The sequence below is a fragment of the Clupea harengus genome, chromosome 7 (genome assembly GCF_900700415.2).
Source record: "Clupea harengus chromosome 7, Ch_v2.0.2, whole genome shotgun sequence".
In the NCBI taxonomy this organism is placed as follows: Eukaryota; Metazoa; Chordata; class Actinopteri; order Clupeiformes; family Clupeidae; genus Clupea; species Clupea harengus.
This window is the reverse complement of record NC_045158.1, coordinates 20,455,565-20,527,653: the sequence shown is the minus strand read 5'-3', so window position 1 is coordinate 20,527,653 and position 72,089 is coordinate 20,455,565. Positions and strand designations below refer to the sequence as shown.

General features: G+C 41.7%; 4 protein-coding genes and 1 long non-coding RNA gene across 7 annotated transcripts; 1 reads left to right on the top strand and 4 right to left on the bottom strand.

Moving 5' to 3' along the window:
* Positions 1–2,192: 2,192 nt before the first annotated feature.
* LOC116220938 (E3 ubiquitin/ISG15 ligase TRIM25-like) lies at positions 2,193–7,841 on the bottom strand. Its single transcript, XM_031569854.2, has 6 exons — positions 7,795–7,841; positions 7,571–7,672; positions 5,353–5,454; positions 4,571–4,672; positions 2,911–3,397; positions 2,193–2,747 (listed from the first exon to the last, which is right to left on the bottom strand). The coding sequence occupies exons 1-6, from the start codon at positions 7,836–7,838 to the stop codon at positions 2,193–2,195; spliced, it is 1,392 nt and encodes a 463-aa protein (XP_031425714.1). The 5' UTR covers positions 7,839–7,841.
* Positions 7,842–27,791: 19,950 nt separating this feature from the next.
* LOC105891564 lies at positions 27,792–47,970 on the bottom strand. Of its 3 annotated transcripts, XR_004164027.2 has the most exons (5): positions 46,794–46,958; positions 45,595–45,657; positions 45,362–45,463; positions 36,339–36,342; positions 27,792–27,801 (listed from the first exon to the last, which is right to left on the bottom strand). It is a non-coding gene; the product is annotated as an uncharacterized LOC105891564 (long non-coding RNA). The 3 variants fall into 3 exon arrangements; XR_006152502.1 differs by lacking the exons at positions 27,792–27,801; positions 36,339–36,342 and adding an exon at positions 44,475–44,820 and having other exon boundaries at positions 46,794–46,960; XR_006152501.1 differs by lacking the exons at positions 27,792–27,801; positions 36,339–36,342 and adding an exon at positions 47,954–47,970 and having other exon boundaries at positions 46,794–46,923.
* LOC122133031 (putative mediator of RNA polymerase II transcription subunit 26) lies at positions 40,714–44,341 on the bottom strand. Its single transcript, XM_042708299.1, has 3 exons — positions 44,251–44,341; positions 42,248–42,734; positions 40,714–42,083 (listed from the first exon to the last, which is right to left on the bottom strand). Exons 1-3 carry the CDS (start codon positions 44,295–44,297, stop codon positions 41,241–41,243), a joined length of 1,377 nt encoding a protein of 458 aa, XP_042564233.1. The 5' UTR covers positions 44,298–44,341; the 3' UTR covers positions 40,714–41,240.
* Positions 47,971–49,524: 1,554 nt separating the features above from the next.
* LOC122133032 (RING finger protein 10-like) lies at positions 49,525–51,091 on the top strand. Its single transcript, XM_042708300.1, has 2 exons — positions 49,525–50,019; positions 50,388–51,091. The coding sequence occupies exons 1-2, from the start codon at positions 49,899–49,901 to the stop codon at positions 50,540–50,542; spliced, it is 276 nt and encodes a 91-aa protein (XP_042564234.1). The 5' UTR covers positions 49,525–49,898; the 3' UTR covers positions 50,543–51,091.
* Positions 51,092–58,488: 7,397 nt separating this feature from the next.
* On the bottom strand, positions 58,489–61,933 carry unc119.1 (unc-119 homolog 1). The gene is made up of 5 exons (XM_012817751.3): positions 61,431–61,933; positions 60,333–60,446; positions 60,002–60,110; positions 59,505–59,677; positions 58,489–59,255 (listed from the first exon to the last, which is right to left on the bottom strand). Exons 1-5 carry the CDS (start codon positions 61,648–61,650, stop codon positions 59,143–59,145), a joined length of 729 nt encoding a protein of 242 aa, XP_012673205.1. The 5' UTR covers positions 61,651–61,933; the 3' UTR covers positions 58,489–59,142.
* Positions 61,934–72,089: the final 10,156 nt, after the last annotated feature.

Here is a 72,089-nt window from a genome sequence, read left to right as displayed (position 1 = left end):
TTGAGATATTCAAAGTGAAATGATGTATTGAATATCAACATGGTTGACATTACACTGCAGACTGACCCACGCCCAGATGAATATGAACTCACGACACCCCATCCCACAATCTGACGTCTATTGTAGTTTTCTTTAGATAGATGATCAGCAACATAGTGGACTTAAATCAGATAAGCTTCTCACACATTCTATTTTTTTTTTTAAACATTAGGCCATCTTTTTTATTTTGAGATGTAGTTTTTAAGGGTTGATGTAATGGTGGATTGTTGGAGTGGGTAGGTGGGTGAAGTGTAGCAGTCAGCCAGCTGTAGATTTACCTTCCAGGACCCCTCTCCCACTTCAGTCAGTTGCACCTTAACAAACCTGTTGCCCCTGCAAGCCAAGTAAACGGCTGCCAGGTTTCCTAGTGCTTTTTGAGATCATAGTGTTAATGGCAGCCATCTTAACCTGAGGCATATTGCTTTTATGATAAACTAGATTGGAACATTCATCTCTGAAATGGTCTGTACCTCATCACTATCCTGTACAACATGATGGGTAGGCTGTTAAGTGTGTTTCTCAAATGTTAATGTTTTAAACTAAGCAAGATTAATCTGGTTTTGCAATGCTTTTCACACCAACTACTTCAATACATGTGTTTTCCTTCTCGCCCAGTGTTCCTCTCTGTAAACCATCCAAACTCCAGGTCATAATTAGTTCTGGTCTTGGGGGACCCATCAGATGAGCAGGTATAAAATGTATGTTCATGAGTACATAAGTGCAGCTATCATTAAAACAGACATTGGTATACAGTATATCACCACTTGTTTCAGGATCATTGGAATCTATTTCCGTTTTTCAAAATTACTTTGCACCAACAATCTTAAGTTAGCCTATGTGAACTTAAATATTTTGTGTAATTCAGAGCTGGAACCACAACATAGGGACACATGTCCTTATATCATATTAGCCTTAGGGTTGTCACGATACCAAAATTATGACTTCGATACTATACCTGCCAAAATATCACGATACCCGATACTTACGATACGATACCACAAATACGATACGATACTGGTATATTTATCTATGATAGTAATAAATAAAACATCTGTAAGGTTCCCTTTTTTACCAGCTTGTTCCTGCCCAGCTTTTTGAACACCTAACAAATGGCATTCATATTAGTATTAGCCCACAGCAAGATATTAATGAAAACTACATGGTGATATCATAGCATTGATTATACACGGCTATGTAGACCTATTGTCCGTATCTGACTATATGACTACATAGTTATTTCCATAAGTATGAATTACATAATTTGACAGATGTGTGTTTGAGGTGGAAAAAAACCTAAAGCTATGTGGGTTAGCTCTGTATGTTGTTTTCTTTTAACCAGGAACACGCAACCAATATGTCATTTTGTATTCTGACCTTGTTTTCTGCACACTGTACCTTATGAGATATGTACCATGTATGTTCATAAATAAAAACTTTAATTGCAAAAAAAATAAAAAACTCCGTCACGGGGGAGGGGTCGGGGTCTCTCGACAAAGTGTCCTCTTTTTCACAAACTCAAATCTGGTCACCCTACATTACACTATGGCGAACAATGAGACTGTCTGTCTGTCTGTCAGAATTTTGAATTATGAATATTCACACTTGTTGCAACTTGCAAAAATTGCAATTGTTTATGCACGTATTACAACTGAACTATTTACACACTTTACAAACTATTTACACACTAACAGAAACACTAACTCTATAAATTAACTGAAATGTATTTTGTGATGGTCTTGTTAGCAACTGAACATGTTCTAACAAAAAAATGATAATAGTGATGACGATAATGTGCATTGTCTCATTTTCTGGACAGTTCTTTTGCCAGATGAAGCCACTTGCTTGATGTTTGACTGTGTTAGGAAAGTCGTTGGCAACCTAGCCAACATGGCTATTACAATAACATTACAAAGGAGCCGACGGGAGAGCACTTAATACTAGCATCGGGGGGGGGGGGACGTAATACTAGCATCAATGTCCAAGCGTGTTATAACAAGCTTGCTAACATCGCTAACGAGATGTCTTGCTAGCGGCTAAATTTGCTTACTTTGTTTATGACAAACTAGCAAGTCAACAACTGTCCTAACACAGTCAAACATCAAGCAAGTGCAACACAAGACAAAGCAGACGTCCTCTTTTACCCAGTCATGTCCTCAACATCTGCTTGTGGTTTTGGTCATCCTGGCGCATATGCTGCTTCTGCAGCAGCTTCTGCTGCACCAAATGACACTGCAGGAGCATTTTCCACTGCAGCTGCCTTTTTTCCGCTGCAGATTCTCTTTCAGCTGCAGCGTCTCTTGCCGCCGCAGCTGCTCTAGCCACTGCAGTTGATCTAGCCACCACAGCTGCTCCACCTGCCGCCGCAGCTCCACCTGCCGCCGCAGCTCCACCTGCCACTGCAGCTCCTCCTTCCACCGCCGCCGCTCCTCTTGCCACTCTTCTTGCCGCCGCAGCTCCTCTTGCCGGCATAGCTCTTGCCGCCGCAGCTCCTCTTGCCGGCATAGCTCTTGCCGCAGCTCCTCTTGCCGCCGCAGCTCCTCTTGCCGGCATAGCTCTTGCCGCAGCTCCTCTTGCCGCCGCAGCTCCTCTTGCCGGCATAGCTCCTCTTGCCGCAGCTCTTGCCGCAACTCCTCTTGCCGGCATAGCTCATCTAGCCGCAGCTCTTGCCGCAGCTCCTGCCGCAGCTCCTGCCGCTGATCGTGTAGCTTCTGTGAAAATTAAGCAACAGGAGATGTGGTCAGTTACACCTATTTCAAACCAATCCAATGACTGAACTCTGCGGAGGGGGCAAGCCTAGGCCATCCTTACAGACTGACAATAACTACATATAAAACACAGCCACACAGTCAATAATTAATGATTATATCTGACCTGTTTTAAGTCTCCTGTTTTAATGTCACACTGCTCTAAGAGTTTTTTGTCTTGGTGTCCAGGTTCCACCAGTCTGTGTCTCTGCAGGGCTGGAACTGTGTAGTGCTGCCTGACATGAGACTCACAATAGGAGGCAGTGCAGGTCAGACAGGATTTCACAGCTCTGAGTTTCCTCCCAGTGCAGAAATCACAGGTCACATCTCCAGGACCAGCGTAGCAGTGAGTAGGTAGAACAGGACTGAACTGCTGGAGCTTCAGGACCACTTCTGCTAAGGCTGAGTTTGTGCAAAGTGCAGGATGGGAGCTGTATGACTGGGGGCATTGGGGACAGGCATAGTGTCCTGCATGGTTAGGCTGGGCCCAGTATGAGGTGATGCACTGTTTGCAGTAACTGTGTCCACAGGGGATGGAGACCGGGTTCTTCAGCACATCAGTACACACTGTACATTTGAAGTGGTCCTCTGTCAACAGACTGGCTATGAACTCACTGCAGAAACAATAAAGGAGATTAGAGTTAGATCAGAGTAATGAGCACTGGTGATTTAAAACACCCCACACATTACTTTTTTTTCTAAAAACTAGGACTCGACAAACTGAACACAAAACCACAAACAAAATACAAAACACCATACATCTAATTCAAAATGGAACCCTGCATTCAAAACGCTATTATCCCTTTTTAGGTCTCCATTTTGGCAGTGCTGAAATTGGTTATAATGTGAAAACTTTGGATATTTTCATGAAAATATATATTTTAATGTGTTCTGACTTTGCTTAAAATCCAATATGACTATATTTGAACACATCTGTTCAACCACAATCTAGTTGTGCATATGGTACAAACTTGATAATGTTTTACAACCCTTCTATTACCATCATACCACTTATATTTCTTATTAATAACTTCAGAATGAACTAAACTAATTGTTCACTACTTGCTCACCCTCCACATCATCTATTCACATGTGAACATCATCACAGCAATTTCTCCCTCTTTTAAACAAATTGCAAATGCTTTGGCACATTCAATCTAATCAGTTTGTACAATTGTCTGCAGTTGCCCACATTATCAGTTGCTTAGGCCATGTGTTCCCCCCAAATGATCTATACATCTATTCATAGTTTAAGGTATGACATTGTTTTTTTGTCATTACTTGTCAGGTATCTATTTCGTCTTTTTCTGAGAAATTATATATTTTAAATGTCTGCTCCATCTATTATACTCTCCATAACGTTATCCAATTAAGACATTCTTTTCTGAATGAAGGTCAAATGGACATCTGACTTCTGACTGGATAGGTAGGACTACTTGGTTCACAATTACTGTGGCAAGCAAGAAATGTTTCCCTTTTTCCAACCAACAGGTCTTAAATGCACTGTCTAGTCTCTTTCAAGTGATTTTCTACAATACCATTCAACTTCCTACAAAATAGCATTCAATGATTTGAAGATGAGAGAAAATCTCGTATGGAGATCAATCTGTGTGAGTGAAAACACAAATTTGGAATTATTGGAATAATAATTATTATTTGGAATTAATTATTTTGAAGAAAGCTACATTTCAGAATGTTTCAGGAAATGTGCCAAAGCATGTAGAAATGTATTATAGCAATTTTCATCAACCATTTTCCAGTCTCCATAAATAAACTGCTGAGCTCACCTTGAATCAGGCGTACATTCTTCTTTGAAGTTTATTGGTGTAGCCATGGACCTTAAAGACACACAGGTGGGTGCAGGTGACTCTGATCTCTCCTGCTTCACTCTAAAATCACAAAATATGAAAAGGAATCATCATAAATTCTCACTATAAAATATTATTAGTGTATATCACCTGTAACTAAGAACTGTTGTATTTTAAATAGCTTAGAATGAGCCGTTTGTATCTACTTAGGGAGTGACTCCTCTTCCACAGAGTCTGCCATGTTTCTATAGTAGCTCAGTACTGACAAACCAAAACACTGGCACTAGAGCGGGCCTTTAGAGTTTTAATGGCACCTGACGGTTCCTTGAGATTCTCCTACACGCTTGGAAAGGGAGAATTATTCAGTTGGTTGCAATCTGTAGCCTCACTACTAGATGCCACTAAAACCTACATAATGCACCTTTAAAGTAATCATGGGGGTTCTACCCTCTACAGACACAGCAGTTGATACTCTCTACATAAACTCTCTTCCCTTACAATACTCTCTCCATACTCTTTAGATTATAGGTCTACAGTGAAGAGAAATATGCATGCGTATGAGCGTGTTTAACCATAGAAAACGAGGAAAAGAATACTGTATTTTGCGCTAGAAATCTGCATCTCTTCTACAGAGGCATAAACCACTTGAGTAATTTACCCTGATTTACCATCCTTTATCTTATCTATTCAGATTTAAACCTGAAAACACGTCTCATCAGTCCTATGATCAAAATAATTCGGTGAATAATTCCTCAGCTCACCTTGAATCAGGCATAAATTCTTCTTTGAAGTTTATTGGTGTAGCCATTGACCTTAAAGACACACAGCTGGGTGCAGGTGACTCTGATTTCTCCAGCTTCACTCTAAAATGACAAAATATATATTTTTTAAATATCAAAGCTTGCTCTAGCAGAACCACACATTTGTTTAGAATATCAAACCAATTTTCCCAATAAGAAATTACCCTATAATAATGGAGTAAAATGAGGATAGTTGGATGTTTCAGGTGATTCTCATGGATATATTCAATTTCTCACTGGGTCAAACTTATACTTCCAAAATGATTAAAGCATCATTATGGAGTTCTGGAACACTAGTGAGCTAACTACCCAAAGACAGCCTAGATCATGTGAACTTCAGCCTCTAAATGCTTCAGGAACTCCATACTGTAGCGATCTCAGAAAATCAGGCATATCCTTGGCTTTCATGACAACTTTAACCCTCACAGCACATACCTTCAATCACAAACACAATATTGAATCCCACCGAAATGTAGAATTTACACTGACTCAACATCGCTATCTTAAAATACACGTTACACATTAACATAGGAGGGGAAACACAAAACTATAAACTAGAACTAGAAAATGCATTTCCTGAAGGAAATACCAGTGCATGAAATGCAAAAGTTAAGAAAGGAAGAAGAAAAGAAAGAAGAGTAACAGAAGGAAAGAAGAGAGGAAGAAGGAAATAAGAGTGGAAGAAGGAAAGAAGAAAGGAAAGAAGAGTGAAGAAAGGAAAGAAGAGTGGAAGAAGGAAAGAAGAGTGGAAGAAGGAAAGAAAGAAAGAAGAAAGGAAAGAAGAGTGAAAGAAGGAAAGAAGAAAGGAAAGAAGAGATAAAGAGAAAGATGGAGAGAAAAAAAAGTAGAGTATGGAAGGTCTGTTAATATTCCTTGTTATACAGTTGAATCGAGAGGGACAGAGAGAATAGGAGCCTTGGCGCAGGTGTCAGTGAAGCACAGGTGCAAGCCAGTTTAATGACCCTATTATGATGTCATAATGGCCCAATGTAAGTCAATGGGAAAATTTGTATTCGTTTTTCTTTAATATCTTAAAAAGTATAAAGTTCAGAAAAATACATAGCATAAGTGTCGTTTACAAGACCTACGCGACAAAGTTTGAACGAAATTTCTACGTTAAGCGGTTCGAGCTGAATTAATCGCAGAAGTCGATAAGAAGAAGAAGAAGAAGAAGAAGAAGAAGAAGAAGAAGAAGAAGAAGAAGTATAAGAAGCCTAGGAATAACAATACAGGGCATTTCATGCACTGTAATTATAAAACCGAATGTACAGAATTTCAACGCTACAAACACTGGGAGTACTTCACATAACAAGCAAAATCACTCCCACGTCACGCCCCAATACTCTTCCTCTATATATTCTCATGGTTTACAGTAATCTTCAAAATGTTCCTAAATTTCCCTCGGGATAAAGAAAGTATCCATTGTGGGATCATTTTTATGTTTAGATGAATCTGGATTAACTCATCAGGGTGAAAGTCTCACTTTTGGAAGGCAGACCAGGCGGGAAGCAGTAACTTAGCTATTGACATGAGTTACCGACGTTAAAGTCAGCAGTAAAGACAGGACACAGGCATATTCCAAGAAACCCCAGGTGAGGAGGGGGCCTCAGAGGATCCACACACACAGGGGTACCCAGGGGAGTTAGAGAAGAGAGAATAGTTAATTCTGGTTGGTTTTGGCAAACAGCCAAACAGAACACACCCCACGACGATATGGGCCCTAAAAGGCATGCAGAACGTTCACACAATGAGATGATCCATGGGGCCTCTCCTTATTGTAGCTTTTTGATTACAAGAAAAAATTCAGATTTCTATATCCAGTCTCCGGTCTTCTGATTGAAAAAAAGGTGTAGTGAGACACTGTCTCGCCACAACACCATCTATCTATCTCTCCATACTCTCTAGAATCTAGATTATAGGTGCATGCATAAGAGCAATTATAGCAAAAGAGGAAAAGAATACGCTGCCCTAAAAAGAAAGCACTTGTGACCAAAAGCAATTTTGTGTGCAAAGTGAAATGTGGGGCTTGCTTTAAGATGGATAACTTAGATAACTCCTACTACTGTAAACACTTCTGTTAATAATTTAATAATCTCATTTATTCAGATTCAAATTTAAGAACACATCAGTCCAATGTATGCAATGCATTCTGTCTGACGTGGAGGATTCTTCAGCAGACCTTAAATGAAGTCCAAATTCTTCTTTGAAGTTTGCTGGTGGATCCAATGTCTTTAGAGACACATAGCTGGATGCAGGTGAGTCTGACCTCACCAGCTTGACACTGAAATCATAGAAGTCATGGCAGATTATTTTAGACAGTATTTTTTATTTAGATTTTTCAAATTAAATGTATTTGGTAACGTAATTCACAGGAAGTGACAAGTCCAAATTATGTAATTATACCTTTTCACTGAAGTGGATGGTTCGACTGATGCCTCTCTCTTCATTGTTTTTCTAGAAGTACATTTGATCAGATTACAATTTTTTTTGCAAGAGTTTAGAAAATAGCATGTGTGTGCCTTGAGATTAGTAATATTAGCTGTCCTTTAAAGCACTCTGGTGGATACACTGACGTTTTAAGCAGCCCACCTCTGCCTCCAAGATTTTCATTCTTGAATAGTCTACATCAATATCACAAACGACATAAACAAATATTTTTTTACTTTGGACCTAAATTGTCTGTAATCAGAGACTGCTGTTAACACGGTACTGATACATGCCAGCGACGAGAAACGTTCGCTTCGCTTTGAATGTCCGTCTAGTGGCGTGTGAAACAGACTGGACTAGCAAGGTAGCCAGCTAGTAGGCTATCCAGTCACTTGTCCTTATAGCAAAACTGTCATTCTGTGAAAGTAAGCACAGGAACCAGGAACAGCAACAACCCCTTACAAGGCCATCCTCGTATTTTTTTTTAATAATAATCCTTTTTAGCTAATTAACCGACTGAACGTTAATGAGCTAATTAAACGTCCTGCAACTTTCAAAATGTCAGAGACGACAACAAACAACCGGATTGGCCGCTGCTGGCGCAATTCTCTCCTCATTTGCATAGGATTAAACTCCTCAACGCTCGCTTCAACTGCCTCCAACAGAAAAGAATGAGATAGAATTTTGCTTCCGTGGCGTCGCTGGTAAACGAATTTATGAAAAGTCAACTTTTGTCACTAATGTGAGGTACTGCGCCCTTGTGTAAAACAAATATTAGACAAAAGGAACGTCAGGGGAGACGAACTCAGGCGAGGCTCAAGAAATTGAAACTGAAACCAGACTTCAACAAGTTTCCACCTAAAAAAAACGAATAAAATGATGTACTTGATGAAAGTTCACGCACCTAGCTTGATAAAAACATTTTCATGGAAAACATTTATATTATGGTAGGTTAGATCACACATGAAAACACAATCTCAACAACACACTGACTACGCAATGGTCACGGACATAATAGCCTAAACAACAGTCCTACTACAAACTTAAATATTCATCCTTCAGGCTACTTAGTCCCTCTCTGTCTGATCTACACCATCCTTATATTCTCACCTTGTGTTGACAACAAAATGTCCGCCCGGAGTCTAACCTTGATCCGTCTGCCTCGTATAAGGAAGTGACACACACACGCACGCATTCTCTCTGGATAATTCCAGAAGCATGACGTGTCAGACTTGAATAAGCATGTTGATCCTTGCCCTAACTCTGCACTCTCCTCTCGTCCTCAGATAACCTGGAGAAGAGGAAGCGTCTGAGGCAGAAGAAAGCGAGGGATGATAAGCGGAGGGAGATGGAGGAGAACAGGAAGCAGGGCAAATGTAAGTGCCATGGAGTTTCACCCTTTGTGCTCTGCTTACACTCTTAACTGCTTGTGCTGTAGTGAGGGGTGGTCTGATAGCCAGTCCTGACCTGGCCTGGAGAAGCCTGCAGCGATTCTCTGCATTTGGTTCTCCCCCCAACAGCAGCAACAGCCCTCCTGCCCACCCTGAGTTCCTTCTGGCTCCCCCCTCACCTCTCAGCAGCAGCCCTGCCTCAGGTAACACACACACACACACACACACTGTACATATTAAGAGACACACACAAAAGCGTATACATTTACTGTCAGTACACCCACTAAAATACAGTTGTAAAATTCACACAATACCCATACAAAAACAATATTACTGTAGTATTAAAATACGCATGTATACTGACAAACTTAGTTATACAACTTGTCATTATGAGCACAAGTCAATTTAATTCCCTCTTGTCCCCTCCTCCCCGTCCTTTGTGTGCTGCTGCTGCTGCTCCTCCTCTTGTCCCCTCCTCCCCGTCCCTTGTCTGCTGCTGCTGCTGCTGCTGCTGCTGCTGCTCCTCCTCTTGTCCCCTCCTCTCCGTCCCTCGTGTGCTGCTGCTGCTCTTGTCCCCTCCTCCCCGTCCCTTGTCTGCTGCTGCTGCTGCTGCTGCTGCTGCGGCTCCTCCTCTTGTCCCCTCCTCCCGGTCCCTCATGTGCTGCTGCTGCTGCTGCTGCTGCTGCAGATGGAGTGATGTTCCCCAGTCTGGGTGGACACAGTCCTGTGCTGAGCGTGGGCAGTATGGAGGAGGACTCCCACTGCATGTCCTTCGTCCAGGTACAAACACACACACACACACACACACACACACACACACACACACTCAAAGGTCAATTTTTCCCTACACAAAATATTCTTCTACAAATTTGATACACACAAGGACAGTCGTCCATATACTCAGATGCATGTAGTGCTATTCTGACACCCTAGAATGCACTAAAGCTTGTCCGTAACATTGATTCATGACATTACTTAATGCACAGTAAGTCGTCTATGGAATGTAAATATGGCATCTGATTCCTAACTGGCTTTTCTTCTGCTGCCATACAGATGCTCCGAGACGGCAAGAGCCAGGGCTGATGTTGGGCCCTATGATTACCCCAATGAAAGGTGAGATTCACACACCCCCACTCTACTCTCCTCATTTCTATGAGTGCTAGGATGGTGTGAAACCTAAAATAATTCAACTTACGTTTGTAACCTACTGAACTAATAAGGTCTTGGCTCTGGATGCGACTACGCCACCTGGTGACTTTCACACCAAGATATATTGTTCGGTGTAAATTGTACCTTTTGACAGAGACAAGCGGGCTCTCACACAGGTACGTTCCAGTAACGACAGAGACGAGGTATTCCAGTATAAAAATAACAGTATTTATTAATACACAGCTAAATGATAAGATATTGCAAGAGAGGGGGTAAGGGCTGCCACCAGAATGGTAAGGGATATAGGGATATAGGGAGCAGCTGTTGCAGGGGGTTACCTGTCCTGGAAAAGGGAGTGAGACCGACACGCCACCCGTGCTCTTGATTTCGTATGCCTACTCACACGTCCACACACACACAAACACCTCTACACACAACACACGTAGGCACTTGCAAACAGGTATCACAGCAGCTCAACAGCTTCCAGAACTCCTCCAGCCAGGCCTTTGAGAAGGCCCTGATATAGCTGGACCACAGGCCTCCAGCCACCCCTCAACCTGCTCCCATGCCAGGTGTGTGTGTGTTTGTGTGTGTGAGTCTCAGATTATATGTGCGTTATTGTGTATGTGTGTGTTCGTGCATGTGTGTGAGTGTATGCGTGCGTGTCACATTAAATGTGCGTAATGTTTGTGTGTGTGTTGTTGTACCACATGCAACAGGTTAGAAAAGCAGTTTGAAATAATTGCACAAGATAGTCTTACCTGTATTTCAGTTTCTTTTTGATCTTTTATTTTGATATCACAAAGCAGCACTGGGTATTGGGGGTCTCTGTAGCCCCCCCTGTCTCCCCCTGTTTGTTCTCTCTCCCCTTCCTCTTTCCTGTTTGATATATGCTGGGAATGAGGTCGGTTGTTGAGTTTCAGTGGGATAAACAATCTGATAAATATTGCCTTTAAAAATAGGCATCTAGGTTCTTATATATCTTCTTATAACGTATTCTTATTATATGTATAATATATCTATACTATTTTCAGGAAATATCCCTCTGACATATTCTTTATATGTGTTATCCTTTTGCTACATGTGGGGGCTAGCATTAACAGTAGAGACTTACCATACTGTTTCTGTTGGTGTGCTTTAACAGGTGTGATACGGTTTTTTACTTATCTTTCTTAATGTATATATTACATGTCTGTTCTTATTTTTTTGCCTGTTTGATATATGCTGGGAATGAGCATTAACAGTGGAGACTTACCATACTGTTTCTGTTGGTGTGCTTTAACAGAAATAAATATCCATCTCAGCAACTGTTGTCCACGGGTCACATATATTAATACACAACGCAGAAGTTACACCGGTTACACACAGTCCTACTGACTTTTCTCCTGTGAGTTTACAATTTGTGTAATTTAGTTTCATCCTGAGCTTTTTTGATGTGGTGCACCTATGGCCAGTTTTAGATGTTAGTCTCTGGATCCATTCAGTCAAAGCCACACCTTCACTAACTGACTAACTGTGTCCCTGTCTGTGGTTGCTCTGTTTTTCAGAAGAGAAAGGGGGAAAGAAGAAAAAGAAAAAGCAGAAGGTTCTGTTCAGCACCTCTATGGTTCACACCAAGTAGAAGACGGCACACACACACACTCACACACACACACACGCTCGCGCACACACTCTCCCTCGACTCAAGTTTTCCCCACTCAGTTGTGTATCCTGTGTGCCCTTCAGCAGTATCTCATTCTCAGTCTCCACCTTCTCAATCAGCTTTAGTTCTCAGAGTAAGTTAGTCCCTGTTTTAGCTGCGTATGTTAAGAGTGGCTTGCGAGTGCAAAGCCCTGTCAAACACAGCAGTGCCCCTCTGCACTGGCCACAGTTGGTCTTGCCCATTAGCCTCCCATTAATCTCCCAAACCATTGAGATATTCAAAGTGAAATGATGTATTGAATATCAACATTGACAACATGGTTGACATTACACTGCAGACTCACTCATGCCCAGATAAATATGAACTCACGTCACCCCATCCCACAATCTGACGTCTATTGTAGTTTTCTTTAGATAGATGACCAGCAACATAGTGGACTTAAATCAGATGGGCTTCTCACACATTCTATTAGGCCATCTTTTTTATTTTGAGATGTAGTTTTTAAGAGTTGCTGTAATGGTGGATTGTTTGTGGGTAGGTGGGTGAAGTGTAGCAGTCAGCCAGCTGTAGATTTACCTTCCAGGACCCCTCTCCCACTTCGAGTCAGTTGCACCTTAACAAACCTGTTGCCCCTGCAAGCCAAGTTAACGGCTAACAGGTTTCCTAGTGCTTTTTTAGATCATAGTGTTAATGGCAGCCATCTTAACCTGAGCCATATTGCTTTTATGATAAACTAGATTGGAACATTTATCTCTGAAATGGTCTGTACCTTCATCACTATCCTGTACAACATGAAATGGGTAGGCTGTTTAAGTGTGTTTCTCAAAACGTGTAATGTATTCAAACTAAGTCAAAATTAAGCCACGAGGAATCTGGTTTTGCCAATGCTTTTCACTACCAACTACTTCAATACATGTGTTTTCCTTCTCGCTCAGTGTTCCTCTCTGTAAACCATCGAAACTCCAGGTTATAATTAGTTCTGGTCTTGGGGGACCCATCAGATGAGCTGGTTTTAGATGTGCAGATGAAAAAAGATTTATGGCCAATTCAGATTGATGTGGATTTAGAAAATAACAAATGAAACAAAGATGGTCAGTTTAGCAATGCTGTCATTCAAACTACCATCCCAAGTCAAACTAGTTTACCCTGTGGATCCTCATAGTGTCCTGGCCTTTTTTCCGGTTCCTGTCATCCTCGTCCAAACCCTGCAGCACTATTGCTTTGTGTGTGGTGTGTGTCAGAGAGAGAAACCATAGAGAAGTGCTGATCTGCTTTGATATGTATTGAGTGTAAAGACAGACGTAAGAGGAAATTATACAGAATATTTTTGTTTTGAGGGTTCTTTAAATATACTTTCATTTTTAAGGGTCAACTTAACAGGAAAAAAGAAGCTTAAACTGACCTAAAGTTGGAATGAATAAAGATGATTATACACAGCCAAAGGGAGTATTGTCATTTCTTGCAATGAACCAGCCCTCGCCACGGCCGTAACTTGCTTGGTCAGTCATATCTCAACACTGGTGCTGAGAAACCGAGGCCCTGGGTAGTATGTTAGGGTCATCGGTGCCTTGCGAAAGTGGTAGGTGCCATCATCAGTGCTTTGTGAAAGTGGTAAGTGCCAGTGGGTATTTGAAGAAAAATGTAGTCAGGTGATGAGAGAAACAAAAACGAAAATATCCTTTAAAGTAGCATTATGTAGGAATCGCTAACGAGATGCTAGCGGCTAAACCTAGCGAAACCTCTTGAAATTTGCTTGCTTTGACACTATGACAAACTAGTGAGTCAACAACTTTCATAACACAGTCAAACATCAAGCAAGTGCAACACAAGACAAAGCAAGATGGCAAATAAGCTACTTACTAGTTGGGCAGACAGTAGTAACCGGGCGGCTTCAGGCAAACCTACATAACCCAGTAATATGCCTACGGACCCTAGTATGGCAATGGCACGGAGGCGATTCTCCATATTAAACGTCATTGTACCCCAATTTTTTTTAAGCTGTTATTTTAAGGTAAAACTGCTAACCCTAACCCTGAAGTACAATTCCTACATAATTAGTGCCACTTTAAGCAGGCTTTTTTTTTTTTTCTTACAAAGCATCATCATCTCCCATCATCAGGAGTATTGTACTGGTCACACTGAGTTTCCTCATTCAGATATTCAGCAAGTTAAACACCACCACGCAATAAATCTTGGATACCGAGGGTGAAGTTGAGCTTTATCATGTGAATGGTGGGAAACAAATACAGATACATACACCAATAAGTACAAGTTAATGTGAATTGCACAAATGTAGAGTATGGATACAAGCATGACTCATTTAGCCTACCAGGTAACTGTAAGTAGGATGAACTGCTTTAGTTAGGTGAACCGATATTGTATCTATTCAACAGAAAATTAATTGACTAATATAACTTAATTATTAACATTTCACAGGTCAAAATGCAATAACTAAATGTGAATATTTACTAATATTTTTCACTTACAGGGAATGCCATCAAAGTTCCTGCATGTTTTTCAAATAAAAAAAAAGACAAAAACATTTTTAGAAAAATTCACAATCAAGTTTACCTCGGTTTCTCTGATATCAAAACATTATGTGAGCAGAGATAACCCACCCATGGTTTCCCACCATCTTACTCTGCTTTCTTTTTTCAACGTAACGCATCAGCAAGGCAGAAAACGACTACTAGTTATCAGCTCTCGCTTACGCACACACAGAAGGCCACCTTTTAAGCACACATACAGAGTTAGAAATGTCAGCACTTAAGAATCATAGACATACAGAGACAGCAATGTCATGTTTCAGCTTCACAAAGGCATAATGATTAACACACATACATACTTGATTAAAGTCAGAGTTTCACAAAATTACTGCAGAGCCAAACATGTATCATGTGTATAATTTGCATCACGGTGTTGGTATTATTTCAGAAAAAGATGTGGTTGTGGAAATTAAATGTTGGCTCCATTCTGCCGTAGCTCCTCCTGCTGCTGCCACTGCTGCCGCTTCTCCTGCCGCCACCTCCGCAGCTTATCCTGCCGCCGCAGCTCCTTCTGCGCCGCCCGCAGCTCCTTCTGCCGCCGCAAATCTTCTGCCGCCGAAGATGCTCCTCCCGCCGCCGCAGCTGCTCTTCCTTCTGCCGCAGCGCTGCTCTTCTTCTGCTGCAGCTGCTCCTCCTGCCGCCGCAGCTGCTCCTGCAGCTTTTGCCGGACTTCTGGGTGTAGCGTTCAGCGTCTCACAGTTTTTGCAAAACAGCTGTGATCTGGTCCAGATGCTTTCCATCCTTTCCTACCATGTTTCCAATGGCTTTGGTCTTCTGTGAAATGAAGCAACAGGAGATGGTCAGTTACACCTATTTCAAACCTGTCCAATGACTGAACTCAATGACTGAGCTGAGGAGGCAATCTAGGCCATCCCACTGTTACTGCTATAGACTACCCTGCTACATCTGCTACGGATGCACCTGAGAATATGGCAGGTCCTGATGTGTGCTCTGCTTGAGGCTGCATGCCAGGGCCCTCAGTGGTCTGCTGCGCCTTCTGCTGCTGTTCAGTTTGGGGCCAACAAGTCATTGGAACAAGTAATTACAGACTGACAATAACTGCATATAAAACACAGCTGCCACACTGTCAATAATTAATGATTATACCTGACCTGTTTTAAGTCTCCTGTTTTAATGTCACACTGCTCCAGGAGTTTTTTGTCTTTGTCTTGGTCCAGGTGTCCAGGTTCCACCAGTCTGTGTTTCTGCAGGGCTGGAACTGTGTAGTGCTGCCTGACATGAGGCTCACAATAAGAGGCAGTGCAGGTCAGACAGGATTTCACAGCTCTGAGTTTCCTCCCAGTGCAGAAATCACAGGCCACATCTCCAGGACCAGCGTAGCTGTGAGTAGGTAGAACAGGACTGAACTGCTGGAGCTTCAGGACCACTTCTGCTAAGGCTGAGTTTGTGCAAAGTGCAGGATAGGAGCTGTATGACTGTGGGCATTGGGGACAGGCATAGTGTCCTGCATGGTTAGGCTGGGCCCAGTATGAGGTGATGCACTGTTTGCAGTAACTGTGCCCACAGGGGATGGAGACCGGGTCCTTCAGCACATCAGTACACACTGTACATCTGAAGTGGTCCTCTGTCAACAGACTGACTATGAACTCACTGCAGAAATGATAAAGGAGATTAGAGTTAGATCAGAGTAATGAACATTGGTGATATACAACACCCCTCACATTACTTTTTTTCTAAAAACTAGGACTCGACAGACTACAAAGAAATACAAAACACCCCACATCTAATGTATCAGCTGGCCCCGATAATGACTACGTTGCTCTGATTGGTTGTAGGTCTATCCAATTGAGCGAAGAGGCATTTTTTTCCCTTGTTCGGTTGAAACACGCCCCATAATCACAGCCCAATGGAGCAGTATCAGACTCATATTCTGACTAGAATTATGAGTATGACAACGTCAGGCTAATATTTCTTATTAATAACTTCAGAATTAACTAAACTAAACTAATTGTTCACTACTTGCTCACCCTCCACATCATCTATTCACATGTAAACATAATAACAGCAATTTCTCCCTCTTTTAAACAAACTGCAAATGCTTTGGCACATTCAATCTAATCAGTTTGTACAATTGTCTGCAGTTGCCCACATTATCAGTTGCTTAGGCCATGTGTTCCCCCCCAAATGATCTATACATCTATTCCATAGTGTAAGGTATGACACAGTTTTTATCATTATCATTATCAAAATTAGCATTTTCTGAGAAACTATATTCTTTAAATGTCTGCTCCATCTATTATAGCCTCCATAACGTTATCCAATTAAGACATTCTTTCTGAATGAAGGTCAAATATACGGACATCTGACTTCTGACTGGATATGTAGGAATACTTGGTTCACAACTACTGTGGCAAGCAAGAAATGCTCCCTTTTTCCTACCAACAGGTCTTAAATGCACTGTCTAGTCTCTTTCAAGTGTTTTTCTACAATACCATTCAACTTCCTACAAAATAGCATTCAATGATTTGAAGACAAGAAAAAATCTTGTATGGAGATCAATCAGTGTGAGTGAAAGCACAAATGTGGAGTATGAATTATTTTGAGGAAAGCTCTTCCTAAACACTAAAGATGTTCAGAATGTTTCAGGAAATGTGCCAAAGCTGGTGAGAAAACTGTAAGCACCGTTTTAAAATCTAGTGAAATTGACTGTCATGTTGAAATGTATTATAGTAATTCTCATCAACCATTTTCCAGTCTCCATAAAAGAACTGCTGAGCTCACCTTGAATCAGGCGTAAATTCTTCTTTGAAGTTTATTGGTGTAAGCATGGACCTTAAAGACACACAGCTGGGTGCAGGTGACTCTGATCTCTCCCGCTTCACTCTAAAATCACAAAATATGAAAACATAATTATCATCAAAGCTTGTTATAGCAGAAGAAAACTTTCTTTAATATCAAAAAAGATACATTTTCACTATAAAATATTGCCTAAAATAAGGGATTAAACTTCTCTTAAAGAGGATGTTTCAGGTGATTATTAAAACATAGTTTTGGATATATTCCAAAGTCCTCACTAGGTCAAATTTATACTTCCAAAATGATTAAATACTGACTAAATATATTTGTGCTTGATGAGTTTGTGTACATATGTTTAAACCTGCAAAAAGATTTAGGGTGATTTATTGGCAGAAACGGAATAAAGTATTTATCATTATGTTGTTATTAGTGTATTTCACCTATAACTACGAACTGTTGTATTTTCATTAGCTTAGAATGAGCCCTTTGTAGCTACTTAGGGAGTGGCTCCTCTTCCACAGAGTGTGCCATGTTTCTATAGTAGCTCAGTACTGACAAACCAAAACACTGGCACTAGAGAGGGCCTTTAGCGTTTTGATAGCACCTGACAGCCACCGTAGCTTATCCTACACGCTTGGAAAAGGAGAAGTATTCAGTTGGTTACAATCTGCATCCTCAGCACTAGATGCCACTAAATCCTACAAAATGCACCTTTAAAGTAATCATGGGGGTTCTTCCCTCTAAAGATAAAACAGTTTGATACTCTCTATATATACTCTCCTCCCTTACAATACTCTCTCCATACTCTCTAGATTATAGGTCTACAGTGGTGAGAAATATGCTTGCGTATGAGCATGTTTAACTATAGCAAAAGATGAAAAGAATACCGTATTTTGCCCTAGATATCTGCATATCTTCTACAGAGGCATACATTACTTGAGTAATGAAGCATGATCTACCATCATTTATCTTATCTATTCAGATTTAAAACCTGAAAACAGGTCTCATCAGTCCTATGGTTAAAGCAATTCAGTGAACAATTCCTCAGCTCACCTTGAATCAGGTGTGAATTCTCCTTTGAAGTTTCCTGGTGGATCCATGGACCTTGAAGACACACAGCTGGGTGCAGGTGACTCTGATCTCTCCCGCTTCACTCTAAAATCACAAAATATAAAAAAAATATGATCAAAGCTTGCTCTAGCAGAACCACAGATTTGTTTAGAATATCAAAGATCAATTTTCCGAATCAGAAATTACCTAATAATAATATAACTAAATTAGGATAGTTGGATGTTTCAGGTGATGTTTCACGTGATTCTCATGGATATATTCAATTACTTACTGGGTCAAACTTACACTTCCAAAAATGATTAAAGCATCGTTATGGAGTTTTGATCTAATAGCTTAGATCACGTGAACTTCACCCTCTAAGGGCTTCAGGAACTTCATTCTGGATTGTAAATACATTTGTGCTTGATGAGTTTGTGTAAATATGTTTTAAACCTGCAGCTTTTGTTGTGGTACTTAAAAGGTGTAGTATAAAGGATTTAGGGTGATCTATTGGCAGAAATGGAGAAGTATTCATAATTATGTTGTTATTAGTGTATATCACCTGTAACTATGAACTGTTGTTTTTTCATTAAGCTTAGAATGAGCCCTTTGTATCTATTTAGGGAGTGGCTTCTCTTCCACAGAGTCCGCCATGTTTCTATAGTAGCTCAGTACTGACAAACCAAAACACTGGCACTAGAGAGGGCCTTTAGCGTTGTTATGGCACCTGATGGCCACCGTAGATTATCCTACACGCTTGGAAAGGGATAAGTATTCAGTTGGTTGCAATCTTCAGCCTCAGCACTAGATGCCATTTTACATAAATCTTACATATTGTATCTTTAAATTCATCATGGGGGTTATTCCCTCTAAATATACAGCAGTTTGATACTCTCTACATATACTCTCCATACTCTCTAGATTATAGGTCTACAGTGGAGCGAAATATGCATGCGTATGAACATGTTTAACTATAGCAAAAGAGGAAAACAATACCATTTTTTTTTTTGCCCTAAAAATCTGCATCTCTTCTATAGAGGCATAAACCAGTTGAGTAATGAACCTTGATTTACCATAATGTATCTTATCCATTCAGATTTAAACCTGAAAACAGCTTTCATCAGTCCGATAGAAAACAAATAATTTAGTGAATATTTCCTCAGCTCACCTTGAATCAGGTGTGAATTCTCCTTTGAAGTTTCCTGGTGGATCCATGGACCTTAAAGACACACAGCTGGGTGCAGGTGACTCTGATTTCTCCTGCTTCACTCTAAAATCACAAAATATGAAAACATAATTATCATCAAAGCTTGTTATAGCAGAAGAAAACTTTCTTTAATATCAAAAAAGATAAATTTTCACTATAAAATATTGCCTAAAATAAGGGATTAAAATTCTCTTAAAGAGGATGTTTCAGGTGATTATTAAAACATAGTTTTGGATATATTCCAAAGTCCTCACTAGGTCAAATTTATACTTCCAAAATGATTAAATACTGACTAAATATATTTGTGCTTGATGAGTTTGTGTACATATGTTTAAACCTGCAAAAAGATTTAGGGTGATTTATTGGCAGAAACGGAATAAAGTATTTATCATTATGTTGTTATTAGTGTATTTCACCTATAACTACGAACTGTTGTATTTTCATTAGCTTAGAATGAGCCCTTTGTAGCTACTTAGGGAGTGGCTCCTCTTCCACAGAGTGTGCCATGTTTCTATAGTAGCTCAGTACTGACAAACCAAAACACTGGCACTAGAGAGGGCCTTTAGCGTTTTGATAGCACCTGACAGCCACCGTAGCTTATCCTACACGCTTGGAAAGGAGAAGTATTCAGTTGGTTACAATCTGCATCCTCAGCACTAGATGCCACTAAATCCTACAAAATGCACCTTTAAAGTAATCATGGGGGTTCTTCCCTCTAAAGATAAAACAGTTTGATACTCTCTATATATACTCTCCTCCCTTACAATACTCTCTCCATACTCTCTAGATTATAGGTCTACAGTGGTGAGAAATATGCTTGCGTATGAGCATGTTAACTATAGCAAAAGATGAAAAGAATACCGTATTTTGCCCTAGATATCTGCATATCTTCTACAGAGGCATACATTACTTGAGTAATGAAGCATGATCTACCATCATTTATCTTATCTATTCAGATTTAAAACCTGAAAACAGGTCTCATCAGTCCTATGGTTAAGCAATTCAGTGAAACAATTCCTCAGCTCACCTTGAATCAGGTGTGAATTCTCCTTTGAAGTTTCCTGGGTGGATCCATGGACCTTGAAGACACACAGCTGGGTGCAGGTGACTCTGATCTCTCCCGCTTCACTCTAAAATCACAAAATATAAAAAAATATGATCAAAGCTTGCTCTAGCAGAACCACAGATTTGTTTAGAATATCAAAGATCAATTTTCCGAATCAGAAATTACCTAATAATAATATAACTAAATTAGGATAGTTGGATGTTTCAGGTGATGTTTCACGTGATTCTCATGGATATATTCAATTACTTACTGGGTCAAACTTACACTTCCAAAAATGATTAAAAGCATCGTTATGGAGTTTTGATCTAATAGCTTAGATCACGTGAACTTCACCCTCTAAGGGCTTCAGGAACTTCATTCTGGATTGTAAATACATTTGTGCTTGATGAGTTTGTGTAAATATGTTTAAACCTGCAGCTTTTGTTGTGGTACTTAAAAGGTGTAGTATAAAGGATTTAGGGTGATCTATTGGCAGAAATGGAGAAGTATTCATAATTATGTTGTTATTAGTGTATATCACCTGTAACTATGAACTGTTGTTTTTTCATTAGCTTAGAATGAGCCCTTTGTATCTATTTAGGGAGTGGCTTCTCTTCCACAGAGTCCGCCATGTTTCTATAGTAGCTCAGTACTGACAAACCAAAACACTGGCACTAGAGAGGGCCTTTAGCGTTGTTATGGCACCTGATGGCCACCGTAGATTATCCTACACGCTTGGAAAGGGATAAGTATTCAGTTGGTTGCAATCTTCAGCCTCAGCACTAGATGCCATTTTACATAAATCTTACATATTGTATCTTTAAATTCATCATGGGGGTTATTCCCTCTAAATATACAGCAGTTTGATACTCTCTACATATACTCTCCATACTCTCTAGATTATAGGTCTACAGTGGAGCGAAATATGCATGCGTATGAACATGTTTAACTATAGCAAAAGAGGAAAACAATACCATTTTTTTTTTTGCCCTAAAAATATGCATCTCTTCTATAGAGGCATAAACCAGTTGAGTAATGAACCTTGATTTACCATAATGTATCTTATCCATTCAGATTTAAACCTGAAAACAGCTTTCATCAGTCCGATAGAAAACAAATAATTTAGTGAATATTTCCTCAGCTCACCTTGAATCAGGTGTGAATTCTCCTTTGAAGTTTCCTGGTGGATCCATGGACCCTATAGACACACTGCTGGGTGCAGGTGACTCTGATCTCTCCTGATTCACTCTAAAATCACAAAATATAAAAAATAATGATCATAAAAAGTTGTTATAGCAGGACCACACATTTGTTTAGAATATCAGAGATCAATTTTCCATATCAGAAATGACCTAATAATAATAGAATACAATTAGAATAGTTGGATGTTTCAGGTGATGTTCCAGATAATTCTTATGGACATATTCAAGTTCAAGGTCAAATGTATACTTCCAAAAATGATTTAAGCATCATTATGAAGTTTTGATCTTACACTAGTGAGCTAACTACCCAAAGACAGCTGAGATCATGCCAACTTCACCCTCTAAGCCTTCAGTCTAAGGGCTTCAGGAACTCCATACTGTAGCAATCTCACAAAATCAGGCATATCCCATCTAATCTCTCCATACTCTCTAGATTATAGGTCTGCAGTGGACAGATATGTGCATGCGTATGAGCAATTATAGCAAAAGTGGAAAAGAATACACTGCCCCAGAAAGGAAGCACTTGTGACCCAAAGCAATTTTGTGTGCAAAGTAAAATGTGGGGCTCGCTTTAAGCAAACCTGGATAACTCCTACTACTGTAAACACTTCTTTAAATAATTTCTCCCTGGGATTTCAATAATTGATTAATTTATTCTGATTCAAATTTAAGAACACATCAGTCCATTGTATCACAATCTGCTTGAAGTGGAGGATTCCTCAGCAGACCTTAAATGAAGTCCAAATTCTTCCTTGAAGTTTGCTGGTGGATCCATTGTCTTTAGAGACACATAGCTGGATGCAGGTAAGTCTGACCTCTCCAGCTTGACACTGAAATCATAGAAGCTTCAAAGTCAGAGCAGATTCTTTTAGACAGTATTTTTTATGTAGATTTTTAAATTAAATGTATTTGGTAAAGTTATTCACAGGAAATGATAAATCCAAATGATGCAATTATACCTTTCTCTGAAGTGGATGGTTTGGGTGATGATTTTCTCTTCCTTGTGTTACTAGAAGTAAATCTAATCAGATGTATTAGTTTACAAAAATGTATAAAATAGTATGTGTGCACCTTGTGTTTACTAATATTAACTGTCCTTTAAAGCACTCTGGTGAATACGCTGATTTTTAGCAGCTCAACTCTGCCTCCAAGATGGTCTGACTTCTTCCTGTCAGTGACCCAATAGAAGTACGAATAAGTATTTAATGAGATTTAACTATTTTATCAATGATTTTCCTTCTTGAATAGTCAATATCAGAAAACAAATATATTGACTTTGGACCTTTAGACTTTGGAGTTTGTAATCAGAGATGGCTGTTAACACCCCTAAGGGTAAAGCATTACAAATCGAATTCATGAAAAGTCAACTAATGTGAGGGACTGCGCCCTCATGTTTTGTAGTTTTAACTTATCGTGCGCGTGAAATGTATTTGACACGGGCAAGGAACGTCAGGGTAGACGAACTCAAGCGAGGCTCAAGGATTGAAACTGAAACCAGACTTGAACAAGTTTCCACTGAATATATAAAGTTCACACACCTACCTTTAAACAAATATTTGAAATGGAAAAAAGGCCTATTATGGTAGGTTAGATCACACATGAAAACACAATCTCGACAACATACTGACTACGCAATGGTCACGGACATAGTAGTCAGAAAATGCGAAAGTTAATCAGTCGATCGATTCGACATTACAGCTGGTTATTAATACATCAATTAGTAAATAATTTAGTTAGCGATTAGCAATTCCTCCATTGGCTGCTTTAAGAAGGTCCTTAATGTGTTGTGATTAATAGACATATCCGACGGCACCCACAATTACATTTTCACAAAACAGGGAAAACACAAAACCACCTTTAACTATAGAGCACAACGGGAAGGAATTGCTAATCGCTAATGAGATGCTAGCGGCTAAACCTGTTGCGAAGATCTGCTTACTTACAGGATACCGGCATGTGTAGCTAGAACGGAATACTTCATAGTTTAGGCACAATATTAAGGTGTAGCTAAAACGGAATACTTCATAGTTTAGGCACAATATTAAGCGACTAAAAAGTAGCTGATGGCTTTCGAACGACTCTTGAGACTGACTGATATCCAAAAAGTGCCCGGGTTAGGTAGTGTCCGAGTGACATAATGCTAGCGTTGGTATAGCAACTGTCACTCAAGAGTCGTTCAGAAGCCAATATTACGTCACCCGGGCTCTTTTTTGCGCCCGGTCACTTTTTGCCATGACATCCCCCCCTCCAAGTACGTCGCTCGACGGGCCCACCGTCAGTACAGCGTCGAATCATCTCGGAAATGCTTATGTTAATACGCGCTGTTTTTAGATAAATGGCAGTGTCAAATGCAATACGCTTGAAAAGGCAAACTTATCTCAGTCATGGTTGTTATTATTTTTTGGGGAAAAGTAGCAATTTATAACAAAATCATATGCTTATCCTACATACACTATAGAAACTATCAAAAAACTATTCAATGAAATGAATAGGTTCTTATTTTCTTTGGTATTTTTGTGATTAGCAATGATGATTGCTGGGTAATATGTATGTTGCTGTCCAATGTCAAGTCTCTATTTGATCATGTGACAATACAATACGCTATAGTTAAACCAATTCGAAGGTCTGATAACCTAGTAATTAGGTCCTAGTTCATTGAGCACAGCACAACTTTACTCGTAACAATGCCTTTTAAGCACAAGAGTGGAAGTAGAAAAGGGCAAGAGAAAAAAGAACAGGAGGAGAAGGCGGCAAAGCTGCCTAAATTAGATTATTTTGGCTTTTTAACTAGCACGTCAACGAGTCGCCAGCCCACAGAGTCAGCAGTGCAGCAGTTCAGCTGGGATTAGCATCGCTGCTTCTGCCCTCAGTGGTGTGTCAGCAACCATGCAACAGGTAACCTACGGCTATTGTGATCAGTGGCGGTGTCGGCGGGGAAAACGTATTTCCTAAACAATCCGTGTTGAAACCAGATATCGTCACTTTACTCCGGTCTCTGGTTGGATAAAACGTGTCACATGTCCTGAACAGAAATGGACAAGGACCTTTGATTTATTCTTTAGGAACCATGTCGATGCTTGACTTTTAATGTTGTGTACACTTGTAATCGCTAGCGGTAAATAAACGTTCACATCACAAACACACGTAATCGATGTTTTTTGTGTGATAATTAGGTAATAGGTAAGCTAAAAATGACAGTATCTTATGCAAGCTAATTTACCTAGCTAGCTACCTAGCAATTGAATTACACTTGTGTGGTGTAATCGCTAGCGGTAAATAAACGTAAATAACTTGAATGACTGATAAAGGATATATGTTACACTATCACAAACACACACAATCGATGGTTTTGGGGAAATGAGGTAATTGGTTAGCTTAAATTACAGTATCTTAGGCGAGCTAATTGACCTAGCTAGCTATAACGGAATTAACAGTGCTAGGTTTGGTGTTTTGGTCATATAGCTTTGTAAAAGTTCGGTTAAACAAGTCACTTGTGTGTTTAGTTGTTATGACTTTGTAAAAGTTCGGTTAACAAGTCAAATTGAGCATTAAGCCACCTGACTATGATGGGTCAATTCATATCAGCATGCTAACGTTTATACTTATTAGCAGCGAGGCTAGCTAGCTACTATGTGTTCCAATGGATTGTTGGTCTAAGCGTTAGCAGCAACTTAACAATAATGAACAGCTTCAGTTAAGACCTACAATACTCTGCAACATTCGTGTACCACATGAACAACTAACCGAGTCAATGTAGACATATAAAAAGTCGTGTAGATAGCTTTATTCACATAAGCCGTATTACTTCACAAAAATAATAATAATTTAAAGAAAACCGATCGTTTGAATGTCAGGCGATCAACACAACTTCTCAACTAAAAAGTAAAGGTCCTAATCAAACGGAGTAAAGTGACGACTTCCGGTTTCAACACGGATTCTTTAGGAAATACGTTTTCCCCGCCGACAGCGGTGCGGCAATACAAAAATCATTATATACCAAATAATTAAAATAAGAAATGTACCGTGTTAACGCGTTAAATGTGTGTGGGAGACCGTAAGCCCCTGTCAACAATTACTTAAATGTGACCAAATATAATATATTGCCATTCGTTATCACTGAGAAAAGCCCCTCCTCCCTGGTGGGGCGCCGGCCAAATGGAAGTCAACGGGCGCTCTCATACTTTTCACAGTCATTTGAGCAAGGACAGCTTCTCATTGGCAGATGAAAGTTCGATCCTGGGGCGCAAAGTCATTGCGACCTAACCAATGACATTGTTTCCTATCGTTTCTTATTTCAACGCGATTGGACTATTCGGCGAATCAGAGACCAGAAATTATGATGTGGTTTCATTCCCATCACATAATCATATTGGAGAGCACCATAGCTAGCAGAAACATTGGTTTGTGAATATGGCGACATCGGTGACTGAAAACTCTGTGGTATCCTTATGTGAAACACCGTTTAATCGACGATTAGATGTTGACAAGAGGAGAGTATAAGACTTGGGACCCGAACGGATATAAACATTCAGCAGCAGACCACTGATAGCACCTGGAGCTTCTCGTCAAACCTGTAGGCTATGCTAAGCAGAGTTGGTTAGCTGGTTGTTCAGTTAGTAATGTGTTTTTTTGGTTCCCCTGTCTTGTTGTTCCAAAGTCCTGGGTCTGAAACACTCTGGATTGCAACGGGAATAAGGGATTTAAAGCACTTTACTGAAAAATGTAAAAGCATGAATCTGGCCTTAGCCATCTAAATAACAGCCTGAAGCTAAACCTCTTTGGAAGACTGAGTATTGCAGACTGCAGAGCAGTTGGACGAAGGGTACCGAATTGGCATTCGAAAACATGTAGTATCATCCAGTGTTTTTGAATCTATTCTGCTCTAAACCACTGGTATCATCCAGTATTTCTCACTCTATTCTGCTCTAAACTTGTCCACCCTGTGTTTTTTTTATCTACTCTGTTTTAAACATCTTGAACACAATGTTTCTGAATCTAGTCTACTCTAAACCTCTACTACCCAATGTTTAAACCTCTGGAACCCAACCCAATGTTTCTTAAACCATTCTGCTCTAAACCTCTCATGCCCAATTTTACAGTTTGTTGAGAGTTGTTAATGGACAGTGTTGAGCACTGTGTTTTCATGAAATAAAGCTTTGTTTTTTTATATATTCTACTCAAAACCCACAATGTTTTTTTTCTCATTGTGGAGTGCTATTTAAACCGCACTGCCCAACTGCGCCCCCCCCCCAAAAAAAATAAATCACCAGCTGCCACTGATTGTGATAGATATAAAATTTCAAGACAAGTTATAGCCTACATACATTATGGTAGGGCAGGATTACTAGGCTACAAGTTGGGTAAATAGTGGTCGCTATTATTATTGCTTTCTAACATTTTTTACGGTATACAATAAAGGGGTTTTTACATTGTACAGTGTCTATTTCTCTGTAACTAAAAAAATCTAAGCAAAAAAAAGTCAAACAAACAACTTTTAGGTACAAATACGACCATCTACGGAGTTTGGTCCGCCATCTTTTTTTTTTTTTTTAGCTTGCCGCTTTTTAGACGTGAGCATATACAGGATCTGATTGGCTAGCGCCTGTGCTGTCAGTCATGCATGAAAGGCAATTTGATTGGCTGACACATGCATTGCCTCACGAAAAGTTGAACATTCTTCAACTCTTGCCGCAAGCAAAGCATGAAACGCAACGCAAGGGAACCCAACGGAGCTGTCATGGCAAAAAGTGACCGGCGCCTAAAAGAGCCCGGGTGACGTAATATTGGCTTTCGAACTACTCGAGTGACAGTTGCTATACCAACGTTAGCATTACTACTCCCCTTACCCCTGTAATAGTAACCCTATCAGCACAGTGTATATCCACTAAACTGGTCTTGTCTGTACCATGTATTTACCACTGGATGTCTGCATATATATTATGTACATCTACCAAATGCAGGCTATGTACAACACCTGTTGTTTCCCTTCCACTTCTGCCACACAACCCTCCCCCCTTCCCCCCTTCCTATCTCCACCCGGCCGACCTCAAGCAGATGGGTTCCCCCTTATGTGCCGTGGTTCTGCTTAAGGTTCCTTCCTGACTAACAAGGAGTTTTTTCTTGCCCGTGTTGCCATTGTGCTTGCACTAAGGGGGTTTCAGGCTCTGGGCTCTGTAAAGCGCCTAGAGACAATTGTATTGTTATGGCGCTATATAAATAAAATTGAATTGAAAATTGAATTACGTCACCCGGGCTCTTTTTGGAAGTCAGACTGGCGCTGCATTAAATACCTCAATAACGCGTTTTACCCCAGAGCATCTCGCATTATACTTCGCTACCTGAGACCAGCTTGCCGGTGTAGGAATGTTAGTGTTTTGATAGATAATAATATGTGATAATAGTTAAGTTAGTTTATAAGTAAAGGTATGAATGAGATTATTTGAGATGAGGGGAGGCATTTCTGTGGCCCACAGGATAAATAGGTGGGTCATGATAGATATTGTAAGCTTTGATTGGATGGGGTCAGATTAGAGGGTAGGGATTTGATTGGTTACAGGGTCAGCCATTCAGGGCTTTAGTGGGAGTATCATGTTAAGTTTAAATGTCCAAGCGCGAGTTTATTTAGTCAGAACACTTCTAGATTTCTTCTCTTATTCTGATTTAAGTATTGCAATAAACCCTGCTGAAGAATTCGACATTTGCTGGCATCCCGACTCCATTGATTGGCAAACTTCGTGGTCTTTGTTAGACACAACACCGGTATTATACCTGCAATAAACCAAGCAAAACAACCATGTGCTTGATGTTTGACTGTGCTAGGAAAGTTGTTGACTCACTAGTTTGTTATAGTGTCAAAGTAAGCCAATTTCAACCGGTTTCACCGCTAGCATCTCACGATTAGCAATTCCTCCATTGGCTGCTATAAGAAGGTCCTTAATGTGGTGTGATTAATAGACATATCTGACGGCACACACAATTACATTTTCACAAAACAGGGAATTGTTTGCACCACCTTTAACTATAGAGCACAACGGGAGGAATTGCTAATCGCTAAAGGGTAGGATGTAGCTAAGTCACAAGGGCACATTACGAGATATAGTATGAACTCTCCCAAGTCTTTCTAAACAGGCCTATATCAACAAATAATGGTAGATCTTAAATGATTTTGGCTGCCTTGCTAAAAAGGTAGATGAACAAGCACCGTATATTATTTAAGATGTTAGCAAATTAACTGGCTGGCTTGCTAAAAAGGTAGATGAAGAAGCACCGTATATTATTTAAGATGTTAGCAAATTAACTGGCTGGCTTGCTAAAAAGGTAGATGAACAAGCACCGTTTATTATTTAAGATGTTAGCAAATTAACTGGCTGGCCTGCTAAAAAGGTAGATGAACAAGTACCATATATTATTTAAGATGTTAGCAAATTAACTGACTGGCTTGCTAAAAAGGTAGATAAACAAGCACCGTATTTTCTCCTTCTCCATTTTCTCCTTTTTATAAAAAGCGAATTTCTACTCTAAACAATTTCAATTGAAATGGAAATGGAACACTTTATTTACCGGGGAAAAATTAGTTTAGCCACAATATATAGCGATTAAAAAAGTAGTATTGACTGCAAATGTTGACGTACAGGATACCGGCAGGTGTAGCTAAAACGAAATACTTCATAGTTTTAGGCACAATATTAAGCGAGTAACAAGTAGCTAATGGCTTTCGAACGACTCTTGAGAATTACCAAAAAGTGCCCGGGTTACGTAGTGTCCGGGTTATGTAATACTAGCGTTGGTATAGCAACTGTCACTCTAAGAGTCGTTCGAAAGCCAATATTACATCACCCGGGCTCTTTTTGGCGCCCGGTCCCTTTTTGCCATGACAGAGCCACAATTCAGTTTGGCAAAGGATGACGTCACCCCATTCAAAGTGAATGGGGATCCGTCAACCCTGACGGATCAACGCATTCCAACGCAAAGATGTGAATGCTCTGTTACGCCACTGGGTCTGGCCTTATTAGTGCGTTTACATGATGGTATAATTCGAATCTTGCTTTAGTCGGACTATGCTATCTTTTGGGGCAACTGCTATTATCCGAATATACATGGCAGTGAATAAATCGAATCATTGGCCGAAAGCATGTCATATCCGATACGATAGGTGGCGCTGTTTTCATTACAACTAGTGGTGATACAGCCATTTCCGCTTGACCTCTTCACTACTACCAACAACAGCAACAGTTGATTAAGCATGAATCGCATCTGTTCATCGGTCCAGAAATGAGTGTTGCCTCTTGGGTTGTCCATCGTGTTGTTTGTTTGTTTCTGCCGGGCCGACGTGTTTATAAGTTACATTATTCAAAGGTGAAAGATAAAAGGCGAGAGAATCGCCAGGTGTTCCTTCTCTGACAGGTCTATTTTCGCACTATGATTCCAGGTCACATTTTCATACCGGTCCCCCATCTAATGTTAATACAGTGTTGTATAATGGTCTTGCTCCTATAATGTATAAACACGTAGATTACAGGGTGGGTGTGGCAGAGAGAGAGAGCGAGAACGGTGATGCACACGCATATATCAGATTTAGTGATCGGAACAACGTTATGTTGCTGTAACTTTGAACTATGTGCAATTAATACAATACAATACTTAATAGGCTAATTGATACAATATCTCCTCGTTTGAGTGTGGTAGTTTGAGTGCAATGGGAGTGTATGATCGTTATTGTCTATAAAGCAGTGTTTCTCAAACTTTTTCAGACCAAGGACTACTTAGCCAATACAAAAAACCTCGCGGACCGTCTAACTCAATATCCCCGGAACAACATGCCTCCAACCCAGACCTAGCACCAGACAATCGTTAGCGCACACATGATTTTCGCGGGTGGGCTCTCCTTTTTTACGTACCAGTAGGCTAGTTATAGATATGACAATGCGCAAGGCAAAGCATCTGGAACCCTGCTTCATGCGTGACTTGGTTATGTTACAAACTATAGCCTCTATACGCTCACAGCCTCATACTCCCATCACACACTTAGACAGGCCAATGTATCACAAAACACAACGATGCGCATACCGACCGCAGTATTTCACTACCAACAGTAGGCTAGCCCACTGGCATTAATACAGCCCTCCTAGTAGTCAAATTTTCATAATTAAGAGCAGTCATTATCCAACGTCACACAACACAGAATATAGTTATCATCTTGCTGTCTCAGCGGGAAAAAAAAACTCTGTTTTGAACGTAACTCCGCAGCGGGATAATGCCCAATGAGGCTGAATCATCTCGCCGTTGCACCTTCTCCTTGTCTGTGTCAGAGGCTTTCTTATTTAATTTTCTTTTCATAGTCCCTGTCTTAAGCCACCAATCCATGACCTTGTTAATAGATTAAGCAACTCTTGTTTTAGATTAGGCTACTACTGGCTGTGTTCTCTTCGTTCTGAGTTGTATGTTAGAAATGTCGCAATATTTACTTTTGGCCGTCGCGGACCATTACGGGCCACGTCTCTGTCTATAGAGGCAGCGCAGATAACCGAACAAAACTCAACTCACGCTTGCCTCACGGGTGCAATACCAAATTTCATCATATTTGATAGAATGAAGAACAAATTAGTTGTGAATACTATCACCGAGTTTGAAAGGTACTGGTCAGGTAATAGCCGATTGACAGCTGATTTGCTTTCTGATTGACAGTACTGCTGTGTGTTTTAAGCAAATACAATGTTAGACTGTTTACAAGCGGGCACCTGCTATCGTTGATTATACAGTAAATACGTTGTGAAATGAACAACAAAACACATCACAGTTCAAGTTGTATTAGTATTGAGTGATTCACATCGATATGAATGGATGACATGACCAATGTTCCCCTCTAATTTTTTTCAGCAATGAGCAAATATTTTTTTTCTGAGCACACATTTCAGCACTGTGAGCAGTTTCGCAACCACACGACCTGCCGAAAATGACCACGAGCCTGCGTTAGCCATAGGGGATTCAAAGAGATGACAGCAAATGCATCAATATGTCTACAAGGTTGATATTCATCAATATCCTTTATAATGGCTGGACTTTGGGAACATTTTAATGATGGTGTTTTACCAGTTAGTTTAGTTGAACTTAAATGACTGGTTCACTGGTTATGACTGAAAATGATTTTTTTTAAATATATATATATATATATATATATATATATATATAAGTATCCAAGGTGTTTAGTCATTTCTCAGCAGGTACAACATTTAAGTGGAACTTCAGTGAAAGAAAAATGCTAATGCAGTGCTTATTTAATTGACATGGTGTCATTTTTCCTAAAGGTAGATCTGCAAAACATGGAGTATACTGTCCGGAGTAGCGTTTCTACCTCTTTCATTATAGGGACTTTCCATGCGTCATCAATTCCCAAGTCCTCCCTATGGGCCACGCAGTGTTGCTCAGTCAGGTGCGGTACCTGACGCTTCAGTAAAGCAGCCGCTCCTTTATGTCTACCTAACATGACAGAAGCACCATCTGAAGTAAACATTACCATTTGTTCATGTCTAGCGCATGATCTGCGTAGAACTTGGTAATGGAATCAAGGATGTCTTTTTGTAGTGCATCCTGAGAGCTGAATGATTCCAGCAAAAACGGTCTTGTAACTTTACATTTACATTTAGTCATTTAGCAGACGCTTTTGTCCAAAGCGACATACTGAAATCAGTTTAGTCCCGAAACTTAATGTTCGGTGAGAATTTGATAGAGTTCCCATGTCTAAGTCTTAATGTTTTCAATGCGTCTACATGGACTTTCTGTGTCAGATGACGCTTTAGGTAATCAAGCTTCCACTCGGACCAACTTTTCCCACGAGCGAACTCTCCTTTCGCTTTTGCCTCCGAGCAGAATTTGCAGTTCACGCCACTCCTTTCTTCATATGTAAATATGTCTGAAAGTTTTATCCTACCTGTGTCAGTTTGGACTATTTCATCTAGCCACTCATGTTTAAACGTTAGGCAGACCTTTTTCTGGGGCACCTGCTCTGCCTTTTTTCCCGCCATGGTAGCCTATAGGCTAACTGCTGTAGCAGGGCCCGCCAAGAGTGGCCTAAAGGAAACATTTTATGTAAACATTCTAACGTACATCCGGCTTGGTTATCAGACATGTCAGTATTTTAAATGTTTATTACCTAGACTACATCACCTTTGATGCTCAGATTTTTAACCCCTGAAAGAAAGTCGTTTGTGCGGTCTGAAAAATCTATTGCGCGGCCACTGCGACTGACAGCTTAGAGGGAACATTGGTCTGGGTCCGGACCCGGACCGGAGTCCGCCTATTGAGTACCCCCGGAATACAGTATAACACACGCCATATACATAACCATACACATGATGAGTATACACTGTACATACAATATAGCTGCACCTTTAGCCAACATGAGAATTACAAAATTCATACCAGAAAAAGGTTCCCCAGTCCAGTATGGCAGTGGGAGATTAAAGAGCTCGAACGTTGGTTACTGGCTTATATTAGGAGGCAACCCTGTTGCAGTTGCGCTGTGATCAACAATGCAAAAACAAAATCAACGTCTTAATCATCCCCTAATTCCCTCCCCGCACTGCTGCTGATATTGCACAATAAACGCTTCCACAACGTAATTAAACAGCTTGATTGTTAATTAACAAAACACATACCAGGTAGACGTGACTGCACGAGAAACTCCGTGAAGGAAGCGAAACGAGCTGCTTGTGAAAGCTAATAATCACAGGAAGCATGCAAGCAGCAAAGTGGACACCAAAACAATTCTTCCAGTGACTTTCGCGGGTGCAATATTAAAAGGATCACGTCAGGTACGCCGCACCATATATGTCTATGCGCCACACAGCTAAGAGGGGCGGTTCAGAGGCAGGTGAGCTGGGAGGTGTCGTTTTTTCTTTGGGCCGCAGACGCGCTGGGAGATGTGAAATAAAAGAAACAGCGTCAGGTACGCCACGCAGCGGAGAGGGGCAGTTCAGAGGCAGGTAAGCTGGGAGATGTAGTTTACTTTTGGGCAGCACGGCCACACATGTAACAATAATAGTAGTTTGCTGTTGCAAAGAAAATGAATTCAGTCAGAAACAATAACATGGGTAAATATCAACACAAATAGAACAAAAAAGGCAAGAGGGTTCCAGTTCACGTGTGATGGTGATGAATCAACAGGTACCAGGTCACCTGACGGAGACTCTGTCCTTCATCAGGAGCCATCATATACAATCAATCAATCAATCATTCATTCTCCATCCTATTAGCATTATAACCACACAAAGCCAGTCACACAACAAAGGCAAAAGTATGTTACCAAGGGCCAAAAAAAGTATGTTTTTAATGCATACTAAATGTAATCAGTTAAGGGTTTTTGTGGATGGTGTTAGCAACCCCTGAACTCAATGATTGCTTGGATTACCTGACATGAATCATACTGCAGTCAATCACCATATTTTATTCCAGAAAATGCCTAATATTTATGGATTATGTAACAATACATTACAAATTAAAGTACATACACATGGACACATGGTGGCAGACTGAACCCCACACTGACAAAGGCTACAGTAGCCCAGCCTCCATGGGACACAAAGATCCTCCTGTGATATGCATTGTGAACAGGTGTCATCAAAGCAGGTCAAGCTCACTGAAGTCTCTCAACTCAGCATCAACATCTGTATACTGGATTAACACCACTTAAATGCAAAGAAGTGTTTCTGGTGAACCCACTTAACTTCTGCTCGAGACTCTCTTTCTTGTAATGGCTCAGTCTTATAGGCATTCTAATGTGCCACTGTGGGAAAATGAAAGTTCTTCATGAATCCATCAAATGCTCCTCTGCTTTGATGTTGGTCATTTCCCCAGGTCTGTTCCTACAGGGAAGTGATCCACACACTGCTGGGTTTGAGTCTTTCAATCTCGAGCGCACCTGATTTGCTCATTAAACTCACACGTGGGGCACATACATTAACTGAATCAGGGGCTGCAAATGGGTGTTGTTATCTCACAAACAGGGAAACAACAAAAACACAAACAAAACAACAGAGAAATGGGTAGAGAGTCTTAACCACAGCAGTTCCACTGCAGACTCTCTCTACTACTACTTGCACAGAAAAAGCCCTCCACACGCAAGACAGCAACACAAAATATTTCGTAATAGTCAAGATCTTCTTTCACCCTGTGAATCCTAAGGACACTTAGTTTATTTCTGTACTCGGCATATGTATGTATGGACCAGAGCTTGCTACAGAACTTTTGTATAGTGGTCAGGTTTCATTAAATCAAGCAAAAAAGACCCCATGAGATCTCAACCATGTCGAAAAAACATGAGAGTGTTTGGTGTTTGTTTTTTTTTCTCCCCAAAGCTGCATAAATAGCGGCATTACATTTACATTTACATTTAGTCATTTAGCAGACACTTTTGTCCAAAGCGACGTTCAAGGGAGAGAATAGTCAAGCTACGAGCAATAGAACCTGGTGTAACAATAAATAAATACTACTTTACATAAGAAATATAACAAAATTAAATAAAAAGAAAAAGAAGTGCAGAAATGTAACTGCTGTAATTGCAAGTTACGCACTAGTCGAAGTGCCAGTTAGGACGGGAAGTGCTCTCTGAAAAGTTGGGTCTTCAAAAGCTTCTTAAAGGTAGAGAGGGACGCCCCTGCTCTGGTAGTGCTGGGTAGTTCATTCCACCAACGTGGAACTACAACAACAAGAGCTGCACACAAAGAAAAACCTCTGATGAATGACTTTTGTCCAAGCTAGCATGGTTGCAACTGTCTAACACAAAAATTGCACATTTGTCTTCCCTCTCTGCTGGTGACAATGGATTCACGTTTCCACTGAACATTTAGATGTGACAGTGAAAGGCCTCACGGATGCTGGCGCCATGACAACATGAAGCTCAGGCTTCTAAGCACTACTGGATCTGGGAGGGCTGCCACTCAGTTTTGTGGAGGTGGCTGAGGAGGTGCCTGAAGGCCCCCCTGAAGCCGAAGGCTGACGCAGAGGCCCCACAGGCAATAGAGGGGGAACCTGCTGTCAGTACCCACACGTCATGTCGTCATGTCATGGCACAGCACAACACAACGTTTTTGCCCTTTTTGTAGTCTCTACATTCTGTGCCTTTTCCTGAGTGGTTTCGTTGCCTCCAGTTGCATGATAAAACACCTTGTGCACATATGCTAGCTAAATAGGTAGTAGAAGCAGGTAGTAAAAGCAGCAGTTACAGTAATATTATTACATGATAGATTAAATTACTCAATGTTAATTGGTATTGATGCTACTTGCTAATGAAGCTAATAATGTTGCGATGCTTCAGGCTACTGACCCTTGAAATGTGTGTCTGACTCCTTCACCCCCACCCTCCCCTACCTGCTGCAGTGTTGTTGCCATGGAGACCCGGCAGTATGTGGCGGGAGACCAGATCACCATGCGCCTGATGAGGAGGGAGAGAGGGGGGGGGGGGGGGGGGGGGGGGGGGGGGGTTGAGAGCGAGAGTGTGTGAGGGAGAGAGATCGCTTTAGTCAAGGAGGGAGAACTACTCTATTTGTAATGTGACAAAAGTGTTTGATGGTCAGAGATAGAGAAAATATGAGAAGTTGGACCTGTTAAAGAACCTTTTAAAATGTTTTACCTGTAAGTTAAAGTAGAAGTCTGAGTGAGCCTTACAATACAAGGCTCTCTGCACCACACTTTTCAGGACACAATGCATTCCTAGCCAGATAAAGCTTAATTGCAACAACAAAATAAGAAAATGTCCTTCATCAGTCAGATAAGGCAAAATTAAGAAAAAAAATTATAGTCCAAAAGCATTGTTACTAATTAAATAAATGGTGAACAGGCTAAAAAATTCTCCTGTTTGTGTTTACAGATGGGCATCTGGGCGCGTACTCGAAGCTGCTGTTGGCATCTGAGGAGCAGGTGTTGGGGCTGCTGCAGGAGGAGAAGGAGCAGGTGTTGGGGCTGCTGCAGGAGGAGAAGGAGGCGCTGATGTCCCAGCTTAGCCTGGAGGAGCACGACCCACAGTCCTGCTTCCTCCAGAGTGCTCTGCACCAGCCACAGGTACACACACACTGTTGAATTCTGTTCTCCTAGACACACACACACACACACACACACACACACACACACACACACACACACACAGTTTACTTCTTTATTTGGATTCGATAAATAAGTACATATCATAGCAAAATCCAAATTTGGCTTAGAGGAAGTCTTAAATTGCAGAGAAAGTTTCAGTCCATACTGTACATTAAGGGTAAAGGTGACACCTGCGCCTCCAGATGAAGAGGCTACCAATTAGTGCTGATATAGAGCAGTACTTTGTGAAGTGTTTGGCCCTTTTCTTAGAGAGTCCACAGATATGCAGGCCTCGCACACACATTCTATGCACATGACCTAAGCTACCAAAAATCAGGGCAATGAATTTATATGAGTAGCCATAGTTGGTTAAAACATTACATAAGGGTTGGTATTTTAACAGTTTTGACGCATAGCAGGTGCACACACACACACACACACACGCACGCACGCGCGCGCGCACAGCTTATTCTGGAGGACCACGGCCCACAGTCCTGCTTCATCTACAGCCCCCTGCACTAGTTGCAGGTACACACACATCCACACGCACTCATATGAAACACTGTTTCACCATGACAACCACATACACGCATGGTTTTGGAGTCAGCCACACAAATGCACACAAGTATGCTTCACACATGGCAATATGTACAGAATATATTCAATATGAGACATGAGCTGGCTGATATAGGGCCTGATATTGATATCTGTGTGCTGGAATATCTCAAACATCAGCACCAGTTGCAGTTGAAGCCTTTTAGCTGTGAGTCTAAGTTTCAATTTGTGTTCTGTCTGTATGTGCGTGTCTGCAGGAGCAAGAAGATTTCCTGCTGAAGCGGACCTCTCAGGATGGGGGCGGTGTGGAGGGACTGGACCTACAGAGGCTCTCCCTGTCTGACCCCCCCTCTCCTGTGGTACCCGTGGTCACACACTCCAGCACCAAGGTGGGTTCCAACAGAATATCCTCTGATTGATCAAACTCTGCTTGGCAGGTCTTCAAAAGCTATGGTGTTAGAAAATGATGCAAACACTGTACATTAACTCTATCAGGTTTGTATCCAAATGTGTTGGAAGTTGACACACCTTATACTTGGTTGCGTATCTCACTGATCTCTCCTCATCGTGAATCGCATGTCAAAATAGACATCAGGACTAGCCCTTTCCAATGATACTACTTGCGAGTCTGTACAACAAACTACAATGAAGTATTCCGGTTTTTAAATGACATTTCATTTCACTGCTTCCATCTCTGCATCTGTCTCCACACTCTCATTACCCTTGTTTGAGTTGTTCACAAAGTCGTTACTGTGTAGACATGAAACGAGTAGCAGATGAAAGAGTGGGCCTTAGACTTCGCAATGGCGCCAAGAAGTTGCTAATTCCCTTCAGTGTGTACCTAGTCCTCCTCTGCTTTGTGTGTGTTTGATTAATTCCCTTCGAACCGATGCTGCAATACTCCTCAGCGTTCGACAATGAGGTGCAGGAGGTGCCTGACGTCGACCCGGTAGAGGTGGCTGAGGAGGTGCCTGAAGGACCCACTGAGGCCTCGTTTAACCCGATTTCTGACGCAGAGGCCCCACAGGCATTAGAGGGGGCACCTGCAGCTCTCCAGAATGAGGCAGGAAGGCCCCCGACCTCAGAGCCTGGGCCCTACTACTACTTTTATCAGGGTGAGCCTTGCCTGAACTTTTTCAGGGATTGTCTGAGCAGCATCAAACTTCGATGGTCAGTGCTTGTGTGGTTTAATATGATGTATGTGTGTGTGTATGTCTGTGTGTATGTGTTTATGTGACTGTGATGTACTGTATTTGTGTATGTCTGTGTGTATGTGTGTGTGAATATGATGTACTGTATTTGTGTATTTGTGTGTGTTCCTGTAGCGGATGATGGCCAACAGATGTTCCTGCACCCGGTGAATGTGCGCTGTCTGCTGAGGGAGTACGGCAGCCTGGAGGCCAGCCCCCCTGCCATCACTGCCACTGTAGTAGAGGTGGAGGGACACGCAGTCACCGAGGTAAACCACACACACACACACGCCAACAGAGGTGGAGGTCCAGATACACGTACATGTACATACACACTCTCACAGAGGAGTATGAGAATTAAGAGCCTTATTGTGAAATGTACACACATGCATTATTCCAGGTAATGAACACGTTGCTTCAGGAGCATGGAAGGAGGGTGTGTAATTTGATTGGTTGTTAAGCTCAAATATCAACAATCTTTTGCCAGAGTCGCAGACTGTACGTTAAACACTAGAATGGCCATGCAGTTCATACGGGTAAAATGGCAGACTGCCCTGTGTGTGTGTGTGTGTGTGTGTGTGTGTGTGTGTGTGTGTGTGTGTGTAGGAAGTCCGCTGTCGACATTGATACCTGGCCCACCTGCCCCTGACCTGTGAGTTAGCCCTGCAGCCTCCAATCCTCTCTAAACAAAACTTGGACAGCTTTACTGGTAAGCCCCACAATTATTTTACAACATAAGGCCATCTTTTTTTATTTTGAGATGTAGTTTTTAAGATTGGCTGTAATGGTGGATTGTTGGAGTGGGTGGGTGGGTGAAGTGTAACAGTCAGCCAGCTGTAGATTTACCTTCCAGGACCCCTCTCTCATTTCAGTCAGTTGCACCTTAACAAACCTGTTGCCCCTGCAAGCCAAGTTAAAGGCTGCCAGATTTCCTAGTGCTCTTTGAGATCAGTGTTATGGCAGCCATCTTAACCTGATCCACATTGCTTTGATGATGAACTCGGTTGGAACTTTTATCTCCGAAATGGTCTGTATCTCATCACTATCCTGTACAACATGATGGGTAGGCTGTTAAGTGTGTTTCTCAAACGTTAATGTTTTAAACCGCGTAAAACTAAGCAAGATTAATCTGATTTTGTAATACTTTTCTGCTTTAAACCTCACAGTTTTTCTTTTCCCCCAGTGTTCCTCTGTAAACCATCCAAACTCCAGGTTATCCGTTCTGGTCTTGGGGGTCCCATCAGATGAGCTGGTTTTAGTTGTCCATCTTAACATGTGCAGATGGCAAAAAGTTTCTGACCAATTCAGATTGATATGGACTAAGAAAATAATAAATGAAACAAAGATGGTCAGTTTAGTTATGCTGTCAAACTAGTTTACCCTGTGGATCCTCCCAGTGTCCTGGCCTGTTTTCAGAGAGAAACCATAGAGAAGTGCTGACTGCTGATCTGCTTTGAGTGTAAAGACAAATGTAAGAGGAAATTATACATAATATTTTTGTTTTCAGGGTTCTCTAAATATACTTTCATTTTTTAGGTTAACTTCTCGGAATAGTATTTTAGGGTCATCAGTGCTTTGTGAAAGTGATATGTGCCAGTGGGTAAGGATCTATTTGAACAAAAACTGGTAAATTTACACTGGTAACATTATGACTACACTGCCACACATGGTTCAGTATACACTACATTTTGAAATATATTGGTGTATAATTAGTCAGCTGAGAAACAAAAACGAGAATATTTATCATTAAGGCTTTATGAACGGAAACTTATGCTCTAACAAGGCATCATCTTCTCCCGTGTTCTAGCAGCCTAGATGCTCCAATCAGATGATTTGTGTTCAGGAATATCATGTGTATAATTTGAATACTGTACAGGCCTCACTGAGTATCCTCATTCAGATATCCAGCAAGTTAAACACCACCACACAATAAGTCTTGGATGCCGAGGGTGAAATTGAGCTTTATCATGTGAATGGTGTGAAACAAATACAGATACATACACCAATAAGTACAAGGTAATGTGAATTGTACAAATGCAGAGGATGGATACAAGCATGAGGCATTTAGCCTACCAGGTAACTAAGTAGCAAGGATGAACTGCTTTAGCTAGGTGAACCGAAATGTATGTATTTAACAGAAAATTCATTGACTAATATAACTTCATTATTAACATTTCACAGGTCAAAATGCACTAACTAAACATGAACAATTACTAACATTTTTCACTTAGAGGGAATGCCTTCAAAGCGCTAACAAAAAGGAGTGGTCGAGAAGCACATGTGAGCTTCCCATGCTGTCTTTCTAACTGACCAAATTCCTGACAAACGAGTTTCCTGTATGTTTCTCAATTCAAAATAAAAGTCCTTACATGACTAAAACAATTAAACAAATCGCTGGCAGAGCCAAAACAAGTATCATGCGTATAATTTGCATCATGATGTGGTATTATTTCGCATAAAGGTGTGGGTGTGGAAATGAAATATCACCCAATTATCCCCTGTTATCCCCTGATGTGGACTCTTCTGCACAATAGCAGCATCCTGGCTGTTGCCATGCACACCTCTGTCCTGTTTTTCCAACATCTGCTTGTGGTTTTGGTCATCCTGCTGCAGCTAGTCCTGCAGCAGCTCCGAACGCTCCTGCTGCTCCTGCCGCTGCAGAACCTGCTCCAGAAACTGCTGCTGCCGCTGACGATGCAGCTGCTCCAAACGCAGCTGCTCCAGCCGGCGCGGCTCCAGCCACCACTGCTGCTCCTGCAGATGCTGCTCCAGCCGCCGCTGCTCCTGACGCCGTAGCTGCTCTTGCAGCTGCTGCTGCTGCTGCACCTGCACCTGCACCTGCTCTTGCCCCTGCCGCTGCTGCTGCTGCAGATGCTGCTCCAGCCGCTGCTGCTCCAGCCACCACTGCTGCTCCTGCAGATGCTGCTCCAGCCGGCGTTGCTGCTCCTGCCGCTGCTGCTGCTCCTGCCGCCGTAGCTGTTCCTGCAGCCGCTGCTGCTCCGCAACTTGCTGCTCTTGCAGCTGCCGCTGCTGATCCTGCCGCTGCTGCTGCTGCTCCTGCAGCTGCCGCTGCTGTTCCTGACGCTGCTGCTCTTGCTCCTGCCGCTGCTGCTCCTGCTCCTGCAGTTGCTGCTCTTGCCGCTGCTGATCCTGCCGCTGCTGTTCCTGCCGCTGCTGCTCCTGCAGATGCTGCTCCTGCAGATGCTGCTCCTGCCGCCGTAGCTGCTCCTGCCGAAGCTCCTGCAGCTTCTGCTGCTGTTGTTGAAGCAGTTTCTGCATCTCTTGCAACTCTGGCAGCTCCTGCAGCCTTTGTGGAAGCACCAGTAGCTTCTGCAGCAACTTCTCCTGCAGATTTCTGTGTGTAGCATTCAGCGTCTCACAGTTTTGCAAAACAGCTGTAATCTGGTCCAGATGCTTTCCATCCTTTCCTACCATGTGCCAATGGCTTTGGTCATTCTGTGAAAATGAAGCAACAGGAGATGGTCAGTTACACCTATTTCAAACCTGTCCAATGACTGAACTCTGCTGAGGGGGCAAGCCTAGGCCATCCTTACAGACTGACAATAACTACATATAAAACAAGGCTGCCACACAGTCAATAATTCATGATTATACCTGACCTGTTTCAAGTCTCCCGTTTTAATGTCACACTGATCCAGGAGTTTTTTGTCTTGGTATCCAGGTTCCACCAGTCTGTGTCTCTGCAGGGCTGGAACTGTGTAGTGCTGCCTGACATGAGACTCACAATAAGAGGCAGTGCAGGTCAGACAGGATTTCACAGCTCGGAGTTTCCTCCCAGTGCAGAAATCACAGGCCACATCTCCAGGACCAGCGTAGCAGTGAGTAGGTAGAACAGGACTGAACTGCTGGAGCTTCAGGACCACTTCTGCTAAGGCTGAGTTTGTGTAAAGTGCAGGATGGGAGCTGTATGACTGTGGGCATTGGGGACAGGCATAGTGTCCTGCATGGTTAGGCTGGGCCCAGTATGAGGTGATGCACTGTTTGCAGTAACTGTGCCCACAGGGGATGGAGACCGGGTCCTTCAGCACATCAGTACACACTGTACATCTGAAGAGGTCCTCGGTCAACAGACTGGCTATGAACTCACTGCAGAAACGATAAAGGACATTAGAGTTAGATCAGAGTAATGAGCACTGGTGATTTACAACATACCACGCATTACCTTTTTTCGGAAACTTGACATATTAAACACAAAACACCCTGCAAAATGGAACCCTGCACATAGTGTACCTTTAGCATTTTCTGTGCTACAACGCTCAGTTCACACATTTTTTTGCTGAAAAAGACCATAATTCATTCCTGAAATATATTCAGTCCACATATATACGCACATATGAAGAAACGAAATATAATAATAAATAATGACTGTATTCAGCCTCCATTTTGGTCACAGTAACTCATCAATATCAGTTTGAAGTAATAATAGCTGGATGTCTGCACATATTAGTGGATAATTGTTTAGGTGGATAAAGCATGCATGAAGATGGATGACAAGGGACAATATTGCTGTAAATAACCCATTAAATGTCTTATCCTTATATTGACCTCACTTCCCTTATCCTTAGGTCTCCATTTTGGTTATAATGTAATTTTTTTGGGATATTTTCATTCAATTATAGACTTCGGTTATAATCTAATATGAATATATTTTAACACATATGTTTAACCACAATCTAGGTGGTCATAGGGTACAAACTTGGTAATAGAAGGGTTGTAAAACTATCATAAGTTATATTTCTTTTTAATAACTTCAGAATGAACTAAACTAATTGTTAACTACTTGTTCACCCTCCAGATCATCTATTCACATGTAAACATCACAGCAATTTCTCCCTCTTTTAAACAAATTGCAAATGCTTTAGCACATTCAATCTAATCAGTATGTACAATTGTCTGCAGTTGGCTACATTATCATTTGCTTATGCCATGTCTTTCCCCCCGAATTATCTATGCATCTATTTCTATAGGGCATCTAAGGTATGACAAAATGGTAATAATTATTTGTCGAGTATTCTTCTCCATTACTTTATCCAATGAAGACACTATTTTCTGGATTAAGGTCAAATCAGCCTCCTGACTAGATGTGTAGGAATACTAAGTACACAAGAATTGTGGCAAACAAGAAGATTTTTTTCTCAACAGGGATGTTATGACACATAACGGCCACTGCAGCTTCTCCTACATGCTTGGAAAGGGACAAGTATTCAGTTAGTTGTAATCTGCAGCCTCACCACTAGATGTCACTAAATCCTACATGTTGTATGTTTAAATTCATCATGGAGGTTCTACCCTCTAAATACAGCAGTTTGATACTCTCTTCATATACTCTCCTCCCTTACAATACTCTCTCCATACTCTCTAGATTATAGGGCTACAGTGGAGAGAAATATGCATGCGTATGAGCATCTTTAACTATAGCAACAGAGGAAAAGAATACCGTATTTTGCCCTAGACATCGGCCTCTCTTCTGCAGAGGCATCAACCAGTTGAGTAATGAATCATAATTTACCATAATTTATTTTATTTATTCAGATTTAAACCTGCAAACAGGTCTCATCAGTCCTATGGTAAAAATCAATTAGTGAATAATTCCTCAGCTCACCTTGAATCAGGCGTGAATTCTTCTTTGAACTTTCCTTGTAGATCCATTGACCTTATTGACACACAGCTCGGTGCAGGTGACTCTGATCTCTCCTGCTTCACTCTAAAATCACACAATATGAAAAGGAATTATCATCAAAGCTTGTTATAGCAGAAACACACATTTGCTTAGAATATCAAAGACCAATTTTCCAAATCAGAAATTACCTAATAATGATAGAATAAAAATAGGATGATTGGATGTTTCAGGTGATTCTCATATATATTCAATTTCTCTCTGGGTCAAACTTATACTTCCAAAAATGATCCATCATCATGGAGTTTTGATCTTACACTAGTGAGCTAACTTCCCAAAGACAGCTGAGATCATGTCAACTTCACTCTCTGATGGCCTCAGGAACTCCATACTGTAGCGATCTCACAAAATCAGGCATATCCTTGGCTTTCATGACGTCTTTAACCCTCACAGTACATACCTTCAATCACAAATACAATATTGCAACTGGAGTGGACTTACATCCGCAAACTGACTTGGGGTGGACAAAGACGCTAAAACATAAGGAAAGTCCCACTGAAATGTAAAAATTACACTGACTCAACATCGCTATCTAAAAATACACGTTAGACATTAACATAAGAGGGGAAACACCAATCTAGAATTTAAAAACCGAATATACAGAATTTCCACGCTACGAACCCTGGGAGTACGTCACATAACAAGCTCAACACGAAAATACAGGCAACCACGCGTACATCACTCCCGCGTCACGCCCCAATACTCTTCCTCTATATATTCTCCTGGCTTAGTCATCTCTCCATACTCTCTAGATTATAGGACTACAGTGGACAGAACTGTGCAATTATAGCGAAAGAGGGAAAGAATACACTGCCCAAGAAAGGAAGCACTTGTGACCAAAAACTATTTTGTGTGCAAAGTGAAATGTGGGGCTCGCTTTAAGCAGACCTGGATAACTCCTACTACTGTAAACACTTCTTTAAATAATTTCTCCCTGGGATTTCCATCATTCATCTCATTTAATCTGATTCAAATTTAAGAACACATCAGTCCAATGTATCACAATCTGCTTGAAGTGGAGGATTCCTCAGCAGACCTTAAATGAAGTCCAAATTCTTCTTTGAAGTTTGCTGGTGGATCCAATGTCTTTAGAGACACATAGCTGGATGCAGGTGAGTCTGACCTCACCAGCTTGACACTGAAATCATAGAAGCTTCAAAGTCATAGCAGATTCTTTTAGACAGTATTTTTTTATTTAGATTTCTTAAATTAAATGTATTTGGAAAAGTGATTCACAGGAAGTGGTGAGTCCAAATCATGTAATTATACCTTTTCTCTGAAGTGGATGGTTCGAGTGATGTCTTTCTCTTCATTGTGTTTCTAGAAGTAAATCTGATCAGATGTATTTTTTTGCAAGATTTTAGAAAATAGCATGTGTGCACTTTGAGATTAGTAATATTAGCTGTCCTTTAAAGCACTCTGATGGATACACTAAGTTTAGCAGCTCACTTCTGCCTCCAAAATGGTCTGACTTCTTTCTGACACAATAGAACTATAAATAAGTGTTTAACAATTAGATTTAACAATATTATCAATGATTTCCTTCTTGAATAGTCTACATCAATATCACAAACGACAAAAACAATTTTTTTTTTTTTTACCTAAATTGTCTGTAATCAGAGACTGCTGTTAACACGGTACTGATACGTGCCAGCGAAGAGAAACGAGAAAAGAGTGGGCGGGGCGTGGCGTGGCGTGGCGAGTGGAAATAGCGTAACAGACTTGACTAGCGAGCTAGTTAGCAAGCTAGCCAGCTAGTAAGCTATCCAGTGACTTGTTTTTATATCAGATCCGTCATTTTGTTAAAAGTAAGCACAGGATTAAGTATCTCACATAGCAGGAACAACAAGAAAAACCGTACAAGGCACTCCAAGCGTTTCTTTTTAGCAAATTAAACGACCCAACGACGCCATAGTCGTGCAATTTTCAAACCGTCAGAGACAACACCAAACCATCTGATTGGCCGCCGCTAGCAAAATTCGCTCCTCATTAAACTTTCCCCAACTGGAATACAGAATTTCGCTTCGCTGACATGTATCAGTACCGTAAACATCTAAGCATTACAAATCGAATTTATGAAAAGTCCACTAAAGTGAGGGATTGCGCCCTTGTGTAAAACAAATATTTGACAAAGGAACGTCAGGGGAGACTTACTCAAGCGAGGCTCAGGGAATTTAAACTGAAACCAGACTTGGACAAATAAATAAAATTATGTACCTGATAACAGTTCAAGCCCTTAGCTTGTTAAACACGTTTTCATGAAAAAAATGTATATTATGGTAGGTTAGATTACACATGAAAACACAATCTCAACAACATACTGACAACGCAATGGCCACGGACATAGCTAGCTAGTACTCTAAACAGTCCATGCCATGAAGCCAGTAGTCCAACTACAAATCGAAATATTCATCCTTTAGGCTACTTAATCGCGCTTTCTCTGAACTAATCAATCCTAATATTCTCACCTTCTGTTGAATTAACTTCTCGTTCGCTGCGAATATGTCTCAAACAAAATGCACGCCGGATCGTAGCTGTAATGAAAAGGCTTCCGTTCCAGCGTCTGACCTAGATCCGTCCTTACCCGTGCTAAGCCTCCTAAAGGGAAGTGAGGAAAATGCGGAAGTAAATTAATCAGTCGACCGATTCTACATTACACAATAACTTCGACACATACATGTTACTATTTACAGACTGCTGGTAATCAATACATCACATTTTCTTATTCATGTAACTCCAGCATGTTGTTTAGTAAATAATAAGGGGTATTTATTTTCATCATTGTAGACTCATCAGCTTAAATGTATATCCTTTTCACTATCAATTCATAGATTTCAAATGCTGTTTCATAATCAAGAGCATTTTCAATTTGACCAAAGTGGTCATACCTTCACAATGAGGAAGGTATTTCTGAACTGTTTAATGAATCAGTTCATTAAGATGTTAGATGTAAGGTATTCATTGCTTTTTTTATGAATACAATGTTTTTAATGAAAAGATTGTGAGGTCTGGTGCAAAGTTGGAGAGAAATCCAATCGTTTCCCAGTGTCATGAACAAAGAAAACGTCTAACAGAAACACTAATGCAATAAGATTACGAAAGAAGCCATTTATTTTCCTTCCAGGACATCAAAAATAACCAACACTTCATAACTCATTGTCCAGGACCAACTAAGGCATAGGCATGGCCGCCATTTATTCCTGTACACTCACATAAGCAGAAAAATTACATGATGAGATAGTTTTTTGCTGCAAAATAAATCCCAAACTGTAACTCAATGTAAATGTCTAAATCAAAAGACAGGATTTTCACTCCACAAGTGTCAAGAGTGACCCAACAACAGGTGACCAACACTGGTACTCATTAGAATGCACAACAAAGAATCCATGCCCAACTAAAATCTGTATGCTTCTGTGCTGCTGGTTTATTCCACCTGTATCTGTGTGGTGAAACTCAGACAGGAAGGTAGGCAGGGACTGAGATGTCAAATAACTCCAAAAACACCCAGGCATTCTCATGAATTTCAACAAAACAGAAAGTCTCCATTCAGCAGTCTAAATAACCACACCTGCTGAGCCCCTCATTAAGCAGAGGACAACAATAAGCAGTTAAAGGTCTATGCACATACCTGAAAAGACTTCTGTCCCCTAGATAGAACAATGAACATATATAAGAGGTGGCCAGCACCATTTCTAAAAAAGGAGTAGACACAAAAATCGAAAAATACACATATGACGAGACAGACCCTGAAACATAAACATAGTATTTCTCTGTGTGCTAAATAACAAAGAAATAACTAGGGAATAAATAATCATATTTCCCAGGTAGGCCTATGTAAAAACCACCTTGTCGAATTGGTCTGGCCCAGACCATTGCCATTGTCCCCACTTCCATTCTAGGGAATCACCCATAATTAACCAAACCAAAAAGGAACCAAAAAAGATGTTCCACGTTTCCGGCGGGGCTTCTTTGCGTCGGACTGACCAGCTAGCCGAGGACACAAACTCCCAATCAGTCAGTAATCCATTTATCCTTATTCAATGAGACACCGTTGGTGCACCAACGTAGTTCACTTAAATAAATGGTTCCAACGTTCCAGAAGTTCGTGCAATCAATTGTGTGCTTGTTTGTGTGTGCAAATCCATGCGAGTTTGTGTGCAAATACGGGGCAGGAGTGTGCCGTTCACGTGCGGTCACACCACGACCGTCACAATTCGGCATGTTTATGTATGAACCAAAGCTTGCACCAGAACTTTTGTCTAGTGGTCAGGTTTCATTAAATCAAGCAAAAAGGACCCCATGAGATGTGAACCATGTCGAAAAAACATGTGAGAGGGTATGGCCGGAGTGTTTCATGTTTTGTTATTTTTTGCTCCAAGTTCCTGATATTAATAGGTACATACATAGCGACATCCAACAACAAGAGCTGCACAAAAAAACTCTGATTAATTACTTTTGTCCAAGCTAGTATGGTTGCAACTGTCTAACACAAAAATCCTCTCTGCTAGTGACCGTGGATTCAGGTTTCCACTGAACAAGTAGATTCAAGTGAAAGGCCTCACGGAGGCTGACACCATGACAACATGAAGCTCAGGCTTCTAAGCACCACTGGATCTCTGAGAGGGCCTCGACTCAGGTTTGTGGAGGTGCCTGAAGAACCCACTGAGGCCCCCTTTAGCCCGAAGGCTGACGCAGAGGTCCCAGGCATTAGAGGGGTCACCTGCTGCACCCCAGAATAAGGCAGTAAGGCCCCAGACCTCAGAGCCTGGGCCCTACTACTACTTTTACCAGGGTGAGCCTCAGTGATTGTCTGAGCAGCTGGGGTATTACACAAACACACACATCAAACTACTATCACAAGCATAGCACCGTCAGCTGTATATGTTAAATATATGGGTCTCTGGAAGGAGTGTTTGGTTGTGTGTGTTAACACGATGTATGTGTGTGTTAATATTATTTATTTCTCTGTCTGACGTCTGTATTCTGTATGTCTGTGTGTATGTGTTTATGTGACTGTGATGTACTGTATTTGTGTATGTCTGTGTGTATGTGAATATGATGTAAAATACTGTATTTGTGTGTGTTCCTGTAGCGGATGATGGCCAACAGATGTTCCTGCACCCGGTGAATGTGCGCTGTCTGCTGAGGGAGTACGGCAGCCTGGAGGCCAGCCCCCCTGCCATCACCGCCACTGTAGTAGAGGTGGAGGGACACGCAGTCACCGAGGTACACACACACACACACACACACACACACACACACACACACACACACACACACACAGAGGTGGAGATCCATATACACGTACACACACACTCTCACAGAGGAGTATGAGAATTCAGAACCAGATTGTGAAATGTACACACTGTAACGTCATGACCGGTTCCCAGGGCAGGCTAGGGTGACCCCTTGTGAACACATACATTATTCTAGGTATGAACACATTGCTTCCGGAGCATGGAAGGAGGGCATGTCGTTTGATTGGTTGTTGAGCTCAAATATCAATAACCTTTTGCCAGAATCGCAGACTGTACGTTAAACACTAGAACGGCCATGCAGTTCAGACGGGTAAAATGGCAGACTGCCGTCGGCATCGGCACCTGGCCCATCTGCCCCTGACCTGTGAGTTCAGCATCTGTGAGTTAGCCTTGCAGCCTCCACTCCTCTCCAAAGAGACCTTGGACAGTGTTGCAGGTGAGCTCCTTTTCCAACTTCCTCACATCTCAGGAAGCAGGGCAAATGTAAGTGCCATGGAGCTTCACCCTTTGTGCTCTCCTAGTGAGTGGTGCTCTGAAAGCCAGTCCTGACCGTATTTATGGTCTGCGTGGTTCCTCTTTTATGGGTTAGGGTTAGTCTGTTTTCTGATGTCTCTTGTTCCTCTGGGTTCTACTGATGTCTATGGTTCCCCTATGTTCTGATGGTGGTTTATATTCCTCTGTCTTCTGATGTTTGTAGTTCCCCTGTTTTCTTGTGGTGTTTGTGGTTCCTCTGAGTATTGGTGGTGTCAGTGGTTCCTCTGTGTTCTGATTGTGCTATTGTTCCTCTGTGTTCTGTGTCGTTAGATCCAGAAGTGCACATTGGCCTGGAGAACCTGCAGCGATTCCCTGCATTTGGTTCTCCTCCCAACAGCAGCAGCTGCCCTCCTGCCCACCCTGAGTTCCTTCTGGCTCTGGCCCTGCCTCAGGTAGCACACACACACACGCACGCCTTATGTTAAGAGTGGCTTGCGAGTGCAAAGGCCTGTAAAACACAGCAGTGTCCCTCTGCACTGGCCACGGTTGGTTTTGCCCATTAGCCTCCCAAACCATTGAGAGTGTAATGGTGTATTGAATATCAAAATTGACAACATGGTTGACAGTACACTGCAGACTGACCCATGCCCAGATGAATATGAACTCCCTTCACCCCATCCCGCAATCTCAAGTCTATTGTAGTTTTCTTTAAATTGATTTTTTAACACAAGGCCATCTTTTTTATTTTGAGATGTAGTTTTTAAGGGTTGATGTAATGGTGGATTGTTGGAGTGGGTAGGTGGGTGAAGTGTAGCAGTCAGCCAGCTGTAGATTTACCTTCCAGGACCCCTCTCCCACTTCAGTCAGTTGCACCTTAACAAACCTGTTGCCCCTGCAAGCCAAGTAAACGGCTGCCAGGTTTCCTAGTGCTTTTTGAGATCATAGTGTTAATGGCAGCCATCTTAACCTGAGCCATATTGCTTTTATGATAAACTAGATTGGAACATTTATCTCTGAAATGGTCTGTACCTCATCACTGTATCTCATCACCTGTACAACATGATGGGTAGGCTGTTACGTGTGTTTCTCAAACATTAATGTTTTAAACTAAGTAAAACTAAGCAAGATTAATCTGGTTTTGCACATTAACTATTTTAGTAGATGTGTTTTCCTTCTCGCCCAGTGTTCCTCCCTGTAAACCAGGTTATTAGTTCTGCTCTTGGGGGACCCATCAGATGAGCTGGTTTTAGTTGTGCATCCATCCTAACATGTGCAGATGTAAAACAGTTGATGGCCAATTCAGATTTATGTGGATTAAGAAAATAATAAAAGACACAAAGATGGTCAGTTTAGTAATGCTGTCAAACTAGTTCACTAGGGGTGGGAAAAAAAATCGATTTCTCTCGATTCTCTCTAGACCGATTCTGTCTCGATTCAGAAAAGTTCATAATCGATTTTTTAATAAAAAAAAAAAAAATGTAAAACATTTTTTTTTTTTTTTTTTACACATCCATTTTGTGTTGAAATGCAAGCTGCATCGATTATTGCATTGTTCATTGAAAGTCATAATTGTGACAAGGAAAAGCTTTTTCTCAAATAAAAAATAGAGAAGGTAATTCATCTGTTGATTTTCTTTAATTATCAAACACAAAGTAGGAAGTGATTTGAGACTCTGAGTAGCAAACTGAAATGTTTTAAAAATCGACATGCATCGATAATCGTTTTATCGGTTTAGAATTGATAATCGATAATCGGTTTAGAATCGATAATCGGTTTAGAATCGAATCGTTGACCACTGAATCGGAATCGAATCGAATCGTGAGGTGCCAAGAGATTCCCACCCCTATAGTTTACCCTGTGGATCCTTCCAGTGACCTGTCCTGTTTTCCGGTTCCTGTAATCTTTGTCCAACCCCACAGCACTATTGCTTTGTGTGTGTGTGTGTGTGTGTGTGTGTGTGTGTGTGTGTGGTGTGAGAGGTGTGTGTCAGAGAGAGAAACCATAGAGAAGGGCTGACTGCTGATCTGCTTTGCTATGTATTGAGTGTAAAGACAAACGTAAGAGGAAATTATACATAATATTTTTGTTTTGAAGGTTCTTTAAATATACTTTCATTTTTAAGGGTCAACTTCACAGGAATGGAAAAAAAAAAGCTGACCTAAGGTTGGAATGAATAAAGATGATTATACACAGCCAAAGGGAGTATTGTCATTTATTTGTAAGGACCTCTAACCAGCCCTTGGCACGGCCGTAACTTGCTTGTTCAGTCATATCTCGACACTGGTGCTGAGAAACCAAGGCCCTGGGTAGTAATTTAGGGTCATCGGTGCCTTGTGAAAGTGGTAGGCAGTGGTTAAGGATCTATTTGAACAAAAACTGATACATTTGCAGAAGTAACATTATGGCTACACTGCTATACAAAGTTTTCAGTATACACTAATTATACACAAATACATTTCATGGTGCAATGGTATAGTGATTCAAAGAGCTATTCAAATGCAGAATTATAAAAGAGAAAAACAAAAAGAATATCAGCCAAGTAGGCTTTATGAATGGAAACTTATGCTCTAACAAAACATAATTGGTGGATCTCCTGTCTTCTAGCAGCCTAGATGCTCCAATCAGGTAAGATGATTTGTGTTCAGGAGTATCATGCGTATAATTTGCGTCATGGTGTGATATTATTTCACATAAAGGTGTGGGTGCGGAAATAAAATATCACCCAATCCCCTGATGTGGACCCAAAGTGTAAAGCTGCCATTTGACACTGGCGCATTTTGCCAGCTTAAGTTCCGATCATTCGTTTGCTGCTGGGGCTATCAGCTTTTTTTTTTTTGAAGACGAAGATCAGCCTATTGCTGGTGGTAACAACATTCTCTCTCTTTTTTTTTATGCAGCTGTTAGTTGCTGCTGCTGCATTGTAGAGAGTTTGGTGAGCAGAGGATTTGGATAAGGTCCGTAATGAATCCTTTCCCTGCATTCTCCATGGACAACTGAAGTGATGGGAGACTTTGCACCATCCATGGGGAGGCTGCTGGGGTGCTGCCGCCGCTGCTGCTGGGTGAAGTGCTGTTACTGTGGCTTTTGAGAACCTCCTCTAATACCAGACTGGTGTCCCAGGGTGTAGTTCAGGCTGATAGACGTCTGTGGCATGGCTGGCTGGGCACTGGGGATGGGCGTACTTGGGGAGGTGCTGGCCCTGGCATGGTCATGGCCATCTGTCCTGTGCACGCAGCCTCTGCTTGATGATCAGGCAGAAGGGCACGGGGCACATGTTCTCCTGGCAGCGCTCGGCATGGTAGCAGCACAGTGCATTGAAATTCTTGCAGGTGGGTCAGCCTCCACTGGTCTTGCGATTGCAGCTCTTGGTGTGCCGCACCACACGCTTAATTTTGGTGCATGAGGGCAGTAAGCATTCTGCATTACGGCACTGGCAGGCGTGCTGGATGCTGTGTCAATTGACAGGCAGCGTGCATCACCAGAGTTTTGCACAGTATCATCTGCTTATAGTCATTGCAAAGCTTCTCCTGCCGCAGCTAGCCCGGCAGCTTCTCCTGCAACTCCTGCTGAAGTTTCGGCATTTCTTGCAACTGCCAAACAGCTGTAATCAGCAAATCATCACAGTTTTGCAAAGCCGCTGTGATCTGGTCCAAATGCTTTCCATCCTTTCCTACCATGTGCCAATGGCTTTGGTCATTCTGTGAAAACAAAACAACAGGAGATGTGGTCAGTTACACCTATTTCAAACCTGACCAATGACTGAACTCTGTTGAGGGGGCAAGCCTAGGCCATCCCACTGTTACTGGTATTATAGACTACCCTGCTACATCTGCTATGGATGCACCTGAGAAGATGGCAGGTCCTGATGTGTGCTCTGCTGAGGCTGCATGCCAGGGCCCTCAGTGGTCTGCTGCGCCTTCTGCTGCTGTTCAGTTTGGGGCCAAGTCCCTAGATCAGCAGCCGTCATTACTTGTGAAAGAGTAGTTACACAATCAGAAGCTCTCTCAAGTTTCAGGTCTTTAGCCTGTATGTCCTGCTGCTTGATGAGTAGTTGCCTCTGCTTTCCATTCTCCTCCAGACTCTCCGCAAGGCATGATGGGACGGCCTACAAATAAAGACAATTTCATTCAGAATATGCAGCTAGAACAAGTCCTTACAGACTTTTCTTTGGTGTCCAGGTTCCACCACTGTGTGTCTCTGCAGGGCTGGAACTGTGTAGTGCTGCCTGCCATGAGACGCACAATAGGAGGCAGTGCAGGTCAGACAGGATTTCACAGCTCCGAGTTTCCTCCCTGTGCAGAAATCACAGGCCACATCTCCAGGAACAGGAATTGAACTGCTGGAGCTTCAGGAACACTTCTGCTAAGGCTAAGCTAAGGCTGAGTTTGTGTTAAAGTGCAGGATGGGAGCTGTATGACTGTGGGCATTGGGGACAGGCATAGTGTCCTGCATGGTTAGGCTGGGCCCAGTATGAGTTGATGCACTGTTTGCAGTAACTGTGTCCACAGGGGATGGAGACCGGGTCCTTCAGCACATCAGTACACACTGTACATCTGAAGTGGTTAACAGAATGGCTATGAAGAAGGAGATTAGAGTTATATCAGAGCAATGAGCACTGGTGATTTATAACTTTAAACTTCATTACTTTTTTTCTGAAACTAGGACTCGACACACTAAACACAAACCACACACAAAATACCCCACCTCATGCTAAATGGAACCCTGCATTAAAAATAGTTGCACCTACACCAAATCAAAAGACACTGCACTTCTGTATGTGTGACAGATGACTGCAGTATATTAACACACATTTGCATAACACAAAGCTTTGACAAATGAAATAGTTTATAGTTCACCAAAGGACTGTGGACTAAATCACTGCACATCGTTTACTTTGAGCATTTTCTGTGCTACAATGCAGTTCACAAAATATTTTGCTGAAAAAGACCATAACTCATTCCTGAAATATATTAAGTCCACATATATAAGCACATAAACAGAAACTAAATATAATAATAAATAATGACTGTCAGCCTCCATTTTGGTCACAGTAACTCATCAATATCAGTTTGAAGTAATAATAGCTGGATGTCTGCACATATTAGTGGATAATTGTTTAGGTGGATAAGGCATGCATGAAGATGGATGACAAGGGAGAGTATTGCTGTAAATGTTATGTTAACCCGTTACATGCCGTTTTCTCCTCAAATTGACCTCACTTTCTTAATCCTTAGGTCTCCATTTTGGCAGTTCTAAAATTGGTTATGATGTGAAACTTTGGATATTTTCATTCAAATTTTATTTTTTGAAATGTGTTCTAATTTGATTTATAATCCAATATAATCCTATATTTTAACACATCCGTTTAACCACAATCTAGGTGTCCATATGGTACAAACTTGATGGTAATAGAAGGATTGTAAAACTATCAAAACACTTATATTTCAAAACTAAACTAACTGTTCACTACTTGCTTACCTCCACATCATCTATTCACATGTGAACGTCATCACAGCAATTTCTCCCTCTTTTGAACAAATTGCAAATGCTTTGGTACATTCAATCTAATCAGTATATTTTTGTTATAAACTCGCGAAAAAAAAGTGTGTTTGGTCGACTATTTCTCTGTTGTTACAAAGCTAATTGGCATTGTATTTTATATCGTTGGATACCTGTTTATTTACCTTTACAATGATGTCCAACTTGTAAGGATCATGCATTTGTGGGAACAGCACAGCTGATTATGTGGGTAGCGCCAAGTAAAATTTGCTAAACAGTGTATTCTCCTGTTGGTATTTTCTCTTGTTTTGAGTTGTTTGGTGGATTGGATGATTGAATTCTCGATCAGTCACAAGGTCTGGTGCAAAGAAATCCAATAGTTTCCAGTGTCATACAGAAACACTAATGCAACAAGATTACGAAAGGAGTCATTTATTTTCCCTCCAAGACATCAAAAATAACCAACACTTCATTACTCATTGTCCAGAACCAACTAAGGCATAGGCATGGCCGCCATACATTCCTGTACACTCACATAAGCAGACAGATGACATAATGGGAGAGTTTGGCTTTTTTGCTGCAAAATAAATCCCAAACTGTAACTCAATGTAAATGTCTAAAACAAAAGACAGGATTTTCACTCCACAAGTGTCAAGAGTGGCCCAACAAGAGGTGACCAACACTGGTACTCATTAGAATGCACAACAAAGAATCCATGCCCAACTAAAATCTGTATGCTTCTGTGCTGCTGGTTTATTCCACCTGTATCTGTGTGGTGGAACTCACACAGGAAGGTAAGCAGGGACTGATGTCAAATAACTCCAAAAACACCAAGGCATTCTCAATGAATTTCGACAGAACAGATAGTCTCCTTCTCTCACTGCACAAACGCTTTAGATAACAATTGTCCTGATACAGGCTTATCAAAACAAACATAACAATAATGGTAGTTTGCTGTTGCAAAGAAAATTAATTCAGTCAACAATAACAGGGGTAAATATCCAAAGAGAAACAAGACAAAAAAGGCAAGAGGGTTCCAGTTAATTTGTGATGGTGATGAATCAACAGGTACCAGGTCACCTGATGGAAACTCTGTCCTTCATCAGCAGCCGTCATATACAATCAATCAATCAATCAATCAATCAATCTCCTTCCTATTAGCATTACAACCACACACAAGGTCAGTCACACAACAAAGGCAAAAATATGTTACCAAGGGCCAAAAAAATAATGTTTTTAATGCAGAATAAATGTAATCATACAGGAGGTGGCTCACCAAACACGGTGTTCAGCTGGCTTGTAACACTCACTCACCAACATCACACATCAACTTCCCCTCAGTGTATCTGGGATTTAGGCAGTCGGGGTGGGGGGAGCCATTTTGTCCAAATGCACAAACCAGCATCAAAATATGTACACAATAACTGAGTTAAGGGTTTTTGTGGATAGTATTAGCAACCCCTAAACCACTCAATGATTGCTTGGGTTACCTGACATGAATCATACTTCAGTCAATCACCACATTGTATCCCGGTAAATTACTCATATTTATGGACTATGTAACAATATATTACAAATGAAAGTACATACACGTGGACACAGGGTGGCAACCTCAACCCCAAACTGACAAAGGCTACAGTAGCCCAGTCTCCAAGGGACACAAAGATCCTCCTCTGATATGCATTGCGACCGGGTGTCATTGAAGCAGGTCAAGCTCAATGAAGTCTCTCAATTCAGCATCAACATCTGAATTGGGAAAATCACCTGTATACTGGATTAAGACCACTTAAATGCAAAGAAATGTTTCTGGTGAACCCACTTAACTTTCCTGCTCGAGACTCACTTTCTTGTAATGGCTCAGTCTTATAGGCATTCTAATGTGCCACTGTGGGAAATGAAAGTTCTTCATGAATCCATCAAATGCTCCTCCGCTTTGATGTTGGTCATTTCCCCAGTGGGGTGAATACATGAACTGAATTTGGGGCTGCAAATGGGTGTTGGTATCTCACAAACAGGGAAACAACAACAAAAACACAAACAAAACAACAAAAAACTCCAGGCTCTCTCTACTACTAGCACAGAAAAAGCCCTCCACACACAAGACAGCAACACAAAATATTTTGCAATGGTCAAGATCTTCTTTCACCCTGTGAATCCGAAGGACACTTAGTTTATTTCTGCACTCGGTATATGTATGTATGGACCAGAGTTTGCTACAGAACTTTTGTATAGTGGTCAGGTTTCATTAAATCAAGAATAAAATACCCCATGAGATGTGAACCATATCAAAAGTATGGCTGGAGTGTTTCTTTTTCTTTTTTTTGCTCCAAGCTCCTGATGCAAGGCTGCATAAATAGCGACATCCAACAACAAGAGCTGCACATAAAGAAAAACCTCTGATGAATTACTTTTGTCCAAGCTAGCATGGTTGCAACTGTCTAACACAAAAATTGCACACTGGTCTTCCCTCTCTGCTGGTGACAGTGGATTCAGGTTTCCACTGAACATGTAGATGTGACAGTGAAAGGCCTCACGGATGCTGGCGCCATGACAACATGAAGCTCAGGCTTCTAAGCACCACTGGATCTCTGAGAGGGCTGCCACTCAGGTTTGTTGAAGACACGCGCACACACACACACACACACACACAAGGTCTTCAGCTGATTCCGATGATCCACAGCACCAGAAAACCCCATGGCAGGAGTCACACAAGTGCAAACCTGCACTACAAGCTGGAAACGTGTGTCCTTAAGTCATAAAGGAGTGGTCCACATTACATTTGGAGCCGTACACAGAGCTATGAACCAAACATAAAGAATATCCTTCTATGCGTGTTAAACACCAGCCTTGAAATTTTGTGTTTTTTTTCCCTTCTTCTACAAAAGATGTGGTTCTATCTCAGGGTCTGCATAAGTTCAGAGTGTAATCTGGCTTCAGGAAGTAGACCAGGGTACAGACTGAGCCATTAGTTACCCTCTGGGGAAAAGTTCACTCAACTCTAACTAGGCTTTGCTTCAAAAGGCTGAGAATGCTATGGGTTAACCATCAACTATCTCTGTGTCACTTTCTCTCCTTGAATCATCTGACTGCTACAGTTGGTGGTGTGGGGGGTTCGTCTACATCCCTCTTTCACTGGGAAAACCACTGAATCGTGCTGGCAGTCATGTCATGCACAAAGCCTCATCCCAGAGAGTAAAAGCATGATTCAGACTGGACCCGCACACACACACAAACACAAGTTGGAATGTGGTATAACCTGACTTGCACACAGAAAAAAAATCAGGGGGAAAAGGCATTATAAATTGTGTATGACGACACCAAACATCCATGTGTAGGAATCATAAAGACAGAGAGAAGAGGTTATTTTCTTGCTATAAAAACAATAACGGAAACATCTTTGAAAGGCAGAAGGTTGGTCCTCTTAAGGTGACTCGTCAAGGAGCAACGGGCAGAGGCAAGAGTCCAATCCGAGCTGGGTGTTGGGGAGTGGGGGGTGTTGCAGATGGTGTGTGTGTGTGTGGAACAGGTCCTCCTGGATGTCCACACCACGCACGCCAAATGCTTTCTGCTCCACAGTCTCCAGACACTACTGACCTCCATTGTAGGCGTAATCTGCTTTGTTGTGCATGATGAGTTTGTTGTCCACAAAGTAGAAGCTGTCTGACCTGGTCTCATATGGATGCTCAACCATCTGACGGACTGAGAGACAGGGAGAGAGAGGGAGAAAGAGAGAGAGAGAGAGAGAGAGAGAGAGAGAAAAGAGTGAAGTAGATAGTGAAGAGAGAAAACAGGGAGTGACAGAGAAATGTGAAGAGTACAATAATTAAAATAGAACACAACATATGTTTGGTAACTAGAATAACTAGAAAAAAAGAGTAAGAGTTAAGAGTAACAGTTAACTTATGAAACCCTAGTAAACCCTAGTGCAGCAGTGTTAGCTGAACTCACTCATGTCCTCTGGGAGCTGTGGGAACTCGTAGATGTGCTCACACGTGTTACGGCTGCTGGGGATGCAGAATCCGAAGTCGAAGTCAAAACTCTTCAGCAGACGATCCTGGAAATAGTGTCTCTCAATCATCCGGAAGTTTTGCACTGCCTGGTCTCCCACCGTAAACTCCACGCTAAGGAGGGGAAAAGACAGAAGAAGAAACAGAAAGTGACACGGGCAAAGGGTTACTATACAGCAACGTGGCAAACTATTAATAAGGCAATTCGTTTTAAGTGACTGTTACCATATGCTACATGTTTACACTGAACAAATAACATCTCGGTGTCTAGTATATGAACATCACATTGAGCCTGGTTTAAACGGTTATACTTGGCCTTGGTTGCATTTGGATTTTTATGAAGGTGAATAACTAATGAAATAGGCCAACTAGACAACTGGAAAGGTGTTTCTCCAGTTAGATGAGTGGCTGCTGTGTACGGCGGTGCTGAGAACTCACGTGGCTCCAACAGTGCGCAGCCTAAGGAATGCTGGAGTGAACTGATAACGCACAAAACGCCCTGCACTGGAATCAACCTCTCCATTTTCATCATCCTCATCCAATACGTCTGTCAAAGCGGTAGAGAAAGAGGGGAGAGATGGGTGTGTGTGGAAGAGGTATCCCACGATGTCCAAAGTCACATGCTATCACAGAGTAAAGTACCACACTCAATCTCGCCAGGTTAGTAGTGATGTAACTCTTATTCAGAGACATCAGTACTAGTTGAATGTTATCTGGAACATCCAATGCATTCAATACTTTAATCTAATCAATGTAAAGCACTACCTACCACAGTTTTGAGGTTTGGCAATCTCAAAGAGCACTGTATTGGTTTCCAGATCTCTTATCTTGAAGCGTATGAAGTCAATGTTGTAGAGGTTGTCTTCTGGCTTGCAGAGGTAGTCTGAGAAGTAGTGTTGGGCAGCAACAAAAAACAACCGTTATGCTTGACTCATACAAAAAAAAAAAAGAAGCTTACTAGGAAACCAGAACGGATGTATTTTACCAGCTTTGCAGTATAGCACTTCTTGGTGTAAATGTCAAGCAAACGAGGCACAAAGTGCAGAGTGCTCTGCACAACTGATGGAGGGTATTTGTCCTGGTTCTGAAGATAGTGTAATCCAGCCTTGCCAACTTTAACTACATTGCTGGCAACACAACTAACAAATGCACCTACCTAACATTACCACAACGACACATTGCAACCCTGGCATTAACATCCTTTAATGATGCTTAATGAAGTTTTCGTGACGATAAAACTTAGGCAAGCAAATCATCTACTACTAGACATTTGTGGTAACGTTGACCTGGCAGTTCAGTTGTATATGCTATCATATTAACCTAAGAGATGATATCTAGCAGGACTACATTACAAGCTAGATACCAGGTTGTGAAAATTAGTTAAACAAGGTAAATTCACATTACAAAAGTAAATATAAAGACAGGGCCTTAACGGTTAATGTTACATTTGTGTCAGCTTGCTAGTGCTGTGCGAAATACAATCCTGGTTATCTTTTCTTAGTAGAAGGCACAGCAAGTAGCTTTTAAGTAAGTATTAACGTAAACAAAAACAAGCCAACGTGGCTTGAGTTTTAAAACATTTCGCTGACTCGATATGTATCCTTGTATGGGGTAATTTGTACCACTATCTACAGTGCAAGCTAACAAAGTTACGCTTACATTAAACGAAACGTTATGCTAACTATCGCTAGCTAACTTTCGCCTATCGAGCGTTATAATTACCGTCATTGCCTCAATACTGATCATTGTAAACACTAACAGTTAACGTTACTTAAAAGGGGGCGCTTCAGGTAAAATAAAGTGAGTGCCCACTGCCTATAGTAACAGCTTTCTACCAATAACACAACTTAAGGTAACAGTTACTTACCACGGGTGACAGAGCGAAGCCCGAGGACACCGTCTGGAGTAATGTCTTTCCCCAGTGCCCGTAGTTCATCCTCCGTAACAGGCCGTCTATCTGTCTGATTTTTTCGCGATTTCAGCCTTTTTAAAACACTTCCACCTGGCTTTCGATCCCTCCCAGAGACCGTAGTTTCCGAGCCGTTGACAGTGGCAGCTGAATCATTTCGGGAGCTTTGACTGCTCATATCGCCGATGTCTACTGTGCAGAGCGCGCGCCAGCTGCGTATGAAAAATGGAACTTCTTAAGTCAAGATGGCGTCGCGCGTCTCTATGGAGAACCTATGCTGAAAAGACTAGCTCGTGATTGGCTAAACGTGCAAGTTGGTTACCATAGTTACTCTCATACGTGCATGTACTTCCTGATTTGTTTCATCAGATCAAAGATGTTTAATCAGAGACGTTGAGACTTGATCATGATCAGATTAAGTGAGGCCCAGCCACTTCACCTTTGGAGCCCCCATCACAACAGTGTAGAGGTCGGCCACGCCCACCCCATAGACTTGATCAGGTCATCTATTTTAGGCCATCCGACGTAGTTTAGCCAAGAATCACAACAGTGTCTCTGGATCTGATCTCATCATGCCTTTTATCATTTTCACATGATGTAGTTTAGCCAAGTATCAACACATTCTTACAAAGAATAATGAAACGTTTTGATGTCAGGTAAAACACTAATACGAAACAAAAACTATACAAACAATACCACAGTCATTCCTGAGACATGGGACAAAACATCAGGCAAAACGAATAATGAAATGAAAAATTACACTGCATGAATGTATTTAATTTATACAAATCTGCAGATATATGTTTTGGTACAACCTCCCAACTTTTTTAGTTTTTATCAAGAAGTAGCCTACGTTTTAACTTTTTTTGTCAACACTGTCAGACACAAAATAATTTTCACCTACGTGTTTCAAACACATACTCTTGTTAGGAGACAACTTGCAATTCATTTATGACCGACAATTCCTCGATCAATATGAAGTATCAATAAACAGCGGAACATAATAAACAACACGTTAATCTGACTTCACACTTTACACTACACTTTACAGACTTCCAGATTATAATACCATAACATACTGGACTCTTTAGCTGTTATCGATCACTCACCAACCATCATCTGCGAAGACAATGAATCAATGAAGATCTAATGGCCATCAGGACAAAATCCATCTTTGAACTGTTCCAGTCTACATGACAACAACTGCCCTAACACCGTTTTGAACACAACATATTTTAAATATTTGACTTTATATTTATTTGAAATAACTTTTTTTTATCTTAGACCCCCCTTTTTGCACTCAGGCCAATAAACCTATATCTGACCTCCAGGCAAGAGGTCCTCTCCTCAACAGCGGGAGTCGTAAGCCTGCTTCTGTCAAGCCCCAGCCTCGTTCAGAGCCTGTCTGGCCAGCTCATGTACCTCCTGCGGCCGTTCACAAAGATTGCAAAATTAATCCAGCTCATTTCCGGCGCTGGAGGGGGAGTTTTTTTTATGCCAAGCCACCGACAGACCTCGCTGAACATGCCAGCCTTTGAAGAAGTTCTGTCCTCGGTCAGTGTGCAGCTCCACACACCGGAACGGCAGAACATCTCACTGACCAGACGCTCACCAGTGGTGGCAGTACTTTGGTCAGGCACTGCATATGCCATTGGCCACAAGGACATAGTGGTTCCTTTGGTGGGTGGTGGGGCCCAGGACATCCACAGCCACATGCTCCACAAGCGCCCCCACCTGGTACTGCTGCAGCGGGAGCACTGAGTCAGTCCCTTGTTGGCCGTGCAGGAGTCACACTGGTGGACGTATAACTCCACATCCTGGTGACAGCTTGGCCAATATAAGCGGGACCAGAGCAGATTAAGTGTCCTGTTGATGCTGGAATGTTCCGCACCTACCGCGTCGTGGGCCAACTGGACGACTCGGGCACGCAAGCCAGGGAGGCACCAGCAGCTGTAGGATGTCGCACAGACTCCCAGACATCTGCCAGCGCAGATACAGAAGCCCATTCTGGATGGTGAAGCAGGGCCACTGTGAATGAAACGCCTTGGTCTCAGGATCCAGTACTGAGATAGCGGCCATACGCTGTCACCGTTGGCTGTCGCCGTTGGCTGTCGCCCAGCTTCAGTTTGATGCTGACTGAGGGACTGAGCTGCGAGATGCAGGCGCTGGACAATGGCCTGGGACTTTCCAAGGTTCCCCGCATCGGTAACACCCCTTCTTGTAATAATTATCCTGTTCCTGAAAAAAACTCAACTTTGAGAATCACATCATCCCAAAAATCAGGCAAAATACTTTCAACAAAAATGTAATTTCTGTTCCACACCACAAATTCGCAATACTCAGCATCCACAATGTGAACCTGTGCCTGGACTTGGAAGTAGTAAGCAAGACAACTGTCTAGGGTAACATCATCCTCATCACTGATGAAGCAAAACCCCTTGTCTCCACACAGGCACAGATAAACCTCATTTTAGTGTGGGCACTAAAATTCACAGTGAAAAGTACATTCTTATGCAAAGGCAGATGTTTATCTGACATTTTTCAACTGCCAAGCCCGCAGTCTTCATCAGAGGTGCTGCGGAAGCTTCCTGTCAGCTGATTTATGTGGACATGTCGTCCCACCTGTTACCACATAAATCAGATGACAGGAAGCTTCAGCAACATATCTGATGAAGACTGCAGGCTTGGTAGTAGGAACGTATCAGTTAAAAAAAATGGTTAGTTCACTGGTTTCTTATATAAACAAGTATGTATTTTTGGGATTTTGCTGAGGACAAGTACAGAAAAGCTACAGGAGTGGCAGGAATATGTAAAATGTGAAGAGCATAAAGTTCATAAAGTACTGCCCTACTAAGGGAATGACAGTAACAGACCGTTTCTAACACACAGTTCTGTGGACCATAACATGCCCTAACAGTACTTTATGACTGCAACTACATCTAATGTTATGAATGTGACATAACATGACAGCTAGTTGCAGTGTTTGATCTTAGTTTTCCTGTGTTAGGATCTTCAGAAGTGTGTTATAATAATTGACTATTACTGTCACCTCCTTTAGAAGGGTAGAGTAGGCTAGGCTACAAATACATGCATGGATATACAGTACAAAAACAAAAGCAATGATATGTACATTTAAATCCTTTTTTTTGTGTGAGGTAAAACAGAGCCCTTTTGTGAGAACAGGATTCTGACAATCTATGAATAGAATAGAATGGACGTGTATTTTATCACCACAAATGGAAACATATTTTAAACAGTTAATCTGTAAGTGTGCACTGGTGACAGATTTAAAACAAGCTACAAGCAACACCATGAATCTTTAAATCTGGGTTAACGGTTACACAAGAGACACATAAATAGCTTACCCTGCCATTCAATTGCAATGAGCTGCAATGACCTCTCCGTCTTGTTTCGTGATGATCCACGTCTTTAATGGCGATTTACTGGACCTTTGAGGGTGGTTAAGCAAAAAACCATAACGTCGAGAGGTGCCGCAGCATTGAATGTTTTGTTGCTGGGTTAATCCAGAGGACAATTAGACATACCGCACTGCGGTGTGTAATATGATCGCCGCACAAAGTGAGAGAATGAGCATGGATGGCTTATGAAATCAAGGGACCCTGGGCATGAAAGCCTCCTGGGCCCTCCAACTCCAGATAATGCGCATGGACAAATTGTGGAATCAAGGGCCCCAGGGCAACAAAGCCTCTTGGGCCCTGCAACGCCCACACAGCAAGAAACAAGTCATAGCACAACCACTCTGTGTTTAGGTGACATATTTAATAGGGCCTACCTGTAGATTGCCTACAGGAGTCACACCACATCAACACATGATGCAATAAGCTATATTAATGTATTTGGATTGCCGACACATAGCACAGTTATGGACAAAATACAAAGACACTGTATAGCCCATCATACAGGATTCACCACAGGCCGTTGCTGTGTATTTGCATCTTGTTCCTGGCCCAGCATGCCTTGCCACTGACCCTGCTTGACCTTTCACAACCAATAGGTTGGCTTGCTTGCTTAACGTATCACAGCATTATTTAACTTGTATTCATTTGATTTACTATTTTTAAAATTAAAATAAATATGCCTCTGTCCACAAATGTTTTATTATTCTTTTTTAATCTGAAAATCTCACTGGTGTGGCTGAAATGAAAATTCTGTCAGAGGGCCCTGAATTATTAGCTGTGATCCTGTCACTGACACAGAAATGCTAGACGTTCAAGGACATATAGGACTTCACATATGGTGCAAAACATACATTTAAATCAGTACATGTCTATAATGATCAGACTAGCTCTAGACCACTTGCATTTAGGCTGGGGGCCCAAGTATTCTTTTGTGTATTTCTAGGGGCCTTTTAGGATCTCAAGGTTCAACCCTGGTGAGGCGGGGCTTACTTGGTGCAGGAACCTGTGACCCCTGTGCTTGTGCCTGATAGGCCCGTCGGTAATCCAGGCCAAAGAATGAGCAAGAATTAAGTGTAATAAGAAGATTCCAAGGAAATAGTGTTATCCAACGTTTTTGGCAATGTTTCTGGCAATGTTTCTGGCAAAAATAGACTAACAAGTGTGGTGTATGTCTTATTCTGAGTGAAAATGTAAGCAACTATAGTTTGTGGATGTGGAAGCTGTGCACTTGAATTACATTCTGTGGTTTTGCAACTTGTCTAGTAAATATGAATATGAGTGTGACTTTATGACAGATATATTCTTGTGTAAAATGTTTGCATTTTGTGAAATTGACATGTATAAATAATAACAACAGCTTCTTTGTATAAAATGTACTCTGCATTTATTTACAAAGTTTTGAGAAATATGTTGGTATGTATAAAATGTAGGATTATTAGTTGAACACAAGAATATGTTTGAAAACAATACTAAATGTAGAGTATTAACATTTATAACAGGACAGGGGTATACATTATCATAATAATAAGTTAAAATTTAGCTGCAAGCAGTGACCATCGGGGTCCAAGGAGAAAAAAGGATGAATGATGACTGCAGGTGAAAGAGGACCATTTTCATTTTGTAAATGTTACATAAGTATTTAAAGACACAATTAATTTTGAAGATAGACCAAACCATGTCAGAGGAACAGAGGAAAGCCTGTTGTAGGTTGCTGTAGTGACCAGAAGTTGTGCGTGACCATATAAATAGATGGAGATACAAAGTTATGTTTTGCAACGTGCTTGGGCCCAGCATGAGTTAACAGTGACAGGGGCAGATCTATTTCTGCCAAACGTCTGTCTATTGGGACTCCCTGCAGTTCCATATCTGACCACATTTACATGGGTAAATTGTGGGGCACTGTGGAGTTGCTGTGGGCAGAGACGTCCTCCGCTCCACATGAAACCTAAACGTAGTGGAAGACATGAGCTATGTGCAAGGTGAACCTCATACGCAAATATATGCATGTCCCCAGCATTTATAAAAATCTGCATTTTGTGGGTTTAAAATGGCTCAACACACCATCCACTGTTTAGAATCTGCCTGAAGCTTGCAAGGCCAATGCTGACGGTCTCAACTGTGGACTTCTCTTTGTCATTATATTCACTGACTCACAGGCCCCCAGTATAAATGTTAGCGTCCGTTGTCTTCCACCTTTTCCTGATTCAGACTGCCTAACAGAAACAGAAAGGGGGGGCCTAAAGAACCATTAGTCTTCTCCTTAAAAAACATGCTGCTACCAAGTAAATGACCATCTACACCGCTGGAAAGTAATGCTCCAAATTAGAGCATAGTCAAATATACACGACAGTTAACTGTATCACCAGTTTTCATTTGTGAATTAACCGCTGGAAGCAGCAATAAGAAGTAAAGTGCTAAATAGAGCACAGTGAAATAGCCTAGGATATGACACGAGTTAAACTGCATCACCTATATTCATCTATGGATTAAACTGGACCTAAAAGTTTCTGGTTAGTGTTTTGTAGCCTGTTACCATTATGGCTTTTTCTTCTAGCAATTTTCATCAGGAAGACGTTTTGGCACAGCTTAAATGCAAAGTTTTGACACTCAGGTCTTCATCCGGCAGGACTAACGTTAGCAAATTGGTTGTACAATTGTCAGTGATCGCCCTCCACGAGTTTCGTGCCATCTGAGAATCCCTAAGCTCCTGCATTGCAGGGTCTGCAACTCGTGTCTCCAGCTCGTCCATGTTGCATATAGGCCAGCCACGGCCTGCACGACAACTTCGAAAAATTGGGAGGTGCGCGACCAGCTGAAATGACACCAAAGCGAACCACACTCCAGTGGATATGGCAACATTGTTTGGCGCACGCCGCTGTGCGCAAGTACGAGAATGGCGCTAACAAATTCCCCTTTTTGACTAAAAGCCGATAAGCCCAGTGCGCTCTGATTGGTCAGCTAACCGGGCAACAAGGACAACATTGAGTTATCTTGTAACAAGGGAAAATGACTGGAATTCCAACAAGTCGTTTCCAAGCAGCTGGGAACTGTGGTTTCTGTGGGAGAGTGTTACTCCCTCTGGCGTGTACTGTGGCCTGTGCAACTTTGCACACTGTTTACATGCACAAAAAGTAATTTAACACACTAAAGGAAAGGGAAAAAATAGAAAGCCTAATAGATCCAAATAGAACAGTATAGCATTGATCTTCTGACGTCTCTCACAGGGTCGGCCACATAAGGGGGGGGGGGGGGGGTGTTTAAATAACAATAATCCTTCAAGTCAAGTTAGATAAAAATAGCACATTTATTAAAAAGAAACAGCAGTTATTTGCAGTTCTCACGGGTAAGTTTTTTTTTGTCAGATTTTGAGAACAGACTGCTGGGGAGGGGTGTGTTGGAGGTAGGGCTAGGGAGTGCTTGTGATAGCAATTCCTTCTTCAGTCCTCCTGTTCAGGCAGCCGTAATGCAAAAGTAGCTTGCTAAGGAAGGGGGGGGGGTCTTCTACTCTTAATTACAACTTCCAACTGTGAATGAAGCTGCATGTTGTAAGGTCATAAACAATGAAGACATGAAAGACAATGAAAACCAGTATGCACAATTTAAATCCCCATCCAGGTGCCAGTGAGTCTTTGGTTGTCATCTGAAAACTACTTATAAGTCATAAAAGAGTACTCAAAACTGCATAATGCTCAGAATACTTTAAATAACTAAACAGAATAAGCATGCAGCCAAGAGTCAAACAGAGACAGAAAGATCAAGTACCACAAAATGGTAAAGTATGTATGCATGTATTCAAAAAAAATTAAACAAATCAAGGCGACAGGCAACAGAATTAAAATAGAATTACAACAAATAACAGAAAAATATATGCTTTCAAAAAAATACCAGGCAGTGCAAAAAAAAAAAAAAAAAAAAAAAAAAAAAAAAAAAATCACACCAATAACAAATCACAACAACAATCATTCAAAAGGAAATAGAATCCTGAGGAGCAAACATGAAGAAAAATATAAGCAACAAATCCTTAATCTTTTAAATTCAACACAAACCCCCATTTGTTTAAGTTATACAATAAAAAAAAGGCTGCAGTAAACCCTCATGTTCAAACCCAAGCTTTAGTCTTCACTATCTGACAATCAGTCAGAGTGTCCGTCTCTCCGTTTGTTTCATCCAGAAATAGTTATACTTTCCGTTCTAGCACCTGTCTCAATCAGAAAGGCCACTTAGTCATCAGGAAGCCAGCTATCCATTTAAGAAACAGAAACAAACCCCCAAACCACACTAAAATAACATCATAAAGAAGATTAACCGCTTGGCACACTTCAGTGAGTGTGATATTGTACCTTATATACACACACACGCTCTGTGTAATACATAGTTTTTAACTTGCTCAAAAAGAGAAACATTTATAACAAACAAAACAAACCGACTTTGGTACTGATTTAAATTAATTATCTTTTTTTTTCTTCAAAAGGTGCTTTCATTTTATTTTAACGTTTGCTGCATGTTAAAATACAACTGTTAAAAAACAAAATAACCCCTAACTTAGACCTGCATCAATGAGACTGTCTCATCTGTAAAGCAAAGGGTCCCAGAAATAAGAGAGGCAATTAAGATCTCGGGGAGCAAAGACGTTTTCAAGTTCACCAGCATCAACGTAAGCAAGGATTGGGTGAAGTAGGTCGAGGGAGGTTCGGGGGGGGGGGGGGGTAAAAGTAATTTAGAATACTTTGCGGAGGGAACAGCCAGCTTGTCCTAAACCGTACGAAGATGGGAAATAATATTTTGTAAATAAGTCAAATCAAGCTGATCAGGAATAAAAAGGATAGACAGATGGGCACACATAAGTGACTGCTGGATCTGACCTAGGTTCTTAAGACTATGACTACAGAGTGAAGGGTGGTCATATTGATCAAATATTTCCTCTAAACTCATCATAGGTTACCGAAAAAAACTGACCAGTCAGCACGGCATAAAATCAGCAGCTAAAAAGTGAATATGGAATGCCTTTAAAGAAAAATGGAGGACGCATGACTGAGACAACACAAGAGTGATTCCAAATGAAAAACTCCCAGTGATCAGGTCACTGCAGGCATCCTACATTTTTTATCAGAATAGCCTCCCAGCATTGGTGGAGGAGACCCTATGAGAACCAGTTTGCTGAAGTCATTACAAGTGACCTCTGACATGGAAGGGATCCCTTCCCTGCATTCTGTGACTCAGAGACGAGTGAGTGCTTGTAACACGCCCAGGATGCAGGCCACAAGTCCTAGAGACTGAAAGCCATCTTATGAAGCACAACAGAAGAAGTGTTTGACCAAATGGTCAAAAGCTCTAATGAGTGACAGTGGGTAAAGGCAGTTGTGGTGATGCAGGGGGCTGGGACAGAGCTGCATTGCATGAGGATAAATGCGAGCGAGCGCGCACACACACACACACACACACACACACACACACACACACACACACACACACACACACACACACACACACACACACACACACACACACACACACACACACACACACACACACACACACACACACACACACACACACACACACACACACACCTCACTCTGAGCAGCCGTGTTGTTCTCTGCCCCATCATGGGGAAAGTCTTCTAAAGTAAAACTGTCTTTCAAGTCCGTATCCCTTCTGCCCTGCCACCTTGCAGAGAGGAAACAGAGGGGACAGCAGGAGACGCATACAATAGGGAGCAGGAGACGCATACACTAGGGAGCAGGAGACGCATACAATAGGGAGCAGGAGACGCATACACTAGGGAGCAGGAGACGCATACACTAGGGAGCAGGAGACGCATACACTAGGGAGCAGGAGACGCATACACTAGGGAGCAGGAGACGCATACACTAGGGAGCAGGAGACGCATACAATAGGGAGCAGGAGACGCATACAATAGGGAGCAGGAGACGCATACACTAGGGAGCAGGAGACGCATACACTAGGGAGCAGGAGACGCATACAATAGGGAGCAGGAGACGCATACAATAGGGAGCAGGAGACGCATACACTAGGGAGCAGGAGACGCATACACTAGGGAGCAGGAGACGCATACACTAGGGAGCAGGAGACGCATACACTAGGGAGCAGGAGACGCATACAATAGGGAGCAGGAGACGCATACAATAGGGAGCAGGAGACGCATACACTAGGGAGCAGGAGACGCATACACTAGGGAGCAGGAGACGCATACACTAGGGAGCAGGAGACGCATACAATAGGGAGCAGGAGACGCATACAATAGGGAGCAGGAGACGCATACACTAGGGAGCAGGAGACGCATAAACTAGGGAGCAGGAGACGCATACAATAGGGAGCAGGAGACGCATACAATAGGGAGCAGGAGACGCATACACTAGGGAGCAGGAGACGCATACACTAGGGAGCAGGAGACGCATACAATAGGGAGCAGGAGACGCATACACTAGGGAGCAGGAGACGCATACACTAGGGAGCAGGAGACGCATACAATAGGGAGCAGGAGACGCATACACTAGGGAGCAGGAGACGCATACAATAGGGAGCAGGAGACGCATACACTAGGGAGCAGGAGACGCATACACTAGGGAGCAGGAGACGCATACAATAGGGAGCAGGAGACGCATACACTAGGGAGCAGGAGACGCATACACTAGGGAGCAGGAGACGCATACACTAGGGAGCAGGAGAATCTCAGCAGATGAGGGGCAACAGATAGTTTTTAAAGGGAAATACAAAAAGAACCAACGGGATAAGACTGAACCAACCCTGTCAAAGATTGATGAACCCTGTCTAAGTTAACGAGCACCGCCATTCAGTGCTGGCTCAAGGGGACCTGTAGGACCTTCAGCAAACCGCATACTAAGTTGAAGACGCAACCTGGTGGAAAATGTCAAAAGTTCATTGTGATTACCGGTATTGTTGTGAGCAGATGGAGTTGATGGAACTCTGACCATAATGACCCCCCAGCAACAGTTCTACCCTTATAAATAAAACTTCAAATGTAAAGACACTTACAGATAGTTCAGCTGGCAGCTTTTGGCGAGAAATTAATTATGACCTAGTACCGTTTTTCTCCTTATCCAACAAATCAATCCTGGCACAAGAGGTGTTCAGAGCTTTTATAAACGCTGTAAGCAGCCCTACAGCTTGGACATGGTGAGGTGACATTAAATAACCGCAGAAATTAATGACAAAT

Coding starts and splice junctions, on each gene's coding strand:
- LOC116220938 (XM_031569854.2), bottom strand. CDS start 7,838: ATGAAGAGAGAGGCATCAGTCGAACCATCCACTTCAGTGAAAAG. Junction 5,455..7,570: donor GAATTTGGACTTCATTTAAG/GTCTGCTGAAGA, acceptor TTGTCATTTTAG/AGTGAAGCTGGAGAAATCAG. Junction 4,673..5,352: donor GAATTTATGCCTGATTCAAG/GTGAGCTGAGGA, acceptor TTGTGATTTTAG/AGTGAAGCAGGAGAGATCAG.
- LOC122133031 (XM_042708299.1), bottom strand. CDS start 44,297: ATGGATCTACAAGGAAAGTTCAAAGAAGAATTCACGCCTGATTCAAG. Junction 42,735..44,250: donor GAATTCACGCCTGATTCAAG/GTGAGCTGAGGA, acceptor TCGTTTCTGCAG/TGAGTTCATAGCCAGTCTGT. Junction 42,084..42,247: donor AAACGGGAGACTTGAAACAG/GTCAGGTATAAT, acceptor TCATTTTCACAG/AATGACCAAAGCCATTGGCA.
- LOC122133032 (XM_042708300.1), top strand. CDS start 49,899: ATGGCAGACTGCCGTCGGCATCGGCACCTGGCCCATCTGCCCCTGACC. Junction 50,020..50,387: donor GACCTTGGACAGTGTTGCAG/GTGAGCTCCTTT, acceptor CTGTGTCGTTAG/ATCCAGAAGTGCACATTGGC.
- unc119.1 (XM_012817751.3), bottom strand. CDS start 61,650: ATGAGCAGTCAAAGCTCCCGAAATGATTCAGCTGCCACTGTCAACGGC. Junction 60,447..61,430: donor GCTTCGCTCTGTCACCCGTG/GTAAGTAACTGT, acceptor ACTACTTCTCAG/ACTACCTCTGCAAGCCAGAA. Junction 59,678..60,001: donor CTGCGCACTGTTGGAGCCAC/GTGAGTTCTCAG, acceptor TCCCCTCCTTAG/CGTGGAGTTTACGGTGGGAG.